Genomic DNA, 72,089 nt, shown 5'->3' with positions numbered 1-72,089 from the left:
TGGTCGAGTGCTGCAAGGAAAGACCTAGTTAAGCTGCAGCTGGCCCACAGAGCGACACRTCTTGCTCTTCATTGTAATCAGAGAGCTAATATAAATACTATGCATGCCAGTCTCTCTTGGCTAAGAGTCGAGGAGAGACTTACTGCATCACTTATTCTTTCTATAAGAAATTTGAATGTGTTGAAAATTCCAAATGGTTTGCATAGTCAACTTACGCACAGCTCTGATACACACACTTACCCCACCAGACATGCCAGCAGGGGTCTTTTCACAGTCCCCAAAGCCATTATTGCATGGAACTCCCTCCAATCTCATATTGCTCAAATTAACAGCAAAACTGGTTTTTAAAAATCCGAAAAAATCAACACCTCACGATACAGTGCCTCTCCCCTATTTGACCTATATATTTTGTGTGTATGTATTGATATGCAGGCTATGTGTTCCATTTTTAAATGTATGTAGTTCTGTCCTTGAGCTGTTCTTGTCTATTAATGTTCTGTATTATGTCATTTTTCRTGTTCTGTGTGGACCCCATGAAGAGTGTCTGTGGGGATCCTAACAAAATACCAAATACCCAAAGTTTGGGTTTTAGATGCCCCAGAAGAGTTAAAATACTTATTGCTATACAGGTATACTTTGTGTTTACCAACATTTGCCATAACTCATCGATCCTACTTAGCAATATAGAACCCAAAATCTATCATTCCACATACCATGACTCCTACAAAATATACAGTACAAATAACACAGATAAATATCAGTGTTTGAAATAACTGTAGAATGACACTCAGGTGATCCCATTTGAGGGAAAGCATTTTAATTACTAAACACAACTCTGGCATCTGCCCTCCTGGACTACCAGATCATGAATATATATTAATTATAAAGATTTGATGGGGCCTCCCTAGTGGTGCATCAGTCTAAGGCACCACTACAGACCTGGGTTTCGATCCTGGGCTTTATCACAACTGGGTCCCATAGGGCGGCGCAGAATTGGCCCAGCATCGTCCGGGTTAGGGGAGAGATTGGCCGGGGGGGGTTATTGGCTCATCGCGCTCTAGCAACTCCTTGTGGTGAGCCGGGCGCCTGCAGGTTGACCTCGATCATCACTTGAACAGTGTTTCCTCCGACACATTGGTGCGGCTGGCTTACGGGTTAAGCGGGCAGGTGTTAAGAAGCGCGGTTTGATGGGTCATGTGTCGGAGGGGGCATGACTCGACCTTCGCCTCCCGAGCCCATTGGGGAGTTGCAGCGATGAGACAAGATCAAAATTGGGGTGAAAAGGGGGGTGCATTTAAAAAWAAAAAAAAGACGTGATGACATACAGTGCCTTCAGAAATGATTCACAACCCTTGACTCTTTACACATTTTGTTATGTTACAAAGGAAAGGAAAGGGAAAGGGGGATACCTAGTCAGTTGTACAACTGAATGCATTCAACTGAAATGTGTCTTCCGCATTTTACCCAACCCCTCTAAATCAGAGAGGTGCGGGGGGCTGCCTTTATCGACATCCACATCTTCGGCGTGGGATTAAAATTAATTGTGTCTCTAAGAACGTTGCATACCTGGATTGTACAATATTTGCCCACAATTATTTTTTTAATTCTTCAAGCTCTGTCAAGTTGGTTGTTGAACATCGCTAGACAGCCATTTTCAAGTCTTGCCATTGATTTTCAAGCTGATTTAAGTCAAATCTGTAGCTAGGCCACTCAGGAACATTCAATGTAATCTTGGTAAACAACTCCAGCGTATATTTGGCCTTGTGTTTTAGGTTATTTTCCTGCTGAAAGGTGAATTTGTCTCCCAGTGTTGGAAAGCAGACTGAACCAGGTTTTCCTCTAGGATTTTATCTGTGCTTAGCTCTATTACGTTTATTTTTTATCCTAAATAACTCGCAAATCCTTGTCAATGACAAACATATCCATAACATGATGCAGCCATCACCATGCTTGTGACTGTGTTTTTCTGCAGTCCACTGATATATTTTGCTGCAAGAAATGCATCCTAGGTCACAGGCAGGCATGACGACAGAATTTGAGGTCGGTTTAGAATGATATCAGAATGCTGAATTACTGTCCATACATGTACACACATGCTTTTCTCTCGCTGCCCTTCACATTCTCTCTCTGCCTTCTTTTCTCTCTCCCTCGCTACCTCAYCAAACCACTTTCTGTTGGTTTACCCTAGGCCACGTGGTTCCCGTGGAGCACTGGCGCAGTGGGATAACAGTGGCTTGACCAGTTGGGCACTGTCTCCCAGCTCATTACGACATGCAAATATAACGGGTGTACATGTTTAATATTTAGTGGCAGCAGAAAACTCAGGCTGGCACAAGATGGAATTAAACAGCACTGTAAGTACATGTGAGCTCAGGGCTTTCTCAGCTATTTCAGTTCATATTGAGTTACTGTCACAATTTATATCAAAGCAGTGGGAAGACTAGTGTGAAAATGTTCTGTGATGCCTTTAAGGAAGGACAGAAAATCAAGGAAGAAGTGGGGAAGGTATTGTTTTGATGAAGCTATKTGTTTAAACCAATAATGCCTTGGTTAAACTAATCTTGGTGATCCTATAGAGGGATTGGTTGTTCAGCAAAAAAAACGAAACATACGCAACTATGGGGCAAAACAGACTGGGTTGGCTTAGATTGTTGACAACATGTAAACTATATTTAGTCTCCAATGCTTATTGAATATAAATGAAGTTGCATAACGAGAACTTGTTATCTCTCAAATACATTGTTACAGWTGGTTAGCTAACTAGTGAATTTTAGCCATATGATCATAGACGTGACATCAGTCAAAACACCTAAAATCATGACATGGTATCGAGAACAAGATACAACTAACTGAAACGAGCCACCTACGATTCCCCAGATGGCAGTTTCTTGTCATTGTTGCAAGTTATCTGGCCATCCAGAATCACAACACACGGCCTTCTGCTGCATTGAAACGTGCACATGGTCATCCATACCACACTAACAATGGCAGTTCTGGCCTGGATTTTCCTGATGGACGCAACAGTGCTAAAAGTATCAGCGCTATTTTGCWATTCTTTTCACAGCTATATATTTTAGCTTAGACAAGTTAATGCTTATATTCTAATCAGCACGGTGGATTACACTGAGACCCACTGAGACCTAATTAAAGATACAGTCCAGAAGAGAGCCATCTTCACAGCATTACCAACACTCCCTCCCTGTCTTTGTCCTGGGCAGAGGGGCAGAAATATTATTGTGCCATTGTACTCAATGACAGTTGTTAGGCTACTTTAAAACCGGAGCCTTCTTACGTGCATATTCAAGTCAACCTCACCACGGATTAATATATTAAGCAGTTTCTGTTATGATAGATATTATCTCTCAATGTGCTGTTTTTTACAATTCACTGTAACTAAGCCGATAAATGACCATTTTGAATATTGCGTCATGACATGAATAGGCATTGCTACTATAGAACAACACATTCCCTCGTATAGATCCCTGTGTGTTTTGAATGACCAACAGTTTGTCATGTATTATGCAAAGTGATGGTACATACAATACCTGCTACCGTCCAATCAGTCACAGTATGACAGAATATCATCAGACATTTTGAAAGGTGAGTGGTGTGGATACAATACACTGCTCCTTAATGGACACCACTTCTCTTTCTCCCTGGACATGGAAGGAATATTGCACAGTACACGGTCAGATCAAAGGAGCGGGGACCTTGTAAAGAGTGGGAATGAAGGTCAAAACCATCCTTTACTCAATTAAATGTGCTATATTGTAAATGATTGAATGGAAAATGAGAAAGTTTGCTGTGGAGTGGCATTCAATGAACTCCCACAGTCTGAGAAAAATAAAGAAAAAACGTAGGGGCATTTTATTATTCCAAGGTGAGGGCTTTAAAACATCATTTTAAATGTTACCCTGCTGTTCAAGATCATGAAAACCTATAATTTCATGCAAATGCACAGCAAGGAGCATGGGGCTTAATGTAAACGAATGCTTCTTTTGTACTGTTGGAGGAGTGGATAAGAGAGAGCGAGATGGAGGCCAGGAAGAAAATTCCCAAGGATTCTTTAATTGCTGTCTGAAATTATGTAAATCCCTCTGCTAGGCTGAGTGCAATTATCCAGCGCCTCTCGCTGCCAGCTTTACTAATGTCTAACAAAATATCGGTGGCTGACATTTAGACATGGTAATGCAAATGAGAATACATTTTTCTTTCAAGACAAAGGGCAGTCGAAAGATCACATCATTTTATACAATAAAGGCCGAAAACTCTGGTCTGCATGGTGACAAAACATTTTGATAATCGAGGGAGGAGGCAAATATTGGAGCTCATATAGGTGTTATGCAGTACGGGGATAGGATTATTTTTCTACTCTGCACTATTAATCTATAGCTCATCAATGCCACAGTATTGTGTTCCCATTCATTTATTGGTCTAAATTAATTGCACTGTCCTGCATTTTTGTGATGATATTTGTAACTACCCTCTCTCCCCATTGTTGGAGGAAAGCACTCCAGCCATGACTGTGATGTTGAACTGTTTCGGGACRGTTTCGCCATTTATCTCCAGGGGTACAGAGATGGATGCAGGCCAGGCACTGCAGCCTGGTGAGACTCCCTTGTGTGCCGCTCACAACACCTGTCCCGCTGTGTTACTGCACCCCCAATCTTTACCAGGCCAAGCAGGAGCACCATTCTTCTCCACAACACCTCCTCATGATGCCACACTCTCTACGGACCCATGTGGGACCACGACTGGAAGGGACCAATGGAGAACTAACTATTGGGAGATCTGACAGTATCCCCAAAACTGCATATCTTAACCAGCAATCAAATTAGGCCCTGCTGATGTGGGGAAAACTAGGCATTAATATTTTAGTATGGATCATTCTGGTTTGTAGCAGAGCTCCCACAGTTCCCTTACCGGAGCACTGAGCATTCTGTGCTGCCAACAGGAGCCAAAAGAAGGATTGTGATACACCAACAAGTGCCTGTCTGCGCTGGCACTCAAATGTTGGCTGCCTCTGTAGCATCACAGTCATCACTGTATCTAACAGGCACAGTGCTAAGGGTCCATGATATTTCAGTGGAAGTTCACCATGATGTGAACAAGCCCAACCAAACCATTTAGTATTAGTGGTACACAAACTGTAATGGAATCATCAATCCTAATTGCAGTGGAGGTAGCAGTAGTGATGTTAGTGCTGGGTGACTATCAACAACAGTTCTCTGAAGCATCACACTGTAGCTAGAACAACTTCCCCGTTCGCCAGCTTACTGTATCATTCAATTACTCTGCTGTATTCAAAAACTGACGGAAAAGTCATATTACAGACACTTGAATGTCTCACTGTCATATGAAAACAGAAAGGTCAGAAAATGTCTCTTGACAACATGCCCACCCCTCTCGCCTCAAATCAACTCATCCATTGGTCTAGGAGTCAGATCATTCCTTTCACCCAACTCATGTCAGCCAGTGCAGCATTAGATAGCATTGCTTGTGCAGGATATTGTTTTGACTTGTTTATGTAGTAGTCTGAAGTCCTGCTATTTGACATTTCTGGTGTATGTATGTGTGTGTCAAAGCAAACACAATGTTCGCATGCAAATGCAAATTCTTTTGAATAAATATTTATACAATTAGACACATAAAACAGTAAAATGACCTATATCCTGTAGACATTTATCATACAGGGTAATGCACCCTTATTTGGAGTTGTCACCCCCCCCCCCCCCCCAGACACTCACACACTCATATAACCATGCTCTGCCATCCCCCAGCCCAACTCCTCTAACGCCCCATCCTCTCTGCCCCTCCTCCACCTTTGCATCCATCAGAGGCCTGTCATGGTGGAGGAGTCACCAATTCTCCTTCCAGATGCGGCCATCAAGGCCCACCATCTAACACAAGTCGACACATCATAATAACAGTAAGAGCCCTTTCCTGTCCAGTGTCATGCTTGGAGAGATTAGTTCCCCTCCACGAAACCCAGGTAATTTGCTTTTGCTGAAATACATTTGTAGATGGTATTCTTTGAGGTTAACTAGTTCATGGTAGGAGATGAGCCACTTGCTGCGTACGGTGAGCTCTTATAATATGATATTATTACAGGGAAATAGCATTGGACATGAAAAATCTTTTTACCACATTTCACCACATTGCAAACGCTTTACTTGGTGTTTGGTGCTGCTTGAAAATCAGAACGGTATGATATTTTTTACAGTGTTTGCTTTTGGGATAGTGTACCTAATATCAGTGACGCAGGTGTCAGAATTTCAGAATTCAGAATTGTAACTGAAACAAATGGAACATATACAGTAGATAATAACAGAGAGAAATATTTATTATGGCAGTGGACACCATCATTTTAGATGTTTCATCTGAGCTAATAATGTAGTAACCTGCAGGTAACTGCCAAAATAATGGAAACACTTGAGCTCACGAGGGATACAACGTATATTGAAAGCAGGTGCTTCCACACAGGTGTGGTTCCTGAGTTATTTAAGCAATTACCATCCCATCATGCTTAGGATCATGTATACAAATGCTGGGCAGGCAATTATTTTGGCCATTATTTTGGCTACCATGGCTATGCCCCCATAGGATGATAATGCCCCCATCCAGAGGGCACGAGTGGTCACTGAATGGTTTGATGAGCATGAAAACGATGTAAACTAAATGCCATGGCCGTCTCAGTCACCAGATCTAATCCTATCTGAACACGTATGGGAGATTCTGGAGCAGCGCCTAAGACAGCTTTTTCTACCACCATCAACAAAACACCCAATGAGGGAATTTCCGTACTTGTTTTATGACAATCATTATTTTCCAATTGGTTGGGTGAGCTAAGGGAAGTAGAGGGTTTGAATATGTCACTGATATTAATGGGAAATTCATACATTTATAATCCAAGGTAGACTGGCATCAGATTTGAACTTTGCTTTGTTAAAAAAAATCCTTGTTCAGGAAAGCCGACACTAGACAATATTTGTCGGATCAATACTACTAATAAAACAGAAACCCTTGAAGGACAGAATATCTCTGTGGGTCAAATGTCTGTTTTATTCTTTATTAATCACAGAACGGGGCGTTATAACTTAACATAGCATTGCTATGTATGAATGAACTGTTGTGTGTATGTACCTACCTTTTCATGTTGGCTGCATGATCATATTTCATAAACAGTACATTTGTATTTGTATGTACAGAGTCTGCAATATTCATGATAACTTGAATATGTAAATATGTAACCTTTATTTATGAGCCCTGTACCAGGCTCTTACATTTAAGTATTAGTTTGGATGATAAGATGGATAGGTACAAATGCTTTTTAGGAGGCCATTTGTGTGGGCTCTACATGATTGATAATTAACATCTTAATCTATGCGCTGCTGAGGTAATAACTCTATGTCCTGCAGGTTTTTATTTACACTGACAGAAATGTAGAAATCCTGTTTTCCAATGTGGCTGAAACCATACAGTATCTCAATATGTTTGGTATACTGAACATTGCAAATCCCCCAAAATGTACAGTCAGCCACTGCAGTCAAATGCGTGGTGCAAAAGGGAAATTACATGTACAGTAGGCTTTATACAGATAGGATCTTAATTTGAGTCAGTTTGCTACAGCAGGAGAATAACCCTGTAGCAACAGGAAATTATTATGTGGATTAAAATTAATGAAAAAAGAGAAGAAAAAAATTGACATTTTTGTAGGGAAAAGTGGACATTGCAATCCTCAGAAGCCTTTTTAAACCTCAAAATGTAGTGTATTTGAGGTTTAAAAAGGCTCCTGAAGATTGTAATGTCCACTTTTCCGTAAGGAAAGTTCTCCTACAATAGGGTGATCAAATTAAAATCTGACATCTGTACTGCTCCCGGCAAGTCTCGGATATGCTACTACTGTATAAGGCTATGGAAATCCGCACATGTACTCTAATGATTCAGTGGGGAAGGGGCCCAGAAGTAGTTAAGTCTGGATCTTTTAGTCACACATTTAATCCTAATGCTATATTCCGTTACATTCATTACATTTCTACCGCATAAGTGCAGATGAATGTCCAGTCTCATCCTGAAGCAGTCCTTTTTTTCTTATTGTTTAGAGAGTGATTAGCATGCCGGGGATGGTCCAAATACAATTTTACATCCACTTATGGAAATCCATTGTTCCTTGAACATTTCGCCCATACAAACCAATATATGCTTTTGTAAAAGGTCTAAGACCTCAATTACATCAAAGGCAGTTTGTCCCAGCGCTCGGCTGCAACCTAAAGGCCTTGAACAACTGTGTCAATGCTACCCCCTTGTGACCAGACAGCAGCAGAAACAGCTTGCGCTGCAACACAGAAGACAAGGGGATGGAAATAGAAGTACAGGGAGAATATAAGAATGACAAGCAGTCTTTGTCACTGTACAGGGGAATGGGAGAACCACTTGCTATTGGCAATGTGAATATTACAGTACAGTAGGTCTGTTTAGCATTATTTTACAATCCATACTATTAAATAATGTGTAGCTCTGTGTGAGCATGCCAGTAATCACTGTAAAAAAGAATAAATCATCCAACAACATATTTCAACATGGCGAACATGAATTTCCAGACATTGATTCACGGTCACTAGTCTTACTATCCTACGTTTACAATTCACTAAGGACATGCCATATTTCTATGAAAACAGAATTGCTAATATGGTTGTACTGTATCTTGTAATGTTCTCAAAGAAAATGACTAGAAATGCTCAAATGTGGCATACAGTTGAGTAGTAGAGATAAAAAAGATTAAAGGAAAGAGAAAGAAAGAGACTTCATTTGCACTGTGCTATTGAAACACAACATCTCTTTCATTAAATCGTGGGATGTCTAGAAAGTTGCTATGTTGACATGCAGACAGATGTGCGGAAAATTTGGAGGGCACTTCTCCTTCCGTCCTTGCAAGTGGAAGGCATGCAGTATTGTATTGTCAGGATTTGAAAATAAATAATTAGACACACAGATATAATTCTGTGCAGCAGGATAGCACGATTGTCAGAGTGAAAAGCTGCAGAACTCTCTGAAGTACAGTATGCCCAAGGCTGCTGCTTTAACTTCCCAGGTTTTGTCTACCTTCAAAGCACCAGTGAGGGATTGAAAAGTTGCAGCACCTGGGTTCATTCTATTGTTACTGCAGTACATTGTACGGGTTGGGTTTGCTAGATATAGAATCAATTGAAAATTAAATACAATTAGACTGTTGAGCTACAAAAGAAATCTGAGGTTCATGTTTCCACACCAATGGAGAAGGAGATATATAAAGCAAACCACAGTGTGAAGCTGGTCAGCAGAGCTATGTCCTTAACTCACACTGGCCCTGTATGGTGACGTCGCTGAAGGCCATACTAGGGGGCTGCACTATGTTGACACCCTAGAAAGCCCCTCAGGTTAAGACGTGTCAATCAAAAAGCATACAGTATGATTGCAGGAGCCCCCCGTCCGCCTTCTCATTGACACCTCCCATTGACTTTCCTTCAAGCGCATCAGTGGGCCTAAACCATTTCATTAAGAAGGTGACCTGCACAGCCCCCCGCAATGGACAGGTTGATTTGTGTCTCGTTGGCAGGCTTCAATACATCCATGACTTTTATCCACTTCAGTATGCATATTTTACGTGCCTGTCCAGTTTCATCTCTCATTGATAGGCTGTACCTCGATCACTCTGGAAGGTATGACTCCTTTCTACTATATTCTTCACACTCCACCCCAAATGGGAAGAAGTAGTGTGACTTTTCGCCATGGAAATATATGTAAACAYGTGACCTAATGTCCTGCTACTGCACTTTTATTTATGTCCTATAATCATTCCAACCCCCTCTGGATGCAGCCTGCATACAAAAATGACCAAAATACATATTTAGATGTATCTGTCTGCAACTGTCCAATAAAACAAATCCTTTGCATCTCCATCTCTGGGCCTCAGTCCCAGAGGGAGCAGGTGGCTGAAAAATGGTGTGCTTTCAAGCTTTAGGGAACAGAGATGTGAACAATGCTCAGTGTTGAAAAAAGAGTGGTATATGCTGCCTAAGAGAAGAAGTGAGTTTTCATATTCCAAAAGCCTCCAAGGGTTTTATCTCTAGTGCTACATATACTGTACGGTGCGAACATCACTGTACGCTTACTCGGTAGAGAATAGGGCTCTCACTCACTCTCTCTTTGTCTCACTCTTTTGTATTTTCCTTTCCCACAAACTTTTTGGGGTTTCACTAGCTTTTTATTGCTCTCTTTTCATCAGTGTCTCAGCCATCACTCCCGCTTTTACTGTGACAWAAACGAAATACACTTTTGACATTTGGGTTGAGTGCACGTGTTTAATAATAAAAAAAAACACTTGAATGCCAAAATAGATCAGGTTTTATCATTCCAATAAAAGGTTTAAAGTACAACTTCCTAATGAAACAAGTTCATGATAAGTGTGATTTCATAACTTTTATGATGTGCTTATGAAGAAAATAGAGCCAGAATGAATGAGAGCTGAGACCTTCCATGAGAATAAAACACAGCTTATTGTGGAATGTATCCTCATAACGAGTATGCAGGTTTTAGGGTGTTAGTGGCTAGAGTGGCATCTCCTATGTGACCAAACTCATAAATGAATTACTACAAAGAGGGTTACTCAAGGGCTGGATGGCTTTTACGTTATTGTGTGGTGAAAGTCTCAATGACTTGTTGGCATGGGCTGAAGTAGTGAAACTAGACGAGGAGTAAGAGCAAGTGCTGGCAAAAGTAATGCCCACCACAAGCTTCCTTTGGAAATTCCCAATGGTGACAGACAACGAGATAAAAAGACAGTACAACCATGTSAACTTTTCCTCACCAATAGCAATGAAACTGAAATTCCATAAGAAGTCAAACAATTACAAAGTCCTGCTAGTGTTTCAACTCTTGCAGTTGTTGTTGTGAAGCATGTTCCTAAAGTCGAATTGAAGGCAGTCAATTCAGGAAGTTWTTTTTTTTTTAACAAAAAAAAAACAACGTTTTAAATAAATAGCTTCAACTCCTCAGTTTATTTAGAAGTCACTGAAAATAGAATGTTTTTTGACATTTTGAACTGTTACTTAAGTTTACTTCCTGAGTTGACTGCATTTAATCCAAATGTTCTAAAATCAACAATGACCGTAAAAATAATGAAAGGAACATTGAAACAACCAGACCTTGAATTAAAATTACTAACATGTATTGTCTTCAAATGAGCATGYTCAACATAGACGGTGAATTCACTTTGACAGAAACTCAAAACCTCCCCATAGAGAGACAACCAGAACCTGTTTTAAAATGGAGCAGGAGAAGTGGTGTTCATACAAAAACAGAAGTCAGGTTGACAAGACACTGTCACAATCTCACAACAACTCCAAGAAACATAATGCTTTTTCAGTTTCTATTTCAAGTTGTTGAATTTTATGTCACTTTACAAACCATCTTATTTCCTTAGTAGACTATCCTACCTCACCATCATCTCAATTGGCTTCTTCCTACCATCAGTGTAGTGCCAGGATATTGGTTTCTCCCACTATGCGTAATTAGCAATGATCAAGAAGGATTATAAGCAGTGGGTAACGACAGTGGACTCCTCAATGACCCTGATAGATGGTCAATTATAATGATCAGGTCGTGGCGTTTATGGGATTTAAAGCAGCAGTGATGGGCCCTTTTGGCCTAGCCCTGGTAATTATCACGTTCATGCATGATTTAAGGCGACAGTGTGCAACGGGAAAGCCTTTAATTTAATAATTTTGTTATCTATGTATTTATGCAAGAGTTAACAATGGATGTCCAGAGTGTAATAAAGAAATGAGACTAGGATTAGTGTGACAAACATGTGTAAAATGATAACAGGCGCTATGCCAAGCATGTCATATCCAACACAGGATATGACTGAATCTGTGGCAGCACTGTTCCCATCACAATGTACAGGATTAGGTCAAATCAGCCCACAACCATAATAGAAGTAAGTAGGATTGATGCATGCTGGGAGGAAAAACTGAAAGAGAAATATTATTGTTGCTGCAGCATGCACAATAATGAAATACAATATGTAGTGTTTGCTATATCTATTTCTGTTTGCATGGGAACCACGCCAATAGAGAGTTGATCTGTTGATCAATACATTGTCAATACATTCATAACTTTCTCCCCTTCATCCATGATTCTGCTTCTACACTGTACTGGAGACGTTTCCTCTTAGCTAGCCTATCTCCCAGGCCCTCACAGTTGATTTCCACAATGCAGACACCTGAATGTGATCAATTCAAAGGCTGCTCAGCTCCTCTGGTGACAGAGAGAATACATCAGTGCTGTGTTTGTTTACTTTTTCTGCATGCCAGAAAAGGTCAGAGTGGGAAGATTATGCTGCACGTCCCCAGTAGAACCCAATAAAACCCAACAATGACCACAATATCATCCATATTTTAAACAGCTGCTGCCTAACAGAGGGAGCCTTACACTGGGGTGCCAATTATTCAACTTCTCAGGGCTTCGGAGCAAACCGAACCACAGCACAGCAGCTCAGGTATTGTTCTTTTAAATAAGGCTCTTTTTCCATTGCTATTGCAGCAGATGACACCTGAAAAGAGTGATGACAAATGACCGCGATCAAGAACATTTAGAATAGTATTTATTTTTACCATACTCTATCAATTAATAGCTTGTTCTTTCTATGAAGAAAAACACAGAAACAGCTCTGGGTTGGGTCCCACAGAGCCCGCGTGCCCCCCCCTAGCACTGCGGGGGCTGTGGGGGTGTGTGCTATGCCAGTGCTAAGTGCATGTTCCTGGTCTGGTGTTGTTTTCCCTCCATGGGCTTATTAAAGTCGGAACTGCACAGTCTGTGCTCTATAATCCTGTTGTATTATTAATCATGTCTTCCTGTGCTCCTCGGCACAACTCCTAAAAACTTCCCTCTTGATTTTTAACCAGAAAATACAGTAAATTTGAAGGAACAAAGTCCAGTGGGACAGCACTCTTTCTTTACTTTTTTCCTATAATTATAAGAAAGCAAATCCAAAAGCAAAATACTGTGTAAAATGGGTTTATAACAGAACACAATGTCTAAAGATGTTTGGACTAACTTCCAATAGTCATGTTTATACAAGTCAAATGGCTCTACAAGCCAGCAGTTGAAAGGGCCTCACAATTAGTAAAATACTGGCATGACATGACTGGCATAATGTATCAAATGTGATTTTGACAGTGATAAGTAGATTTAATCCAGAAATGGATTTCTCCACAACCTATTATTTTGAGTGACATTGATTTTGTTGAGAGAAGAAAATACATTTAATTTACAGGATACCTACAAAAACAATGCTTGGTTGTCATACCCTGAGCTCTGACAAACTCTTTATCTTTTCACAACCCCATACCCATTCCTTGTCTATCCCGTAAAGTGGTCCAAAGATGTGGACTGTCTAGCATGTTACTTGTATTTCATGTTATAGAATAATGCTTTTTGGAGGATTTTAAACATCATTCACACATAGGCTTAATAATACTTTGTAATATTGTAGAAATATAAGATGCAGCTGTGATTCAAATTGTATAGCCTACATCATCAATAGTCCCACCAACATGTGTGTCTCTATACCATCACCACATTATAACAGGTGCTCATGGCATTTTTTCCTCTCTTTGCCTCGGTTGGGTAAAATGATAATACAGGCCTAGCCCACTGACAGACTGCAACATGATTCACTTGGACAGTGACTGACTGCATATCCAATTTGTATCAACTCCGGAGCAGCGGCTTATTATCTGAAATGCATGAGATGTCTGTGCGTGAGAGGCGTGATCAGCTGACGCATGCGCCAGGTCTGCTGTGAAAGTAATCAATAAGGGATTGTCTCTTGCAGTTTAGGCCGACACATTATGACAGAGTCGAAAATTAAAAAGGCAGATATTAATAATAATGGGAATGAGAGACTCAGGGGTGAGATTGGGTGGGGGCAAGACTCAAACTGTGGGTGTGTGTGTGTTTTTGTGTGTGTGTGTGTGTGTGTGTATGTACAGTATGTATGTATGTGTATGTAGAGTATGTATGTATGTGTTTGCATATAAGAATGGCACAATGTAAATAAATACTGTATATAACACCTCTTAAATTGCAACTTCACCCTGTTATCAATAATGACTACCAGATAAACAAAAGCAATGTTTTCATTTAAGTGCTTCATTGTGAATTTACAGCACAAAGTGCCAAAAAGTGATTAACGAATACTAATACATGTTCTACTTATATATCCTGAATTCAAGTTCATAGTAGAACAGGGGTGTCAGACTAATTTTCCCAGTGGGACGGATTTGGTCTTCACTGAGGTCCGGAGGGCCGCACTTAAAATGTATTATATTTCCTTGCCGTCAAAATTTGCTATTGGAATTTTCGATGCTCCCCGACTGTCTAGCTTTTGTTTCAATGACTGTTATCAAGCTGGGCAGAGTGAAGAGACTATAAATGTAGGTCCATTATCATTTCTACACAGTTTCGATTGGTTTTAGTCATTTCAATGTCAATTTATATAGTTTCCCCCGAATTATAAAAACTAAAAAACTAAAAATCCATTACAAAATTTATTTTTACTCAAACCACCCGCGGGCCAGATTGAATGGGCTTGCATGCCTGATTGATACACTGAATGAATACGGAAGTTATTTATTGATTTAGAATATAAATGTTGGCAGTCAATGCTTTCTTTTCTAAAGTGTTCATCCTTCTGAACCCTATTTAAATTTCTCCCATGTGGGTCATTTTAAAGAGTTGTTTGATTTTTAAATACTTAAGTTTTATGAAAATGAGATGGCTTCCATAATGACAAATGTTTTTGAACCATTGGCTTGGTCTAGCCCACTAAGGGCATTCTGCATCCAGGTTTTAATCATGTGGCAATCCTGAACACATGGTGATAAAACCAAAACTTATTTACAGCTGCGTTGTTATAATGAGGTGAACAACAAACATGTTTCATTACAGATTTGTGCCAGTACATAGATGCGGTAAAGAAGTCAATGGAACTCGACCAAAACAATGGAAATGTCATGGAATCGCGTGGGGGAAAGCTGCCGTGGGGGAAAGATCACGAATCTCCTCATTGTGTGCCTATATTTAGGCTATATGTGGGCTATATGTGTATTTCACACTATGTTCAGGTAAAAAAAATGGTATAATGCTTGTATGGATGTCAACCCCAATACATGTTCATGTCATTGTCACCAATCAACTGCATTACACTTAAAAATGACTTTGACTACCACCACCAATTTCTGTATGCTAGCTATGCTACCAGGTTATACGAACGGGAGTTAGCCTTTAGCAGTCAGTTCTTCTAAACCTGAAAAGGGACATCTTCTAAATGTTATGCAGAGAAAACAGACAAATATATCAAAATCAGGCTTTTTGTAACCACATTGTGGGCCTGTTTTTTTTATTTTTTAGGGGGTAGATNGTGTGTGTGTGTGTGTGTGTGTGTGTGTGTGTGTGTGTGTGTGTGTGTGTGTGTAAAGATAATATTTTGAGTAGATAGTAGATAGTAGATATATAACACCTCTTATATTCCAACATCCCACTGTTATCAATGATGACTACCAGATAAACAAAAGCAATGGTTTAATTTAAGTGCATCAATGCTAATTTACAACACAAGGTGCAACATTAAAATCATTTCAGCTGAATTCCTGGTGATTTACAGTCTTCTTTTGACCAAAAACGGAAAAATCCCTCACGGGTTTTGGCTCGTGGGCCACCTGTTGCCGACCCCTGTTTAGATATTGTTTTTGACAATATAACTGAGTTGAGACTTGTTCCCACTTGCCAAATCTCTTGCTTGATAGAACAGTGCTGATGTGGGCAAGTCACATGTCTCAAAGCCAAAAAATTACATAAATTACACTCAATCAGAAAATAATGCAAATTGTAATCCAATATACCTGAATGTAAAATAGCTGACATTGTCAAAATTTGAAGAGCAGGAGAGGCAATAACAGAAATGAAAGGCAAAGTGAAAGATATCCCTCCTTTCAGTCACTACTGAATATCTCTTTCTATTGTTTGTACTGCGAACAACATACCATTCTGGTGGGAGCTTAAACAAACAGCATTACAGGCCAATTACAGATGCAGTGTCATTGATTATTTATACCCTTATAAAACAGTGGGCACCCCAGTGGAGTTTGCTTGCCTGAGCTCTGATAAAAGGTTCACGCTAAATCACCCGACCAGGGCCAACAGCACATGCAAATACATGAGAGAGTTGAGTGACAAAGTCCTGGGTGTATTTCATAGCTATGTATATCAGTGAATCAAAACATGACAGGGGAGGCAACTCTGGCTTTGTGATACTATTGTTGTTTCTTATTAAACTAATAACTCTTTATATTCACCCTTTACTCTTTGTTTCTGTTCCTATGAGTGATTATGATAATTCACTATTCCAATTCCATAGAGAAAGCTGTGAATGGGCTGGATGGATGATCAGAGAGTTCAGAGAGAGGGAGGGGAGCCATGTGATTTCTAAGATTTTCAAGATGTTAAAGGTAGACTCAGCAAAATTACGTTGCCATGAGCACCCCCGCCGATATTGAGATGAGCGAGATGCAAGATGTCGCTCTCACACACAGTATCTGAACACGTGCACGAGTTCGCTTCACACTGTTACAGCGTGGTAGCCACGGGACCAAAACAGTGGAGAAGTTGAGCCTCGCGCTTTTAACGCTCTTAGTTGTCAGTGATGTAAGGTACTTAAGTAAAAATACTAGTACTACTTAAGTAGTTTTTTGAGGTATCAGTACTTTACTATTCATATTTTGGACAACTTTTACTTCACTACATTCCTAAAGCAAATAATGTACTTTTTACTCCATACATTTTCCCTGACACCCAAAAGTACCCGTCACATTTAAAAAGCTTAGCAGGACAGGAAAATGGTCCAATTCACGCACTTATCAAGAGAACATCATTGGTCATCCCTACTGCCTCTGATCTGGCGGACTCACTAAACACAAATGCGAGTCTACCTTTAGCTATTACAAGCTACAGCTAACAGCCAATGCAAAAGCTATTATAAGTTACAATTGTAAGGCAGATATCTTAAGTGATGATCCATCAAGTTGTAGGCAGTACAACTACTAATAAATCCTCTTTGATGTAAATTACCTTGTTTTGGGGACCTGCATGATTCTGGTACTGGTTCTGACCGACACTTTCGCTTATAAATTGATATGTGGACAGCATAGATCAAAATGGCTTGCATTGAACTGAAGCCCTGATTCTCACTGAGACAGGAGTTTGTCTTTTCTGCCTGTGTGAAGAAGGATGTGAAATCTGACCACTTAAAGCTGGGATACCCCAACCTGGCCAACAGCTTCACACCCCCCGTAGCTACTTGCCTGAGCCTCTCCTTCACCCAAATCCAGATAGCAGATGTTCTGAAAGAGCTGCAAAACCTGGACCCGTACAAATCAGCTGGGCTAGACAATCTGGACCCTCTCTTTCTAAAATTATCCGCCGCCAATGTTGCAACCCCTATTACCAGTCTTTTCAACCTCTCTTTCGTATCGTCCGAGATCCCTAAAGATTGGAAAGCTGTTCTGAAAGAGCTGCAAAACCTGGACCCGTACAAATCAGCTGGGCTAGACAATCTGGACTCTCTCTTTCTAAAATGATCCGCCGCCATTGTTGCAACCCCTATTACCAGTCTTTTCAACCTCTCTTTCGTATCGTCCGAGATCCCTAAAGATTGGGGGTGACACTGTTATAGACAGTGTCATTTCTAAGGTCTTCGAAAGCCAAGTTAATAAACAGGTCACTGACCATTTCGAATCCCACCATACCTTCTCCCTGTGCAATCCGGTTTCCGAGCTGGTCATGGGTGCACCTCAGCCATGCTCAAGGTACTAAACGATATCATAATCGCCATCAAAAAAGACAGTACTGTGCAGCCGTCTTCATCGACCTGACCAAGGCTTCCAACTCTGTCAATCACCATATTCTTATTGGCAGACTCAACAGCCTTGGTTTCTCAAATGAGTGCCTCGCCTGGTTCACCAACTACTTTGCAGACAGAGTTCAGTGTGTCAAATCGGAGGGCCTGCTGTCCAGACCTCTGGCAGTCTCTATGGGGGTACCACAGGGTTCAATTCTTGGGCCGACTCTTTTCTCTGTATACATCAATGATGTCGCTCTTGCTGCTGGTGATTCTCTGATCCACCTCTACGCTGACGATACCATTCTGTATACATCTGGCCCTTCTTTGGACACTGTGTTAACTAACCTCCAAACGAGCTTCAATGCCATACAACACTCCTTCTGTGGCCTCCAACTGCTCTTAAACGCTAGTAAAACCAAATGCATGCTTTTCAACCATTCGCTGCCTGCACCCACCTGCCCGACTAGCATCACTACTCTGGACGGTTCCGACCTAGAATATGTGGACATCTATAAATACCTAGGTGTCTGGCTAGACTGTAAACTCTCCTTCCAGACTCATATCAAACATCTCCAATCCAAAATCAAATCTAGAATCGGCTTTCTATTTCGTAACAAAGCCTCCTTCACTCACGCCGCCAAACATACCCTAGTAAAACTGACTATCCTACCGATCCTCGACTTCGGCGATGTCATCTACAAAATAGCTTCCAATACTCTACTCAGCAAACTGGATGCAGTCTATCACAGTGCCATCCGTTTTGTTACCAAAGCCCCTTATACCACCCACCACTGCAACCTGTATGCTCTAGTCGGCTGACCCTCGCTACGTATTCATCGCCAGACCCACTGGCTCCAGGTCATCTATAAGTCTATGCTAGGTAAAGCTCCGCCTTATCTCAGCTCACTGGTCACGATAACAACACCCACCCCACACGCGCTCCAGCAGGTATATCTCACTGGTCATCCCCAAAGCCAACACCTACCATGGCCGCCTTTCCTTCCAGTTCTCTGCTGCCAGTGACTGGAACGAACTGCAAAAATYGCTGAAGCTGGAGACTTACATTTTCCTCACTAACTTTAAACATCAGCTATCTGAGCAGCTAACCGATCGCTGCAGCTGTACATAGTCCATCTGTAAATAGCCCACCCAATCTACCTACCTCATCCCCATATTATTTTTATTTACTTTTCTGCATCTGCTCATCTATAACTCCAGTGTTAATCTGCTAAATTGTAATTACTTCACTACTATGGCCTATTTATTGCCTTACCTCCTCACGCCATTTGCACACACTGCATATAGACTTTCTTTTTTTCCTATTGTGCTATTGACTGTACACTTGTTTATTCCATGTGTAACTCTGTGTTGTTGTTTGTGTCGCACTGCTTTGCTTTATCTTGGCCAGGTCGCAGTTGTAAATGAGAACTTGTTCTCAACTAGCTTACCTGGTTAAATAAAGGTGAAAAAATAAATAAAAATGTCCCTCCTACCATTTCATTCACTCTTCCAACTGTCCATCAACTCCTGGCTGAACCCTATGTCATAGCCACTAAGAACTGGAATTGTTACAATGTAACGCAGCAGGACAGAGTGGTTGCTGTAGCACATTCAGATATCGATTTACATGAGATGAAAGGAGAGTTTCTAACGAGTTCAGGAAGCCAAGCCAGAGCTCTGTGAGACATTCACAGCGATGGGGGCAGATGTTTTGATCAAGAGAGACCTTTTGAAAATATGCACATTTTCTCTAACACTAAATATACAAATATGTATTTTACAGTTATAAGGAAGGTGAAATCTTATAATTAGTCATTTTATAATTTGATTATACTATATTTAGAAAGCACATAAGTCATTTCAAGCCTTATTCATACAGTTTTGTTGAATAGGAAATACATCATATCAAATATTTCACATGTTTATATTTGTATCATATTCATACTGTGTACATGTGYCCCAAAAAATGACTACACCTCAGCAATTTGTAACTATTCTTACCAGAAAGGTGAGRTTTTAACCTTTCTTGGAGTATGCAGCATTACTAGCTATTGTTTATGGCCCTCTCATGATAAATAATAACTTTGGGGGATTATGTAGATTACATTTTTGATTATATTTAGTTACATTTAAGAGTTAACATTAGTCAGATGCCGTTGTCCACTGACGTGTGCTGTGTGCTTTCTTCACTGTGATTTAAAAAATACTAAATATGCTTAACACACATAGACTAAAGTAGAGAGAGAGCAGATGGTTGGGTCCATCCAGGTTTATGAGTAAGTCAGCTCTTTTTTGAACTTTGTGCTCATAGGTGTCGATGCTACACTGCGGAGCGGGACCTTTTCCTACGAGTCACCTCACCATGGGAATATAACCACTGAGATATTAATGGTTGCCCTTGTGGAGCAGGCCACCTCAGCAGAATGCCCACCAGGCATCGCAAATGCCACACCCTTCAAAGTCTCACTCCTTAATGGCCACCTACAGTAGGCAACATTGTAGCTTCATACACACAACCTCCAACGGCACTGCCTTTTAACATATTCTTGTGTGAGTTTAAAAACAGCTTCAGATGTTATGGCTTCAGTGAATATGAAACTGGGAAGTTCTATTCACATTTAAAAAAGTCACTGCAAGTTGCCTTCTCCTAACAAGACAAACTCAAGGGCTGTGTCAGCTATAGACACACGATTATGCATTTCCATTAATATCCTACAGGGTTGGGGCAATTACATTTCAACGAGACAGTCAATTCAGAAAGTAAACCAAATTTCAATTCCAGATTTTCCTAATTGAAAAGCATTGAAGAAACTCGTAATTGTAATTACAGTGTACTTCCTGWATTGACTGGAATTAAAATGGTATTGACTCCAACCTAGCCCAAAGACTGGCAGATGGCGATATTGAGTTGTTTTATCTTACCGTCCAAAGGGAGTCCATGCAGCCGGCTATACACTCGTATCCCCCAGTGGACCGGTTCGTACATAAAACATTCTCCACTCAGGCTGCCAAGGCATCAATTTCCTCCTTAACTCGATTTAATAGTGAGAAGGCACAAAAAAACGGGGAAAATATTAATACTTTTTTTATGAAACACCATTTTCCACCACCATTCTAGTGGCTACATTCTAGTCCAGGATGTTTATGCATATCACATTCTGCCAATCAGGATGCAGCAGTCGGTTGTTTACCCTCTGTCTGAATGCTGTACGCAATGTCCAGAAGTAGCATTAGCCACCGTTTCATAAAGAAAGTACACATACAGTATTTTCCCTGTTTTTTTCCACCTTCTCGCCATTAAATTACATTTACATTTACATTTAAGTCATTTAGCTGACGCTCTTATCCAGAGCGACTTACAATTTGGAAAGTTCATACATATTCATCCTGGTCCCCCCGTGGGGAATGAACCCACAACCCTGGCGTTGCAAGCGCCATGCTCTACCAACTGAGCCACACGGGACCACCCTAACCATCAAGTTAAGGAAGAAATCAACACCTTCGCAGCCTGAATGGAGAATGTACAAACCGGTCCACGGGCAGACAAGTCTATAGCCGGCTGCATGGATTCCCTTTGGACGGTATAATGAAACGACTCAATATCGCCATCTGCCAGCCTTTGGGCTAACCCCAACCCTGATATCCTAGTATTGACAAGTCACAAATATATCGTATTTGGTTTCATAGGCCACCAAGTGAACATCTTACACTGAAGAGTAGAAGTAAAAAAATATATATATAAAAACTGACTGAAGTGCGAACATTGTTACGAAACACATACTAGAGAATAGTAAAATAGTAAAACAATTCCCTATTGGGACACACTCACAGAGCAGAGAGAGTGTGAAAGACAAGACAACATCTTGTGTCATCTATCTTCCTTAAATACGGAAACTGCGACAAAGTGGATGGAGAAATTATGATAAATGATAAGATATTTACCTGTAATTATCTTTTTTCACCTCACTCTGTTTTATTCTCACAAGGGTTGGCTTAAATAGAAACAAATTAAAGGACACGTTTTCATTGAAATAAAGTTCATTGAAGGCCATGTTATGATAAAATGATAATGGACATCTGATAGGTCAGTATCAATAACTCTATCAAGGAGACAAATCACCAAAGGGGTCTTTTTTTGCAAATGTTGTATCTCATTTACATGTTTAAGAAACCCCATCTAGAAATCACAGTCTGCTCTAGTGCCTGTTTATAAACACAGGGGCATCATTTATTTTACTGCCTCATTTGAATATGATGAATGCCGCAGCCGTTTACGTTTTCAAAACAACCAAATAATTGCGGCTCTGAAGACTTGGATACAATGAATGACTCTATTCATTGTCTCAGTTTTAGTTTTCAGAAAAGGTTTTGTAGTTTTAAGTTGTAAATTATGACATTTAGGTAACTGGGGATTTACATACATTATTGTTTTCTTCATTGATCCCATCCACACAGTCAAATGGAACTATATGCAATAATATAGTTTGAATCGGTGAGCGACTATTGGAATTTGGGGATTCAAACTATGTAGTTCATTTATGGTCTAACACAAAAGGAATGTCACTGTCATTGTGTGGTCATTTGGAGATATAGATCCGCTCTGGGGTGACAATGGACTTTGTGAGATGTGTTTCGCTATGAGCTGTCCCCAGAACAGGGGAGATGGCTGGAAGACGAGTGAGAGGTGCTATCTGACACAACCAACGTTCCCTTCAATGCAACCAGAGACATGATAGCATTAGCTAATAATGTGCACAGCCCATTCAATTTCAACACAGACAGACACCCACATAAACAGGCAGGCCAGCCTCACACACTAACTAGATAATAATAAACACAACCATTTATAACCATGCATTTCCAGAGCAAACGATTCAAGAATGAAGCCTATAAACCATGGATCAAAATCCAATTCCATACAGTGAGTTATGTTTGACACTAACGCAGAGTGGAGCGAGGGATGAAAAGGCTTTGAAAGGGACTGTGAGACCAAACGTGTGCGTCACCGACTTTGGGCACTGTGCTATTCAATACTGAAGAGAACTACTGCAGCAACAGGTACGGACGGCAGTGTGAATGGACACTAAACACTTCTTGGGTTTTATCACACGGAGGCAGGCTCGCCAACACCCCATGACTAAATAGAGATGAGCAGAGCAAAGGGTAAAAAGATGACACTGTCCAAAAAACATTTGCAGAGACGATATTGAACACTGTTGTCGAGGTTACAATTTATCTCATGCCAGCCAAGTTGGCACGCACATCTGGTGCCGGGTACTTAGTGCAATTATTTATGATTTCCTCCAAGATTTAAAAGCTCTTCGCCCGGCCTTGTAATGCAGTAACTGATTGCGCTGCTAATGTAATTAAGGAGAGATTATGATGTCCACGTGGCACACCAGATGGTGGCATTCACAGCGATGGGGGAAGGCACAACTGGCACACCACTGCACGAGGCAGTGAGGCGCAGTCAGTCGGAGCAGGCCAGACTCCCCACCAGACGGGAGTAAGAGTCTGAGTGTGGTGTGTGTGGTGTGTGTGTGTGTGTGTGTGTGTGTGTGTGTGTGTGTGTGTGTGTGTGTGTGTGTGTGTGTGTGTGGTGTGCGTGTGCGTGTGCGTGCTGTCGTGCGTGTGCGTGTGCGTTCGTTGCGTGTGCGTGTGCGTGTGCGTGTGTGTGTGTGTGTGTGTGTGTGTGCATGTTTTGTGTGTGTATGGTGTAGGGTGATGAAGTATAAGGTGACAGTGAATCAAAGGGTTTTGTTGAGTTTCTCAACTCTGCAATGGGATGAGAACACAGCCAGTGTGGATTGAGATGGTCAAGAGATGTCATGACAATGAGATTAGAGTTGATCTAATCCCCAATGGAAAAATAATCTGAAAAATGTACTCACAGTGAAAGTCTTCTGTCAGACCTCAACATGTAACCAAACAAAATACTACTCGGCCTTCAAAACATGTAATTGGTGGATTTCATTAATCTTCTATTGTACCTCTGAATAGCTACTGTGAACAACCACATTACTGGTGAGACATGTTAGTGTACTGGTAAGAGGTATACTTTCAATTTATGCATTTTAGTGCCAAGAAAACAGATGGCGCCAAAAGAGATTTAAGCGCATTTGGCAAAGGCAATGGAGGAGAGTGAAAACATGGGAGATTTGTTATTCAGGGCAACACAGGGATAGCCCACACAAACCTTTACACTATCAGAAAAGCAAGGATATTATACAGTACAGAAAACAGTTAAGTGCAATTCCGGATCCTTTGGGGGCACTAAGTGTGGGCTTCTTTAAACATATTATTATAAGCTATTCAAGAGACATGGGGGTTCTTTATGGGCAGACTGAAGATGGGGAAATGTAATTATATTTGATATGAGACCTGCAGATTTCAACACATCAGTCAGTAATGGGTTCAAACGGGTGATGGGGGCATTGGGGCACTGTAGATTTCCCAGGTCAAAATAGGGATATTATTACCCTCCGTGGTAACAAAGGAATCTCCATCTTTAAATTCCCCAGACTAGTGCCACCAAATTAGAAAACACAGTAGATGACCTTTACACACAAGGAGGAAAGCAGTGAAACTATGAGGGCGGTTTAACGAAGCATATACTTTTGGCTTTGCCATTTTATTCACTGACCAATTACAGTTCACAGAGTAGTACTTCATAACCATTTTGCGATTTAGCTGATTTAGAGAGATGGCTACCAATAGTGGTGATATATTAATGTGAAGGCATTGTTGATCACTCAATCCCAGCTACTGCAAAAATGGGGACCAAAATGACAGTTTGATTTGGCAATGAAATGATATTTAGCATGGACCAGAGGAATAATAGTGCCTTAAATAAAGAGCATGAACAAAGGGGCCTGGGTTTAACCCCTGCCTCATGCCATCTGTAAGGCTCTGCATACTTTCTATTTGTGCACTACTCCCCCACAGAATCAGCTATAGCCATCATTCATCTTACCCCACAATCCTCAGTGTGTGACGTGGCACACATCAAAAACACAGTAACAGCTGATGGCTTTCACAGTTAGCATGTGTTGCTGATATCTTGAGACTTTCGCACTGAGCATTTCATCACCTTTTCCATAACTAGACCATTACTTTAACAGGTGCACCTCTCTTCCTCAGACTGCAAATGCTTTTTTCTCTTATACCTGAGATTTTATTTGAGCAAATTAGCCTTGCTGCAAAATCTAGCTGAAGTGAGAATGCCTGTTTCTTGGGGGTTGTCGAAACTTCCTGGTGTGAGATTGGTTGGGAAAAGCTGACAGAACAACGCTGGCATACAGCTGTACATAACGTATAAGGACAGGGATGTGTGTGTGATCATTGGTGTGATCTAGCTAGCACAATCATTTGGATCTCTCTGTCAGCGTGCCTCCCGTATTTGGGACATAGAGAGAGTAGGACAAAAGGGTTTAGTTGTCTGGGAGCTCAACCGGTGTATGTTGTCTGACATGTGTATCTTGGGGCTTTTTAGTGCTGGTGTTCTGCCAACCTGACACAGTCATGCTCAGTCTCAACGACGACTGCCATTACTCTCTCAGTGACGCACTCTGCTCCTATGAGCTATTGGCATTGACTCATTGTCAGTTTGTCATGAATAATGATGAGCATAAGAGGTCTCATTACCTTATTATGTTCATTAAATCTTGTTTAGTTCCTGTGTGCTTGATCTCATTGTGCGTTATTAACTCAAATAGGATGTTCGGTCTGTAACAGATGCTTTTACCGTATTTCTTGCTCACAACCACATTGCTCTCTGTACAGTTCTTAACTTGTTCCTAGAAATGACAGGCCTGAATCAATCAGTGTTATGGCCCTGTGTGCACGCCATTACAATATGCTGATTGATGTGTTCTTATACCACTCAATTGGCTGCAACACAATTTGTTCCATCTCACTGTGTTCCAGTATGGCTGTTTCAACTTCTATCGTTAAGGTTTCATCGTAGAAMGTGCTTGGGTGGGATTACAGACTGTTTATTTCTATGCTTGACTTGGCTGAATGGTTTTCATCATATGAATGGTGAAAAGGGATCAATGTGGCCATAAGAATAAATTAAAACCTGTTAACTCTGCCCAAAGCACAAATACAGTACATGACAGGAAGACACTAGAGACCACTGGAGAAGCAGGAAATCATTAGGCCTAAACCTTGACAAGAAAATATTAACATAGAGCACACCCCCAATTATGTGCAGGCCCTATTTGATGTAATTATTATCCACAACACGATGACAAAGGGGAACAGAATTTCTGAATTTTGGTAGGCCTACAACAATTCTAGGACTCTTACCTGCTTACATGCTGTTTTGACAAGCTTTTCTACTTAGATAGTTAAAAATTCTTGAAAATGTTATTCCATCATCATCAGATGAATGCCTGAAATGGGTATTCCCAAGGTCCTTCCAAAAGCATGGGACAAGATTATGTGTGATAAGGTTAGATAGACCTATAGAGACAGGCCAAGCCTATAACCTACACCAGGGAGTGGCAACTTTGATGGGGGTGGGGCCACAAAAAAACCTGAACTCATCATGAGGGGCTGCAATTGCTTGCGGGTCTGCGTACCCACATGTGCATTTTTACGTTATAGAGTTCATTTCGTTCAATTCTACACATTTTTCCATGTGGCGTAGAGAAAATGTGGCAGTTTTAAAGCAAGTTTGCTTCAATTCTAAACGTTTTGCCATGATTACTAAATTTAGATAGCTGGTCGCTAGACTAACCAATCCCTAAAAAATGATAGCTGACATGGGCTAATTGAGTGACTATCAGTGACTGACGTATAAAGAAAAAACCTGCTGATACACAACCAGGCTGCCAGTTGCCCATGCCTGACCTGCACTGACTGAACTGATTGCAAATTACTATTGCAGGTGGGATTGTGAAACCAAACCATACTGTCAACTCACAAAACAAGTCAAATTCTAACATGTCAATGAGACTAGACTAGACTAGTGAATGGCTTTTCAAGATGCTTGCATACAATATCAATGGAAAATTGGCACACAAATTTGAGTTATGTAGTGAGGAAATTTGAGTTATGTAGTGAGGAAATTTGAGTTATGTAGTGAGGGAAAAAAGTTGAACCGTCTCTGGTTGTAGTTAATTATTTCTGAGCCATGATAAGAACATTGACACTGGCTCTGTAGTAAAAGACACAAGCAGCACCCTCAAAGGATCCACAGCAGGACGACATTTAAAACAATTGACCAAGGTAAGAATTACAGGCCTGCCTGTCTAGCACCATGCGTCCCTCTCTGTCCTATTCCATATGGCAGGTACACTTGACATTTTTTCCAGGCGGTCTCATTCTGTGGTAAGAATCCCAGTTGCTGGCTGGTCCATTCTTAAAAGTTGACAAACGCTTGAAAAAACTGTAAATCGCCATCCATCTGGGTAATCATGCTCTGCAAATGGAAATTAGTATGTTTGAAAGGAATATTACTCACTGATAATAGGCTACATAGAATACATAGATAATGAATCCTTTAGTTGATCTATCAAATTTGTCTTACTTTTTAAAAACTCTGCATTGTTGGTTTAGGGCTCGTAAGGAAGCATTTCACGGTAAGGTCAACACCTGTTGTATTCGGCGCTGTGACAAATAAAATATGATTTGATTTGATGAATGTAATGTTGCTCTCATAAAATGTCTTTAAGCACGTCGGAGACGTTGGCAACATTTTTTGTGTCTACACATGTGAAAACAGCGCATTTCTATGATCTGTGGTTAAAAAGGTAAAAAGGTTTTAAAAATGCTTCTCTGTGACAACACAGGGTAGAATCTAAAGTGAATAAACAGTTATTTCCAAAACCTGTAATGAGTCTCTAGCCAGAGGGGGGGGGGGTCTTTTCTAGCTCCCCACGCAACCGCGAATATCACAGTGTTTGAAAATCACTGTTTTAAAATGTTTTAAATTTTGATGACGTCATCAGGTTGAACTTTATAACTGTATCTTTCTTTCTACAAAATGTAGAAATGTCGGGACAAATTCAGCATTTTAACTAAGCCTCTAAATTGAACGCACTTCACCTAACCTTTGTCGTTTTAGTTCCCCTAACCTTTCACATAAATTATCCTAACGTTTGTTGTTAGCTCACCTAACCACCAATGTAAATTCTCCCCATAACTCCCCTTTGTTGTTAGGATGCAACAAACGACCTGGTCTCTCAGAGGAAGACATATGGTACTATACGTCCTCCAAGACCTATGATGAGTTAAATCATCCAATTCGCATGCTATCGTACTATGTCCTCTAATTCATAAGATATTGAACGATTGGTATTCCATTCATAACATAACGTAACGTAACATATCACACCACACTGAAAAAATATATAAAAGCAACATGCAACAATTTCAAAGATTGTTCTGAGTTACAGTTCATGTAAGGAAATCAGTCAACTGAAATGAGTTCATTAGGCCCTAATCTATGGATTTCACATGACTAGGAATACAGATATGCATCTGTTGGTCACAGATACCTTAAAAAAGGTTGGGTGTGGATCAGAAAACCAGTCAGTTTTACCTCATGGAGTGCGACACATCTCCTTTGCATAGAATTGATCAGGCTGTTGACAGTGGCCTGTGGAATGTTGTTCCACTCCTCCTCAATGGCTGTGCGAAGTTGCTGGATATTGTCGGTAATTGGAACACGCTGTCTTACATGCTGATTCAGAGCATTCTAACATGCTCAATGGGTGACATGTCTGGTGAGTATGCAGGCCATGGAAAAAAATGTCAGCTTCCAGGAATTGTGTACAGATCCTTGCAACATGAGGGTGTGCATAATCATCCTGAAACTTGAGGTGATGGCGGTGGATGAATGGCACGACAATGGGCCTCAGGATCTCATCACGATATCTCTGTGCATTAGAATAAAATGCAATTGTGTTCGTTGTCTGTAGCTTATGCCTGCCCATACCATAACCCCACTACTACCAACTTGGGGCACTCTGTTCACAACATTGACATACACACTGTCTGCCATCTGCCCCGTACAGTTGAAACCAGGATTCATCCGCGAAGAGCATACTTCTCCAGCATGCTAGTGGCCATCAAAGGTGAGCATTTGCCCACTGAAATCGGTTACGACGCCAAACTGCAGTCAGGTCAAGACCATGGTGAGGATGTCGAGTAGGCAGATGAGCCGGTTTCTGACAGTTTGTGCAGAAATGATTAATTTGTGAAAACCCACAGTTTCATCAGCTGTCTGGGTGGCTGGTCTCAGACGATCCCGCAGGATGTGGAGGTCCTGGGCTGGCGTGGTTACACGTAGTCTGTGGTTGTGAAGCCAGTTGAACGTACTGCCAAATTCTATAAAACGATGTTGGAGGTGGCTTACGGTAGAGAAATTCACATTAAATTCTCTGGCAACAGCGCTGTTCGACATTCCTGCAGTCGGCATGCCAATTGCACACTCCCTCAAAACTTGAGACATCTGTGGCACTGTGCTGTGTGACAAAGCTGCACATTTTAGAGTGGCCTTTTATTGTCCCCAGCACAAGGTGCACCTGTGTAATGATCATGCTGTTCAATCAGCTTCTTGATATGCCACACCTGTCAGGTGGATGAATAATCTTGGCAAAGGAGAAACATTTCTGGGATCTTAATTTCAGCTCATGAAACATGTGACCAACACTTTACATGTTGCATTTATATTTTTGCTCAGTAAAATGGAGTGTCACAGATTTACATACAGAATAATACAAATTGCCCTGAGACCACATTGGAAATCCATACTTTTAATCCACTTTTGTCAAATTCAACCACAGACCATGTACTTGTTTCTGTTTCTCTAATATGGCAATTCAGAGGGAATACGCATTTGCCAATTGAATCTCAGATTACATTATGTAATCTACGTTTTAGAGCCCTTTTAGAGTAACAGAAACGAGGAAACGGTCGATGGTTGTATTTAACGATAGATTCATAAGAAAATATGGATTTCATCAAACAAAGACAAGCCTGACTTTACACGGGACAAACATAGGTACATGGTAAGGGTTTAAGATTTTACAGCGACTCGATGTAGTCAGAGCTCCAGTCTGTCCACACTCATCGCTACTCAACTCCCTTGTACTTATATATGGAGAGTGTAGATTTCCTCAGCTAGCCCTAGTTCTAACCCAGACCGTCTACATCACACAAGTGCATTTGCATGTGACAATTTGATGGGATGCCGTATTGAATTTGCTCTATTGTTTACAGTTTTGTTGGTGGCCGACTCTTTGATATGTGCACATTTTACAGAGTGTGGCTTAATGGCAGTTTGCCTCCAACCACTACGCTGCAGTTAGGAAAAGCTAGATTGATTAGTCCACAAATTAACATTCTCCCTCCCTAAACTAATTTGCTATCCTGGATCTCTTTCATGAATAAGTCCATCCAACTAACATTTCTTAAATAAATAGCTATTCCTGTATTAAATCTACCAAATTCAATAGACTTAATTAAAATAAATTCAGTAAACATTTAGATGGAATGCAGTAACTGTGTCACTTACCCCACTAGGATGCTTTAAACATAATTTAATAAAATGGCAAAGGAACCTCTGCAAAGCCACTTAACCTTGTAAAAGCCTTGCATACACATTACGCTATAGCTTCTTTAGACAGGAATAGATAACAATTGATCTGGATTTTCTTGCAAATATGTGATCACTCCATCTAAGTTGTTATTGGGTGACTTCACTGGGTCACCATTAATTGCTTTTTGTCATGCTGGTCTCACTTGTCATTCGATGCAAAGCTCAGGGGCCACTTTTTCTTTTGGATCCCAAGAAGCTGACAGAAGTCAATATTGGGCGACAGTTATCATTCTGGCCAAGATAAACATCTTTATGGGTTTAGTCATGATGTAGTATGCTTTACTCCAAAATATATGAGCTGTGCTGTTGCTCAAAATCTTCTGTCCAGAAAGTACAGCATTAGACTACATGCAGCACTATGGGAAAGACCCATATAAGAGAGAGAAAAGTGTTTTTGAAATAGTTCAATACATGGAAATTAAGATTATTGACTCAGAAGCTAAGATTCTAATCCTCTTCCCCCAGATGTTCACATGTGTTGAAAAGGTATTTTGTGAGGGAGTGAAGGCACTACTACTTCTATTACTAGTATCCCAGTAAGGCCCTGAAGTAAACGTTGCTGTCTTTCCAAGGGTCCAGCATGATGCCTCAGACTGTACAGGAACAGTCTGAGGCTCTCCCAGAGCTGACCTCAGAGCCCATCACCGGAGTTGTTGTGGTGGCGTGCCGAAGCAAGGCACCTGCTGAATACTCTGTTGTGAGTAACTTCTCAGAGCTTTTTTCATCATTCACTCCTTTAGACTGAGGATACATTATTAAATTAAAGCATATAGCTTATCATGGAATGTAAATGGATTTTACCATACTTCGCTCAGCATTTTCCACTTACTTTGAATTCTACCTMATTTGTAGGCAAATCAATTGCATTATGCATATGTTGTGAAGTAGATGCAGTATGATTTATGCATGATGATTTATGTATAAATTCTATATTTTTTGTAATCAGTGATTAATCAAAACCATGCAGGTCTTTATTAATATTACATTTTTGGGGAACTCAGTCAGGGTCTTACTGTTTTGAGTCAGAATAGTAGAATACACAAGGTGCAATTTTTTTATTTGGTTGTGCATCAGCAGTTTTTCTCTTGATATATCAGTCACTGACAGTCCCTCAATTAGCCTATGTAAGCTAAACATTTTTAGATTGGTAAATTAATCTAGCCAGCTATCTAAACTGGTTGTAATCATGGTGGAATTACCGACTGGGCATGCAGGGCACGTGCCCAGGGGCCCTGACCTCCAGGGGACCCCCACTGATTTTGTTAGTTAAAWATATATATATATTTCACCTTTATTTAACCAGGTAGGCCAGTTGAGAACAAGTTCTCATTTACAACTGCGACCTGGCCAAGATAAAGCAAAGCAGTGCGACACAAACAACAACACAGAGTTACACATGGAATAAACAAACATACAGTCAATAACACAATAGAAAAGTCTATATACAGTGTGTGCAAATTAGGTAAGATAAGGGAGGTAAGGCAATAAATAGGCCATAGTGGCAAAATAATTACAATTTAGCGATAGAGTGTGATAGATGTGTAGAAGATGAATGTGCAAGTAGAGATACTGGGGTGCAAAGGAGCAAAAAAATAAATAACAGTATGTGGATGAGGTGGTTGGATGGGCTATTTACAGATAGGCTATGTACAGGTGCAGTGATCTGTGAGCTGCTCTGACAGCTGGTACTTAAAGTTAGAGAGGGAGATATGAGTCTCCAGCTTCAGTGATTTTTGCAATTCGTTCCAGTCATTGGCAGCAGAGAACTGGAAGGAAAGGCGGCCAAAGGAGGAATTGGCTTTGGGGGTGACCAGTGAAATATACCTGCTGGAGCGCATGCTACGGGTGGGTGCTGCTATGGTGACCAGTGAGCTGAGATAAGGCGGGGCTTTACCTAGCAAAGACTTATAGATGACCTGGAGCCAGTGGGTTTGGCGACGAGGATGAAGCGAGGACCAGCCAACGAGAGCATACATGTCGCGGTGGTGGGTAGTATATGGGGTTTTGGTGATAAAACGGATGGCACTGTGATAGACTGTATCCAATTTGCTGAGTAGAGTGTTGGAGGCTGTTTTGTAAATGACATCGCCGAAGTMGAGGATCGGTAGGATAGTCAGTTTTACAAGGGTATGTTTGGCAGCATGAGTGAAGGATGCTTTGTTGCAAAATTGGAAGCCCATTCTAGATTTAATTTTGAATTGGAGATGCTTAATGTGAGTCTGGAAGGAGAGTTTACAATCTAACCAGACACCTAGGTATTTGTAGCTGTCCACATTTTCTAAGTCAGAACCGTCCAGAGTAGTGACGCTGGATGGGCTGGTGGGTGCGGGCAGCGATCGGTTGAAGAGCATGCATTTAGTTTTACTTGCATTTAAGAGCAGTTGGAGGCCACGGAAGGAGAGTTGTATGGCATTGAAGCCCGTCTGGAGGTTAGTTAACACAGTGTCCAAAGAAGGGCCAGATGTATACAGAATGGTGTCGTCTGCTGCGTAGAGGTGGATCAGAGAATCACCAGCAGCAAGAGCGACATCATTGATGTATACAGAGAAAAGAGTTGTCCCGAGAATTGAACCCTGTGGCACCCCCATAGAGACTGCCAGAGGTCTGGACAACAGGCCCGCCGATTTGACACACTGAACTCTGTCTGAGAAGTAGCTGGTGAACCAGGTGAGGCAGTCATTTGAGAAACCAACGCTGTTGAGTCTGCAGATAAGAATGTGGTGATTGACAGAGTCGAAAGCCTTGGCCAGGTCGATGAATACAGCTGCACAGTATTGTCTCTTATCGATGGCAGTTATGATATCGTTTAGGACCTTGAGCGTGGCTGAGGTGCACCTATGACCAGCTCGGAAACCAGATTGCACAGCGGAGAAGGTACGGTGGGATTTGAAATGGTCGGTGATCTGTTTGTTAACTTGGCTTTCGAAGACCTTAGAAAGGCAGGGTAGGATAGATATAGGTCTTTAACAGTTTGAGTCTAGAGTGTCTCCCTCTTTGAAGAGGGGGATGACCACGGCAGCTTTCCAATCTTTGTGGATCTCAGACGATACGAAAGAGAGGTTGAACAGGCTAGTAATAGGGGTTGCAACAATTGCGGCGGATAACTTTAGAAAGAGAGTGTCCAGATTGTCTAGCCCGGCTGATTGTACGGGTCCAGATTTTGCAGCTCTTTCAGAACAAATGGGGGAGGCTTGGGCAAGTTGCTGAGGGGGGTGCAGGGCTGTTGACCAGGGTAGGGGTAGACAGGTGGAAAGCATGGCCAGCCATAGAAAAATGCTTTTTGAAATTCTCAATTATCGTGGATTTATTGGTGGCGACAGTGTTTCCTAGCCTCAGTGCAGTGGGCAGCTGGGAGGAGGTGATCTTATTCTCCATGGACTTTACAGTGTCCCAGAACTTTTGGGAGTTTGTGCTACAGGATGCACATTTCTGTTTGAAAAAGCTAGCCTTTGCTTCCTAACTGCCTGTGTATATTGGTTCCTAACTTCCATGAAAAGTTGCATATCGCGGGGGCTATTCGATGCTAATGCAGTACGCCTCAACATGTTTTTGTGCTGGTCAAGGGCAGTCAGGTCTGGAGTGAACCAAGGGCTATGTCTGTTCCTGGTTCTACATTTTTTGAATGGGGCATGTTTATTTAAGATGGCGAGGAAAGCACTTTTAAAGAATAACCAGGCATCCTCTACTAACGGAATGAGGTCAATATCCTTCCAGGATACCCGGGCCAGGTTGATTAGAAAGTGTTTTAGGGAGCGTTTGACAGTGATGATTAGWCATTCTCACTCAGATATCATATTAACATGGCATTCGGCATAGCAAAATGTGTAGAATTGACGGAAATTAGCTTAAAAACTGCTAAAACTTGTCAATGTAAAAATTTGCTTTGAAACGGCAACACTTTCTCTACGTCCCATGGCAAAATGTATAGAATTGAACTCAAATGTTTTTCTCTCCACCGTCAAGAGGGCGGCCACTCAAATGTTTTGCCACCTCTTAGGGCCCCCAAAAGGCTAGGGACGGCCCTGAAACCATGTTCTTAATAACATTGTTGTATTGTTGTGGATTCTACAATATTGTCTTTGGAGGGTAGCCATGAAGCACTTGGGCATGTACTTGGCTAGCACTTGTGAGTAGTGTTAAGTTTTTTGTGAGCGGAATTGAATAACTAACTAATTCATGCAGTTTACTTTGATGATGGAGATGATTACTGCAGGCTTATTTGTTGCCATTAGTCCTTCAGCCGTACCAGAGGCTATGGTTTAACAACCCTTGGTGGATGCCCCCCACAGTTCTGGCACTGTGTCCCCATGTTTGTTGAACACTCTCACAGTAAAGAGGGGTTGCCGGCTGTTTGGCACCCCAGCGAGTTTGAACAATCTGGTTGTGAGAGAGAGGAAAGTGGGACAGCGATATCACTGGCCCGTGGGAGCCATGTTTGTATTTGTGAAAGAGTGAGAAGTGAGAGAGCTAGAGAGAGAGAGAGAGAGAGAGAGATGGAGAGAAGAATGTGTTTTGTGAATTTAACAAAGCACAAAGCGAACACAGTGATATAGCCTGAAGTGGGCTCAAGGGCAGATCTCTGTTCCTTTTCTTTCTCTACCCTCTCTCTTTTCTTTTTCCTTCCTCTCATCCCCTTCTCTCTCTTCCTGCTCCACCCCACACAGCCCAACTGTTGTAATCTCTGGTGGGTGTTGGTGGGTTGGCATTGTGACGGTGCTTTGCATACTGGCATTGGGACTCCATGCATGCCACATGCCAGTGAATGAGAATGAGACTTCCTGCTTGGTTTCTTCAGTAGGATAGATCCTTATGTTGTTACAGAAGGGAGTGGAGGTGTTGCTTCCCTTTGGTCGTCTGCTTATGTCCATTTTTAGTCATGTTCTTTTACTGTTCATGTTATATTCTAGGCCTACTTTTGTTGCTTCCTTTTTCTGAATTCATCTTCAACAATGACTGCTTTTAAGAAATACATTTTATGCCGTAGATCAATGAGCTGATTAACTCTTTTGCTCTCCACTACGGTGCACTCACATCTCTGAACTTGAACAGGTTGTTCCTACGCAAGAGAGCAGGCCCAGATCAAACACTGTTCCACAGGAATCAGGAGCATTGCTCAAGCTGTAGCAGCCACCCCACATCAAACAGCTTAAGCAGGCAGTGACACAGACACTTAGGGCCGCAAAGGGAAGCTGTGTGTAATTCAAATTTGCCTGAGCCTATAACATGCTACCCTCATGAACACATTAACATACGTTTATTTGAAGGAGTGTGGCACTAGCCTGAGATCTGAGCCCACTGTAATTGGCTAGGGCCTCCGCTGAATCGGTTTACCAACCTCAGATGGGTACGGTTAATCGTTTAATCAAATATTCGAATGGACTTAGTATTTGATAACTTAATGTTTGGGTCTATATTAACAATCAAAAAAGCTTTGTCTAAATGTAATTTAAATGATCCTTGTGACATTGTGACCTACAAGGATATACCATGACATWTGATATTCTTAATTTAATAAAACAACAACTTTTGAATGTAGTTTTTGTAACACTTCATTGAGCAGTCTGTCCTCTGTTTATCTCTGCGATGTGCATTTGCGTCATTTTGATTGGTCAAGAAAGTCAAGAGTGTTTTTTTAATGTATTTTGACTATCCGGGAATCGGCAGTTGGATATATCAGTCAATCAGCCGACTTGATATGTGTACATGAACATCTAAATGACAAGATCAGATTTCAAAGATTGATTTAAAGTCAGATCCTGTGATTCCTCTGATCTTCAGACTTTTCGTGCAGCGGAAACACTTCCAGCAATGAGCTCTGTTGGAAGATGGGAGCCACATTACAGTAGATAGTAAAAAGAAAATAGAGAGGAAGTCCACCAAAACTTTACCCCTTTACCTCTCCCTCTGCGGCTCTGCGGGTGGCAATTCACATTCTGGGCGCGTCGCCCCCTGCTGCCGGAGCTGTGGCAGGATGACGCCTGAGGTGCCTCCTAGGAGCGCTGTGCCCTCGTTACTCCCTTGCTTGACTTTGGGTTTCACACAGCCAGCCCTTTGTTTACGCTGACAGGATGCACTGGCTACTGACCTGGAAAAAGTGGCCAAGACGGGTTGTCTTGTAAGGAGGTGGGGGCTTCTGGTGATGTATGGGCTCCTCATGGGACTGCGCCCGCTTGAGATGCCTGCATCTCTCTCTTTTTCTCTCTCCCCCTCTCACTTTCTCTCTCTTTCTTTTTCTATTTTTTCTCTCTCTCTTCTTCGCTCCCCGCTCTCTCTCTCTCTCTCTCTCTCTCTCACACACCTCTCTCTCTCTCGCCACTCTCTCTCTCTCTCCTCCCTCTAGTCACTGGTGGTTTTGCATAAGTCTCTCCCTGCCATGTTTTCCACAGCCAATTGCTAGGGTCATTCATCATTATTGTCAGGATGGTAATTTGTGTGGGTGGGGGCAGAGATCCAGAACTTCTTTGTTTGAATGAACCTCATTAAATTGAATCGTCTTTGTAAAGGATCCTCTCTGAGAATAAGTCTGGCAGTCATTTTGGTGATTTACCGACGATGGCCAATGTAACATGACGTTTCAGCCAAGCTTGTTTGCTGGTAGCTATGGAGAAATGTCTAACTCACTCATGTGAGGGAAGTTTTGGCTTTATCATTGTTGAGTGCATGCACACTTATAGATATGCTGCCCACACTGTCCTTCATAGCCTTTTCTATGATGTGCCTGGGCTCTTGTGCATTATGTTGCCATATTCAGGCACTTATTTTATTTTTCCTCCAAATAATACCTCCCCATCCCCATCAGGATCTTTTAGGAGCACAGTGAACTTTGCTTTTCCTTATTAGAGCAGATCTTTGTCAGGTTTTATTTAATCAGCCCTATTCCAGGGGATGATATTTTCAGCCACCTATTTGGAGRCTAAGGCTCCATCTTTACCCACACAGGGCACTAATGAGATGGAGCGCTAGAGCAGGCGACCGTTAATTAAGGGAAGTATGCAAGAGAAGAGGCAAAAAGCAACACGCTCACAGCGTACATACATTAACTTTATCCCACCTCATGCATGTTCTTTCTCCTTGTTGTTTTTCTATTCCTTTTTTTCACGTAGGTTGCACAAACAACAGATGGTTCCGACGCCGACCTGTGGAAGGACGGCTTATTCAAATCCAAGGTCAMCCGCTACCTCTGTTTCACCAGAGATAATGTAAGTGGAAATGTAAACTTCTCAATTTCCCTATGCATCATGCAATAACACCTCATCCCTAACACCTTTTTTGGCACTGGTTTGCTTGGTTTGCCCTCTCTAGCGTTCTCCTGTGCAGCACTTTGATAATTGAAAGTGCCATAATGTTCAATGAATTTTAAAAGTCTGTTTTTTTWAATTAATGTAAATACCAATATGAACCTTTGATTATATGATTGCATTTATATTATTGATGTGTGATATCTTGGTGGGCTCCCAGGATTATATCGTTGATGTTCTTGTGTCCTCCAGAGAGGGAGATTTATGATTATTCATAGTATTACAATGAGATTTAATTTAAACTATTTCACTTTTTCCAATGAACCTTGTCCCTGTAGAGAATCTGGATACCTCCCAGTGATTCTTCAAAGATGATGCACACATCAAAAATGTTGTTCCCTTTATAAGAAATTACACCTCAAAAGGCCAGTTCAATATGGTTGGAAATGGGGCACCTATTTAAAATAACAGTAATAACTTCTCTGTTAATTGAGCTCTCCTTGAACGTTCTCTACATATCAACTGGTAGGCAAATTTTCATGGTCTTTTTTTACACTTAACATTTGAGAATAGAGAACACCAATTATCCTGCTATAAAGCCTACAGTAGATTTGATAAATGACCATGAAATAGAAAACACTGGGTATCATCAGTATTCACCCCCTCCTTGGATTTTTCTTCACCTTTCTTGCGTTACAAAGTGGGATTGACATTTATAAAAAAAAATTAAAAAAAATCCATCATTGATCTACACAAAATATTCCATAATGTCAAAGCTAAAAATGTTATTCTGCAAATATTTACAAATTCATACAAATTAAATAACTAAAACATAGTTGTTGCATAAGTATTCACTGCCTTTGTTCAGGCATGCCTAAATTAGTTCAGGAGTAAAATGTTGCTTAACAAATCACGTAATTAGTTACATGGACTCACTGTGTGAAATAATAGGGTTTGACATGATAGTCAAGTATTGCATTTCAGGCACAGATTAAACTACAAAGACCGGGGAGCTTTCCGAAAGCCTCCCAAAGAAGGGCAGTGATTGGTAGATAGGTAACAAATCAGACATTTCATAACACTTTAAGCATGGTCAAGTTAATAACTATGCTGTGGATGATGTATAAACCTCCCAGACACATCTTAAGATACAGTCATCCTTCTGAATTGAGCTGCAGGACAGGAAGGAAACTGCTCAGGGATGTCACCGTGAGGCCAATGGTGATTTTAAAACAGCTACAGAGTTCAATGGCTGTGATGGGAGAAAACTGAGGATGAATCAACAACATTGTAGTTACTCCACAATAGTGACCTAAATGACAAATTGAAAAGAACAATATAATATACAGAAAAAAAGGCACTGAAGTTATACTGCAAGAAAACATGGCAAAGGAATGAACTTGTTGGCCTAAATGCGAAGCTTTGTTTGGGGCAAATCCAACACAACACGTCACTGAGTACTACTCTCCATATTTTCAAGCATGATGTTGGCTGCATCATGTTATGGGTATGCTTGACATTGGCAAAGACTGGGAAGTTTTTCAGGATAAAAATAAACGGGATGGATCTAAACACAGGCAACATACTAGAGGAAAACCTTCTTCAGTCTGCTTTACAACAGACACTGGGAGAGGAATTAACATACCAGCAGGACAATAACCTAAAACACAAGGCCAAATCTACACTGGAGTTGCTTACCAAGAAGACAATGTTCCTGAGCTTTGATTTAAATCTGCTTGAAACTCTATGGCAAGACTTGAAAATGGCTGTCTAGCCCATGATCCCCAACACCTTGACAGAGCGTTAAGAATTTGAAAAGTAAAATGGGCAAATATTGCGCAATACAGGTGCAAATCTCTTAGAGAGAGAAGACTCAACACCCTAATTGCTGCCAAAGGTGTTTCCAACATTAACTCAGGAGGGTGAATGCTTATCTAATCAAGGCATATTAGTTACATAAAATGTAACAGTGTTTAACTATGCTTACTATGTTATCCTTTTGAAACTTAAACGTAAAGAATTTGAACAAATTCAGATAAATATATGACATGGGTTTACTCCATTCATCTGACTGATCAAGTTAATGGTCCTACATTAACCAAGCAATGATTTGGGACCTAAACAGTACATGTAGATACTTTAGCCCAAAAGACTGATAATATGTCAACAGGATTGTAATGATTAGACAGACATTTCAACCTTTGTTCCTCCCACAGTTTCTGTCAGTGTCTCAGTTTACAGCCTTGYGGTTGGAGTTAGAGGAGGTCACTTTATCAGTTGAATGAATGCCCCATTGAACAGTACTCGACTCCACCCTACTCAACATTTTATACTGTCAAACTCACACTTTTCTTTTATAAAACTATGATTTTACCTCATGCCCACATTTGTAGACATAATAGCATTTTTGCAAGCAATGAATTATTTCTCTGTGTTCACTCTGACATATCCTCGTGACAAATCAATCATTTGTGGTTGGATACTACTACTAATTCTGAAAATAGTTCCATTAGAATCCTTGTGAGAGTGGTTGAAGCCAGCCCTTGTAAATGCACCTCTTAACGGCTGCCTGCCTGCCTGCCTGCCTGGGACGGATCTCAGTCTGGTCCACAGTTTAGTATGTGTCACACAAATAGCCTTGCCCATGTTCCTGTGTATTATCTTAAAATGTGTGTCCACTCTGTTTTAAAGACTTTGGCACAAATAAAACATGACAGAGCCATCAACAAAGGCTATTTTGTCTGCCAGTCAATGTAGCCCCCTCTGTAACTGTCGGTGACAAAAACAGATTCTGCAAAATTAGCCACTGAATTACGTTGAAGGAAGTAAATACTTTGTGATTTATACTCTAGGTTGGAGGTAGATGGCCCTTTTGTCAGGTCCTGATGGGAAAAAAACATCTGAAGAAAGGGTTTCATGCATAGTAATAACATTCATCTATATTCCACCCTAAGTCAGAATAAAAACAATCAATACAACATTTCTCTAACGGTGATGACTGCTGGGCAACAGTAGTAGTGGAATCCAGATTTCCGGACGCGCCAAGTAACGACTCGGTCACCCCACTCTCCATTGCCGCTGTGTATTATTGCAATTTACTACGGCGAAAAATKGAAATATAATGACTGGAGGCTGGGAGGCTGAGAAGAGTCATGCTTGAAAATGTCAACTAAACAGTCCCTGATTGTTTTTAACCAAATTTTGATGAACAGGCAATCCGGCCTGCCTCACATACAACCCCGCTGTTTCCCTCCAAGGCTTGAGAATGATTGCAAGTTCACAGATGCATTCTCATTTTTAAAAGAAGCTATTATGGAGTAATTACTTTCACCAACGTGTCAACTCCTCTCTTTAGAGACTTCCCAAGCTTTTAGGAAATCATTGATTCAGTTGTCTTTGTAATTTCTTTTCAGACCATTACAAAAACGGAATAACCCTTACACTTTTGTAATAAGAAGTGGTTCTTACAATCTATTACATCTGAAACGTGCATATGTCATTTTGAATGTTTTCCTGTACATTAGAGCCAGTCGTCAGATGTGCTCCTTGACATGAGGTTGATTGATTTGAAGGACACTCTACCAGAGGGCTTCATACCCATCCAAGAAACAATAGACACCAGTAAGTAAGCATTTCCCCCTAAACCACAACCGTACCTCTGAAGGTTTTTCGGGCCCCTCACTAGCTTTGACTTTGCTTTAATCAGCCTCTGTGGAAGTCCTCTGGGGCAGCTTAGCTTGAGATAGTGAATGTTTTATGGGTGCAGGTTAGCTTAATTTATGATAGTCTGTGGGAATAAAAGAAACATTTTGCCCTCGAGGTACACGGGAAGAGAATCATGAGTCATTGTTTATCTCAGCTGGAGCTGTGCTTTTCTTTATGAGGGGCTTATTTATTTATGTATTTATTTGGGGAGAGGACGAGTGGATGGGGGTTATCTAATATTAATGAAATGCATTCCCCAATGCTTTAGTGCTCTTTGAGTGCTATGTATTCCCCCTCACTATCCAGGCCTTGAAAATGTAATAATATTGTGGTGTGGTGAGTGAGTGAGGAACAGATGTTTATTATTTTTATTATCATCACATTTACTCTACACGTTCTATCAGTGGTTGGAAATAAATGGGGGAGGCACAGAAGTAATATGGGCAAGCATGGTTATGTTTTCTAGCTGGAATGAAGAACAGAAAGATGATGTGTTGTTGGGCTATGGTTTAATGTAATGTTTTATTACTTTATGTGAATCCATGTTTAGTGTATACATCTAACGTGATGTATGAAATGTTACCCTGCACATCCAGTAAAAAAATACATTCATATTTGGCAGCATATATTGTGGCTACTGTACGGGTTAGCATTTGTCTTTCGTTTTCTAGTTATCATTATTGGATTTTGTCGGTGCTTAGCAGTATTTAGTGTGTTTATAGTTCATATCATTATTTTATGCATAGCCGTGACCAAGAGATGAATTTGGCCTCTTGTTCATGATCCCTAATATGGTCTGTCTCTCTCCTTGTCCGTCAGAGGAGCCTGCCTTGAGGAAGAAGAGGCTGTGTATTAGGCTCGGCCTACGCCTAGCCACAGAGACTGCTGTGTGTGACATCCAGATCCAGGGGAAGTCCAAGCACACCCGTCCACACTACACGTGTATTGGGTGAGTGGACGGACCTGTAAAAGCAGAAGGAATATTGTATTTAATACCTGACACTCATAGCATTGTTTTTTGACATGCAGTTCTGTGGCAACGTGCGCAGTAGGTTTTCATTGATTTTGCATAGTCTCCAATGAGCAGGATCCCTATTTCCCTTCTCAAAACATACTTTGCCTGCAGCCTGCTAGAGGCACCTGCCTGGACATAAACAGTGCACAGTCTGTCAGTAGTACCTCATTTCACCACAGGTATGCAAGAGAAACAAAGTGCTCACTCAGTCTTCTGCTCCGATCRTCCACATGTCTGCTGTTTATCAATCATATTTGAGCTGTACTCTCATCAATTATGTCATTGAATTAGAATAATGGATTTGGTCTTGGAATCTTTTTGGAATGTCCTTGTGACAGTGTTGCTCATGAATTTAGGAGTTTAATTTCCCATTTGACTGGTGTGTGACTCTTGTTTCTACAGAGAGCTAAACAATATGGACATTTTGTATCGAACGGGAAATGTGCATCCATCCACCGAAACCGCTATCTACGACTCAATGCCCAACACCACAAGGTACATACCAAGTTCCTAATGAGACTTTTATAACCAAGCATCAACACCCTCTCTCTCAACTTTTAGTTCAAAAGGACCATGCCWTTGTTTTGTGTTTACAGTATTTGGAAACATGAGTCCCAAGTTCAGATTTGTCCGTTTTGTGTTCCTTTAGGTATGTTTGTGATCCATTAGTCAGTCAATACCTCTTGAGTGATGTAGTTTATTACACACAAGTGATTGACAGTTCATACTCATACAGTACATGTTCTGATAGCTGTGCCTGGTCAGAGAAAGCAGTGAAGGAGTACTGGAGAGAAAGGGAAACTAGACAGGATCCCCTGAATGGGAACATAAGTTCAACGAGGGCTGAACTCCTGCTATTTGGTCTCTGTCTCAAGTTGGAGAGCCTGTTCGCTCTCTGACTGTGGTGACATTAGTGCTGTTGTACTGTGCAGACAAAGGGGAAGAAACGTAGCCTGGAGAGAGAAAGAGAGAAACAGCTGCAGAGGAAGGGAGGGGAAKACAGAGGCAGGTAGTGCAGAGAGCTCCACCATGCCATACTGTTGCTGTACCGTACCCCCATCCTCAGCTGCTCTGTCTGCCCTGCCTGGGGCCCACAGAGAAGGAGCAGGCCTTTGTACTGGGGCCAGATCCAACAGCCTAATTATTTATTGCAATGAAGTACTGGGGATTTCCAGRGCAAATTGTAAGTAAACAATCAAGATTCCTTTTGAATGGCGGTGGAGAGGGGGGCATGGCAGGGGTATCGATGGGCTTGCCGGCTTGGAGTGCCGCTCCTGGAATGTTCGAGGCTCAATGTGGAGAGCAGTATGAAGACTACTCCACTCCACAGCAGAGGTCAGAGTGAAGGTGGCCAGACTGATGGAGTGCTATTCAAAGGTGAGACTGTTCATATGGCTACTGGTGATGAGAGAAAGCTGTTTGATTTAAAGGCAAGGTATGAAGTGCGCAAACTATGATTTGAGAGGARAGACGCACAAATCAGAGTTGTGTGAATCGCGAATATTTGGGGAGCAGATAGTTAATAATGTTTGATGTCTCGAAACGATGGAGAAAGCCTAGGCCGTGTACCCTCTCAACTGTTACCAGTAATCCTTAGCTCTTTTGAAGCCCACTTTCAAGTCACTGAGGCGTTGGGGGTAAGAATAAATTGCACCTCGAAGCAACAAACCCCCTTCTGATGCCTGCTGAGATCACAGGCTCATGTTTTTGTATTAACATTAAGAAATTCATGTCACAGCTTGAGAGCCTTCCCTTTAGTTCCTTTCCATCCACAATGCACAGACACATAGGAGCAAGATGATATACTGAATAAGAAACTCTCGCCAGCCAAGGTAGACAATGCCATTTTATGAAGTGAATATTGCTGGCATGTTCTTTGTTGGCTGCTCCAGACTCCTCATTATAGACAGATAAACAACCAACACATGGAATGGCCACACTTTCATTACACTGAGTACCTTGTGCTACCATACATTGCAATATTTCTGGAGTGTTTATGAGGCATCCCACTGGGCACAGATGTCAATTCAACGTCTATTCCATGTTAGTTCAACGCAACGTCATTGAAATGACGTGTTAACAACTTTGATTTCACTTTAAGGTCTACACCTGTTGTATTCGGCGCGTGTGACTAATAACATTTGATTTGATTCAACCAGTGTGTGCTCAGTGTCATATGAGCGATGTTTGATTCAATCAGCCAAAATAAGTATGTCCATGTTTTTGAACTACACCGGCAGTTAGTATCTGGTAACTGTCATTCTGAAAACTTGTTTGCATCACTTGAACTCTTTCCTCATCCATGTTCCGCGTCTGAGAATTCCCTCCTGTACACTGTGCTGTCTTGGGGCTATCTATAACAACTTTATGGCCGTTTGAGAACCGCACCCCTTAAATGTAAGTGCCTTTCACAGTCAGTGGAAAATATGTTTTAAACGCAGTCAATTTTGTGTACATTTTTTATGACCCTTGTAATTTTGAATGCTGGTGATCCCTTACAAATGTTAGGTTGCCCCAGGCAATGTGAGCTTGTTAGAGTTGTGCTCTGACTTAAACCACTAAGCCACTTAAACTTTTGTCAGCATTTAAAGCTGTCAGCATCTAGGTCAAAGTTAGTGTACTTTGGTACTGAATTCTGAGTGGTTTTCCTCCATTTTCATTTGATTTGTACAACCAATKAATTTGTTTAGAAGAATAAAATCGTATGACCATCCCCTGCACGTGCTTGGCCTCCACTTCAGCGAGTGCCATAATAGCATCCAAGAACAAGCAGACAGGCCTTGTTTTGAATAACCTGAGCCTTTAGCTAAACTGAAGAGAGCTGTTATGTACTTTTTCTGATCAGTTTCGTCTGGAACATCCTTACTTGCTGCCATGTCCCGTTTTAAATTATTGCTTTGGCCTGGTGTCAACCACTTCAGCTCTCTTTCCATCTTGAGAGAAGCCAGTCAGCCACTTCCTGACTCCCTTATGTGGAAAAGCTGTGCTGTCCTGTCAGGCTTTTAATGCATCCACTACAGCAGCCCCCTCTCCTTTCATCTACGCTCCTCCTTTCCAACGCTGCTATTTGTTCTCCTGATAAAACTGTCATTGCTAAGGCTGATATCTGACCTCTAGATGGACTGGTGGCATAAATTAGCCTTGTGCTAATATTGCAATGTCTTTTTTCTCCTGCATAATCAAGTTTTTTTTTACATTTCTCTTGGAATAATAGCCTGATGTACTGTATACCTGGACACTTTTTAAATCAAATGGCCTAACGATAAAAATGTTAAGGCCAATCATCTTTTCCACACCGTAACATGACCATATTTGTATGATTTGCGGTTTAAAACATTATTCATAAAGTAACTGTCTGATGGGGGTCAGGARATATAATTGAATGCCACGATTGACATGCATGCAGTCTCCTCTAGCTTTTATATTGTCCTTTCCTCTGCTTTTGACACTTTCCACAGTGTCCCAGCTGCTATGCGGTGGCATTGTACCTGTCCCCATTCCTCACTGCCTAACCAGCACTGTACCATATTCTTGAGGGAGGCCATCATTGTCTGTGAGTGTGCTGTTTTGACAGAGCCCCCAGCCATAATGACATCGTCAAACTTACTGAAAGCACTYTTTTTCTTTACTTTGTGGAATCCTAAAAAAGTTGGCAAATGTATATCTCAAATCAAGCAAATGGATGCAGAACGGTGCCACAAACGAGAGAATCATCAAGTGAAACCTGATGCGCTCCGTGTGCTCAGAGATTTTCCTGTGAATTCATGCAGCTATTCTTTTCAGCACCTGACACAAACCTTAAAGGAAGATAATGATGGGTGAGAAAGCAGCCCCTGCAAAGCAGGACTGTCTGCATATTGAGGAAGGTGTGGAGATGTTGTCATGGAAGAGGCTGGATGAGTGTCAAAACAAGCGCTCCCAACTCCCTCTATGGCAGCTCAGGCTCTTCCCTGATATTATTTTTTTATCCTTGTCTTGCCTCTCTGCAGACTACTACTTGTCTGTCCACTGTCTAACAGATGTTCTCCTCTTCTTTTCAGATTGACAGCTTCATTTTCTTTTACCTCATTTCTATCTCCGACCACACTGAACAAATATATAAAACCATAAATTGATATTAGGATTTAGACAGCTAATTGATCTTATCAAGCAATCAGCAGTACTCTAGTTTTACTTAGAACATTTTGACTTGAAGATGTGAGCCAGCTCAAAGTGGATCAGGTTGTTATTTATGCATATGGATTTTATGCATATGTGTTTGTGATTACATTCCGCATCGATTTTATTGGGCCAATGGGCTCCTGAGTGAAGTTGTAATTGTTTAAATCTTTCAGGCTATGTTCCCAGTTTTACAGTAATTTAATGAGGAACTACATTGTAATTAAATATTCAAATTAGGAACAAGTGTCAATATGCCTCTCGTTGCCTAGAATGATGATTCATTGTAGTCAAAACTCCAGTGGCCAACATAATCTGAGCCCAACTGCTACCGTTGATTACATAGCAATACACTTGCCATGTTTTTATTTTAAGAATTAGACTTGATTTGCCACATGGTACCATATATCCAGTACACCCAAATCATGTCTAGAAATCCCAGAATTTGGAATAAGACAGTTCTTTGGGGTTTAAGTTTAATATGAAAATGGAAACTCTTAGACCCTTTACTTTATACTATAACAAGAAGATGCACTTTATGTGAGCAAATTGCTGATTTCATTCAATACAGTTCTTCGGTAGATTTTATGTTTGCTGATCATTTCATTGGTCCATGAAGGTTTGTTGGTGTGGGAGKTTCAACCATGCTCTATTCTATGGCAATGTTTGATCTTCCCTTGATTTCATTTAGCGGCAACCCATCATTTCATTATAAAGTGCTTTGTTTTTGTACCAGGAAAGATGCAATATTGAGTACAATAGTTTTCAAAGGCCACCTAAACATATCTCCATTTTGACCTTATCAAATTGATGATATTTGAGCAAATGGATGTTTCAAAGTAGGTTTTCTCTGAATGCTTCATTTACATTTGTGTATCTCAATGGATCGGTTCATTGTTCTATGCTATATCATGAACCAAACCGCTCAAGCGCATTTCTTCAAAAGAGCATCTAAACAATCTCCCTTCAGTTTATCAGTGTTTGTGAAATGTCTCACTGCTTGGAGAGGCATGTCCCTTCCCTTTTCAGCATTGGAGTCAACCTTTGCAAGGTAAGGGAAGTCTTCATTAAATGTGGCAATCGGTTCCACAAGATTGATGCCAACCTTTTAAAAATTCACCATTGGCCTGGATTTAAGATGGCCAAATGCTGATGTAAATGAACAGGGGAAAAGTCGACCCTATCATGGCAAATAAATCTGAGTTGCAAGCCTTAGCTCATAAATACCACAACCTGTCAGGGAGTTTGTTTTATTGTTTTTGATAGAAATGATAGCATTTATTTATCTAATCAAAAGAGATAGAAATGTAGAATGGCCACAACTCATGCAGTGTTGCCATCAGAATATGCGGATGTGCAGATATGTCACTAGTCTTTTGGAAATGAATTTTTTAGCCCCCTGAAGATGATTTGTCCTAACTGCAAATGGGCAAATACACATAAACATACAGACAATACACAACTACAGTATTTGAGTTATTTGTTTGAATCCTTGTGACCCTAGCTAAGGGTATTTAAAGTTCCCATATTACATGAACACCTTGCTCAGCATKACCCTACATTTGGACACACTGTAGCCTATCGCTATATCAGAGTTCTGGACAAACTCATTTTAACTTCAATGCATGTTCAAAGTCACATTATGCAGCTCTCTTGAAGCTGAGAAATAATTTGCGCTTGCTGTGGATTTATCGATCAGTAGGGCTTAGTCACAGGGTGTAATTCATGATAGCTTGATTGATGAGGATTGCAATCTTATACGGTTTGTTAGCTCCAACTGCCCATGAAGTGCATTGCATGCTGTTTTTTTTGTAATGCAAGCCTGTAGTATGGTAAAACAGACTTCCCTTGAGTAATATAATTTATATTCCTTTAGCACAAACCAGGCCCTAATCCCAGACCCAAACCATTAAAGACCTACTAAACCCCCTGGGCAGCTCACGTACAGGTTAGCTTTTATTTCATGTCTCCATATCCAGCCCCTTTTCTGTCAGGTGTGTCTTGTCCTGATCAACGCGCTGTCTGACTTGAAGAGGGTGGGGGTGTCGTCATGGGGATGATGGGGTTGGAATCGTAAGATCCTGCCCCAGTGAACMCCTTTTCCTCCTGACACTGAATCCACGCCTTGGCGTTCTTCTCCAGATCTCAGAGAACATGTCACCTTCAATGTTGTGGTACACTTGTCTGACGTGACATGGTGCTTTATCTCCTCCAGGCAAATACCTGCAGCGCTCCCCACCAGCACCTACAGGAGGAGCACAAGCAGGCCTGACACAGAGAGCTCCGGTCTCTATACCATATCAGGTAAACTGTATCTTTACTGCACCAAACTCAACTACACTTAGGGAGTCTCACTGTGTATGATATGGATTGTGCAAATTATACAGTATGGTAAGGCGTCTTGCAAATGCTCTGAACTAAATCAGTTTAGCTCTCTCACTGTGCCCCAATCTGACCCCCAGTGAGCTGACTTAAATTCCTATCACTTCTATTCATTGCAGAATCAAGGTGTTTTAATATTTCTAGCCATATGTTGTTATAAAAGTATTTAATCTCCACCAACGTGTAGATTGCTCCTTTGGTAATTGATCTATGCACACATTCCATGTCTTTTATCACAGACGTGTAAAGAGCTGTGCTTATCTGAAAGAATGAACAGTGCTTCCCAGAGGAGCTCAGCATTACACTCAAGAGAACGTTTAACAGCTGTCAAATATGATTCATCACATGCCACRCTCACATTTACCTGCAGTTTTYTGCTGTAGGAGAAATGCAAACTGAATGCTCTTTTAGTAATAATAGAGTGGAAAGTGGAATGAAATTGATCTGGACTGGAACTTAGTTTAAACTTGGCTTAGTCTATGGAGTCAGAACTTGCTGAAACACCGTAGTGTGGGGTGGTGCTTCTCCAGACRAGGAGTGTGGAGAGTAGAGCAGGCAGGTTTTATCCAGCTGGAGAGAGACACCATGTGGTGAGGATTCCTCTTGTTCCACAGTGGCGAGATAGCGGGGCTGTGGCATGCACTTATCATCCCAGTTATCCCTGTCACACACTGACCGTGTCCTTACAAGTTTTTAACSATAGTCAAGTCTACCAGTCCACTATTATATGATCTCACACAAAGTTCATAACATATAATTACTGATTTAGGGATAATTTTTGTTCTATGTTATTTAGAATGATAATGTTACTGTTTGTAATAACTATCTACAGTACCTGCTACCTACATTGGTCTGGTCTGTGGCCTTCCATGTGTTATACCTCTGTCTGGACAGTATTTGAGTGACAATAAGAACCATAGAGATTCAGTACACTGCCAGCAATCATCATTTATCAATAGAGGCTGTGCTCTATAATCATACGAATGTCGTTGGTGTCTGCTCTTTTATCACCATGTCACAAAATCTCCAGCCCTGCTCTCTTTTTGAATCACTTTGTGGGGTTTGAAGAGAGGGGTTCATCTTCCCAGTCATACTGTACAAAGACTTTCTCTTTCAGCTTCATTTGTCTTGAAAAGAGAGCCTTCCAGCCACACATTTAGATTGTGAGAGGCAGTATCTTTCCTCCTTCGTTAACAGTGTGACGACCTGCAGACCAAGTGTGGGGTCGGAGCAGACGACAGGTTTGTGTTAACTGTGAGCTGCGCGGTGTGTGTGGTGTGTTGACAGCTGGCCAGGTTCACGTTGGTCTAAAACCATGTGCGCTCTGTCAGGGTTGTACAGGAGCCTTCTTTAGGATTGATGAATTGCCTGCTTTCTTGATTAAACCCTCCGTCACTTCCCAACAAAACAAAAACCCCAAACAAAAAAAAAGAACGAGTCGAGGGGAGGAGAGGCAACATGTCTGGGAAATCTGTCATCTTCAGTCACTTTATGTGGAGATGTGATGTGCGGGCGCTTTGACATTTATAACCAGAATATTAAAAACTAATTCATATAGATTTTTCAAGCTTCTCTCACTTGACAGTTCAAGCTCATTTTGACAGAGATGGAGTTTTCACAACAGCCCCAACCTTTTGTTTATTTCACCTKTATCTCTTTGATCCAAGGCAAGTTTCTTTGCCAATTATTTCCTATACTATTGACAGGGGAGAGTTATTCCTGGTGCATGTAATTATAATGAAATGTGCATTTATGAAATGTGTTAGGAAATGTATTGTATTGTAAAAAAAATGCATCTTCAAAGGTATTTAGCCTTCAAACTCAACTCTGGACCTCGAAGCCAGTTCCACTGCATTTTGTTTCATTGTTCCCCTCTAATCAGGGACTGATTTAGACCTGGGACACCCGTTGTGTGCAATTAATTATCAGGTAGAACAGAAAACCAGCAGGCMCCGGACCTTGTAGTGTAAGAGTTGAATACCCCTGGTATATAGTATTCTATTAATTTACATAATTAGAAGTGCTGTTTTATTTCCCTTTGCTTCACTATATAGCATAAAAAGATGATGGTGTTTTGAATGGAGTTCATATACTATTTGCTTTATTGTGTATCCATTGAACAGCATGTCATATTTAGCAGACATCCTAGTGATAAAAAGTAATACATTAACATATCTATTACATTAATCAAAAAATCCTGACATTGGCCCAGATATAACGTAATATGGAGTGCAATTATTTCCCAATCCATTAAAAGAAGTTCAATTAACTGACGAGAGACAGTTCATCCATTGGAGGAGAAAGAAAAAAGGAAGATTCAAAATTAACTTGGGTTTGCAAAATATAATGGCAGAAGGATGACAATGATTTTTGATTTTCCGGAACGATATTAGAATCCTTATTAAACTTTGTGCATCTGGAAAATGCAATGGGGCTTTCCAATTAAAGCGCCACTTTACGCTGTTTAATAATACCCTCATAATATTATATCTTATGAAATGACAGGTGAGTTGGTGTATGAATAAAACATAAAGCCCCGTAATAAGAGACAGTTGTTGGGGGGCTTTTAAATGCTCGACATAATTTGCATATATTAATCTCCTCTTTTCAGCCTTATCAAGCATTCCACTGTATTTGAAGTTAAAATAGTCGTGACAGGCAGGGGTCTACGCTTCGTTTTTCCAAGGATTTATTACTTGTATAATTCCGGATCTTTAATAAGCCAATATGACTGATCCTATGGGTTTTGTGGAATTCAGTTAATTGTTCCAGATGGTGCTCACTGATTATACAAAATTACTTTCTTTCTCCTCTTTTTCTCCAACTACACCATTTTTTGATTGACTAACATTGAGAAAAAAAGATTATTTTTGGCCCAGCACTTTCATTAAGAGGCTTCTCATCAGGTTTCAAACAAAAGTTCCATCTTATCTCCCTCTGTGGTGCTGGGCTTGCAGGCYAGCCTCTGCAGAGGGAGGAGTTCAGCCCCGCTAATCTCCAACTGTAATCTCAACCCGCTATGATGTATCTCCACAGCCTCTGCACCAGTGTGGTTATATTTTATAATAACAACATTCTTTAGGCTGAGGGATTAAAAAACAACCTCTGCCTAGTGACACAAAAGTCATTGGCAGGTTTTTATTATTCAATGGCCTTGTGGCACCTCTGGTGGGTCATTAAAACACTAACCAGAGTGGTGTTTTCCTCTCATGTAAGGCATCCATCCAAAGGATCCTGGATCAAGTAAATTGAGCCAAATTAATCTTGCGTGGATATTTAATGGGGGGAGGTATTGGGCAGATTTACTGCTGTGTTTTAATTTAGATGATACAAGATTTGAAGTATGCAATTCCTGTACGATAAAACTTTCTAAATGTCTGAAACAAAGCCAAAGGGTTCGGCTTGCATCAAGGCATGAAAAACTGTGACGTGTCTTCTCTAAAACCCATTAATGATTTATTCTTATGGTCAGTGTGGAGAGAGAAGCAAGAGAGTGCTTAAGCATGCTTACGCACACAGTRAACATCCCCAAAAGATGGTGATAATTTTACCATTTTGGTTATCAGTATCTTGAATATTACAACTATTTTCTTTTGTCAACACATTTTACCTAGATAKCTAATACAAATTGTTTCTGTTTAATTAATCTGCTAATTTCAAAAGGYCATACATTTAAGCATATTAATATATTTACCAACAAACTATATGAATACAATCTTTCAGAACCCCATTAGACTCAAATAAGTGACTTTGAATAGCTTTGCATTAGCAGACCAGACTGGACTCACATCCCTCATTGCTGTCTATTCTTCCCTGGAATAAAAGCAGTGCTCCATTATTCTCAGTGGCCAGACATGGAGACCATCAATGGATGGCCTGTCACAGCTCCCTCATTCCCTCCATGTACAGCAGRGTTTGTTATCACACATCTAATTAGAACTTGATAAAAAATATTTCCCCAAAATCCAGTCATTAAATATAGTTTAAGGAGATTTATGGACAAATATGCCTTAAAGATCTTTTAATGGCTCTGCTGACTTGTTAAGTTTGTAATTAATGATCTCATAATACATACCGTAGTGTGATGTAAAAAGCACATTGAGATTCTGGAAATGAAGTAGTTTTGGAAAAGGGCATCTGKGGCTCCCAGAAGCTATATTAAATAGTTCTGCTCAGACTGGTTCTCTAAGAGGACCTATGAAGTATGCTTTAGAAATGTTAAAACAATCGTCCTTTTTACAAAGATGGAGTCATTATGTTTGTGAGCATAGCAAAGAGCCTGTTTAAGAATTTTCTTCCTTATGATTTAATGAAAATCAGTAAGTCTCTTTTTAGGTGAACCATGCACTCACTTATTGTAACATTTCAACTGAATCAATTGTTTTGTCTCTCCAACTTGAAACACTATAGGCCTACTCACCCACATACAGTATACTGACCTACAGTATTAGAAAAAAGGGTTCTAAAAGGGATCTTCAGCTGTCCCCATAATATAACCATTTTTGGTTCCAGGTAGAACTATTTTTGGTTCCAGGTAGAACTCTTTTTGGTTCCGGGTAGAACTCTTTTTTGGTTCCGGGTAGAACTCTTTTTGGTTCCGGGTAGAACCCTTTTTGGTTCCGGGTAGAACTCTTTTTGGTCCGGGTAGAACCCTTTTTGGTTCTAGGTAGAACTCTTTTTGGTTCCGGGTAGAACTCTTTTTGGTTCCGGGTATAATCATTTTGAGTTCCATGTAGATCCCTCTGTGGAAAAGGATTCTACATGGAACCAAAAAGGGTTCTCCTATGGGGACAGCCGTAGAACGCTTTTAGGTTCTAGACAGCACCTTTTTTTCTAAGGGTGTACACGTTGATGTGTACAAACATGCCTCAATGTGTCAACCTATCCGAAAGGCCTTAACTAATAACCGTTGCCTGTTTCACCAGGAGAGTAATGGTGTGTTTATTAGCATAATTAATGACAAATGGCGTCGCGGCATTGGTGGATTGGTTTAGGCGGATGATGAATTGGTTGAGGCCCAGCTTAGTGGCTGCCAAGGAAGCCTCTCTGGCTGTCATCCCTCCTGCTTCCGCCCTGGCACAGCTCATTACTCACCATGTGAGGTGCCACTTTACATTGCCTGGTACTGTGAGCATCGAAAACTTAATAACGCCACCCACAACCTCGCAGGACTTGCTKCTCTGCCCTCAGTCCAGAGGGCAAGGAGCTCAGAGAGTGCTAGGAGCTGGGGGGGGGGAGCAGGGCAGCATGGGGACCATCCCTTACCATAGTGTACAGCTGCTTTGATCACAACGGATCACACGTCACTCTCTGATCCTCTTCAGAAGGCACATGGCCATGTGACCCTCTCACCAGTATTCTGGAGTGTTCCTAGTTAGTTTTTTGGGGCTCACCACATCCCTTGCATCATTACAGGTTAGTTTGCCCACAGAACCGCTAATTAAGAGGGGATTTGTGTAATTGTGCCTTCTGCTGTGTCCCATCCGGCGCAAGCAATTTACTGTCAGCCCTCTGCCAGCTTTAACACTTGTCCAGAGAGGCGTACCCCATTCATACACAGATTCTGCTGCACATTTACCAGTAACCACAGCTGGGGCTCAWTGCTGGTGCCACTGTTAAGTCTTTAAAGACAATGTACTGCTTATCAAGTTCTGATGTTTATTCAATTCCCAGACTTGTGCTAAGTGATCATCGTGGTTAGCCTACATTGGAGTTTTGAAACTTTGAAAGGGATGTTTGACTTTGTTGACTTTGCAATTACAGAGCACAATACAATAGCATCATTTTTACATTTTATTTAACTAGGCAAGTCAGTTTAGAACAAATTCTTATTTACAATGACGGCCTACCCCAGCCAAACCCTAACCTGGACGACGCTGGGCCAATTGTGCACCGCCCTATGGGACTCCCAATCATTTCCGGTTGTGATACAGCCTGGAATCGAACCAGTGTCTGTAGTGATGCTTCTAGCATTGAGATGCAGTGTCTTAGACCACTGTGCCACTCGGGAGCCCCCAAAATACAATACAAATAGCATGTAGCACAATACAAATAGCATGTAGCACAATGCAAATAGAATGTAGCACAATACAAATAGCATGTGGCACAATGCAAATAGCATGTAGCACAATACAAATAGCATGTAGCACAATACAAATAGCATGTAGCACAATACAAATAGTATGTAGCACAATACAAATAGCATGTAGCACAATACAAATAGCATGTAGCACAATACAAATAGCATGTAGCACAATACAAATAGTATGTAGCACAATACAAATAGCATGTAGCACAATACAAATAACATTTTACAAATAGAATGTGCGACCAGATAAGTTCTCTATGCATGATTGATCATTATGCTATAGCCGCCCTTTTATAGAATTGTAGGTGTCTGTTGTATCATCATATGCATTTAATGTTCATAACAGAGAGAGAAAAATATGGGCCCTCAAATAGAAGAAATTATGTGAAATTAGACTGTGGAGCTCCAAATATCCACTGTTGTGCCGTAGTGTTTATGGCCAACTCACTGTAGGTGTGCCCACTTTCTGGAAGACTGATGGACCAGCGCCCGACTGGGACTGCCTCCTGGCTCCCAACCCAGAACTAGATTTCAAGGGCTGCTTGTCACACAGATGGAAAAATAACTCTACTCCCTCCTTGCTAAATACTCCTCCGCTTTCCCTCCTCTCTTTCTCTGTGTAAACCTGGGTGTTTAGCAGCCCCACTGCTGCCCCTGAGGAGTCTACAGAGACACCCATATAATCCACCGGTACAAATGATTAGCTGCACTGAGAATCATGCCCTCCAAGCTATCTGGGACTAGCAGTGTGTCTTAAAACCATTTAAATCACTCTTTTCAGTATTGGTGTTGGCATTTTACAATTGTCTCCATTTCATAAATATTGTTTTGGTATCTATTTTTGGTGACTGCATCAATCTAACTAGGGTTACTGTGCTACATTAGTAAGTGTATAGAGTCCAATGTCCAAAATGAACCTGTTGTAAAATATATCCTGAATATCATTTGAATAACGTCTCAATTGTAATGCTTGTGAAAAAGGATATGAATAAAGTTAATATATTCAGTTGTCATCCCCAGCAACCCTTTTTTCATTTGCTGTAATCATTAAAAGTAACACTTTTTTGCTTTTCAATGGGACATTTTCAGAATCTTCATAGGATTTTCCCCCCCAAACTCCCATTCTGTCTGGTGGAATTTAAAAAAAGATAGGGGGAAAAGAATGGAAATCATAGAGCCACAGTCATTAAAATCATCTGAAAATAGCAACGCGCGATCATCTGTTCTCATAGCACGGGTCAGGAGCTCTGACACCTCCTGTCAGGGTAGGGGGCAATTTGTATTCTCTCTCATTAGGCAATTTGACTAATGACCTGCCGCGGCTGCAGAGCTACTGAGGGACCCTGCGCCTCGTGCCCTCTCTCCTACAGCAGCCTGAGAAAACAGCCTCTATTGGAATGGCACAGATGGTATGCCCGGGCGACAAAATAAACTACAATCTGTCTCAGAGATGCTGTCAGGACTGGCCACTATTTCTCATGTCAGTGTCTAGTCGGGGTGAGGGCTGTGAGTGGGCAGAAGAGGTCCTCCTCCTCTTGATCTATGTGGATCYAAACTCCGTTTACCTTAAATGAGGCAGAGACACTGGCAAGGAATCTAGAATAAAGTATTTGGAGTTGGACACTGGTGTGGTTGTGCACAAAGTTTCTATTGTAAAAAATATATATATAGTAGATGCATCAATCCTCAAGGYGCAATAAACAGTTAATATCATGTCTTTACAGGGAAGTGCTTAGATGGAAACTGGAAACTCACGTAATAACTTCAAAACTGAGTCTGTGATAGATGTTGGTCAACGGGAACGGTTCAGTCTGGTTCTTTTTTTACGTCAGATTTCTCATACTCGGCTCCCGCTTTCCCCTCACTGGATCTCAGCAGAAGTACCACAGTCTTAGTCACAGTAACCCAAACATTACTGATTCATATGGCCACTTTAAAAATACATATGCATGTAAGACTGTATTAGAGTAAATATTCAGTACTTTTCCAGCTGATCCTGGAGTCAGTTTGATTCACCTGAGTAATTATAGTGGACACAGATCAGTGCAGGTACGTTGAATTAGTGAAGCATGAAAGAAAAGTTATTTAACATTCTTCCATTGTTAATTAAGAGTTCTGGTTCAGGTAATGTGAGGTATGCTCGATCACCCACACAGTCCTCAATCAGTCAATGTCTGAGCATTACCCTGTATAAATATGTGTGTGTGTGTGCATGCGTGAGTGCATGTGTGTGTGTACATGTGTCTGTRTGCGTTATAGTCCTGTGTACGGGTCATAGCGGGACTGAAGCTGTAGTCCACAGTGACAGCGCGTCCAACTACAGAACTGTGAGGGATTGGTGCTCTGCGCAGCAGACGAGGGAGCCCATCCCGTCCTGAAACAGCCATTCGTCTGCGCCCAGGGGCTGGAGATGACAATGCAGCCATTCCTCATCTCACCTGATAGAGCCATTAATAAGCCAGTGATCCACTCTGGGCCCGTGCTGACTCCGTTCTTTACACTACCATCAGTCAGGCCACAGGGCCCTTACTCGCTAACACCACCATCATCATCATTGTTGTTATCGTCATGATCACCATCATAACCATCATCATATTCATTAGGGAGTCATAATTAGAGCACATGTATGGACTCTGATTTGATAGAAAATGTCATCATACCAAATACACAATCACTCTACAACGCGCACATTTTTACTACACCATTTACACAAATATAGATTGGACCACATGACCAATGGTCAAATATTTTGTTTTCCTCACACAAATTGCTGGAACTTGATTCATTGCTCAGACAGACTCTARCCCTGGCCATTTGAGTAGGTAGTGAATGCTTTAGACTGGGAGTGTTTCAACCAGGAGATTGGACTRACATTACTTCAGGACTTTCCACTACTGTATGTACGTGTGCCTGGTAAATTATCAATTTCTCGCCCAGTAAAATCGTCTCCAAGTTCCTCCGTTGGTCTGGGTGTGAGATGGACCCTCCAGTACGGATGGTGGGGGGATACTAAGTGAGATCTGATTTAAAATGTAATCCTTGAACAACAAAGAAGCACCCCAGCCTTCAGCTCTAGATTAATCTGTCTGTTACACACAGATCCATCAACAGGGTGCAATCTGCACTTCCCATTGCTGGGTATTGATTCTAATATATTCCCCCGCCCGCCTACCTCTTTGCTCCCAGTGACACAGTAGCACATGTTTATTCACTTGTTTTTATGGGCTTAAACAAGCCATCATATCCACCCAATCACCCAGCCCTGCTGCTGCAGATAGCCCTTCAGCTAGCACTGCTGCTAAATAGTCCTCCTCTGAGCGGGTTGAAGCACACATGCCAGGGCTGGCTTTCTGAATGGCTTTAGGGTGATGGTTAAATGGTGGCCAAAGGCTATTCTCTCATCTGTCCTAACTCATAGTGTAGATTACCAGTAGTGGTTTGTAATGGTGATGGTGGGTTTTAGGTAGGGCTGATATTCAATGTATTTTCCTCAGAGCTCTGTAGCCATTACATTATGTGAGGTCACGGGTAGATTACAAAGACCTCATTGTAGCAGTAAAAATCACATTTATGGGTGGAAAGTACGGTATAATGGATCCCTACTGTTGAGGTACACAAAAAGGCAGTCATAAGTGTCAGAATGAAGGAACATTCAAATGACATTGTTTGAAATACTGTTATTAAGTTGTATTCTCCACAGACTAATATCAGATCCAAAACAGTGACTCATGAGAAGCATTTGGTTACATTTATTTCTGAGTTCCTTTTCCTGTGCCAGCAGGCTGATGGACTATGGGTAAAATAACACCAGTTGGAAGGTTGGCCAATTGATATTTGTGGCCCCTAAGAGAGAGAGAGAGGGGAGCTAGAAGTTGTGTGCTTCGTGATTTGGTGTAGCCGAGCAGCGGCAGTTAGTCACCACCTCTCGTCTGGAAAGGAACGAGAGCCTTTGTGTCCCCTGTCACCCTGCGTTAATTTGGGCCCTAATGTATTTTATAAACAAAGGGCTGCTCTCTAGCCTGACAGTAGTGACACTCTGATTCCTTTGCAGGCTGCGTACAGTATGGGGTTGCACCATTAATAATCAACTGGCAGCCATCACACCATTTTAACCATGATCATTATGATAAAGGGCATACACTTAATTACAGGCCTGCTTAATTATAGCTCTGTTGAAGCTCGTTTGTTTGGTCAAATGCTAATTACACTACCACGCTCTTGGCAAGTCCTCATTTCAATCCACTTTTTGCCTGCCAAACACTGTGGCTTATTTTCATGCAAATCAGTATCCGGTGAATGTTTTGTCTCACTTCTTTCCCCTTTTTCTGYGCGAGTGTCTTTGTTTTGGAGTGGAACATCTCTCTGACAAGACAGAATCAGGAATAATCAAGAGTAATTAAAGAGGAGTCGGGCTGGCGATGGTTTTGGGGGAAGGAGGGAAGGGGGTGGGTGGAGGTACTCAAGTACAGTGGAGAATAAAAAACCTTTCATCTTCAAGCTATTGAGGAAGGGTTGGGTGGGAGGGGGATTGAGGGGMGCTGGTCTTCAATTATTTTATTTACACTTAGCCAGGATGAGATACTCAGTATGAAGATTTTGGAATGATTGGTTTTGTATGAAATGTATGAAACATGTTGTCATGTTTTTATTCTCTTATGTTTCCACTCAACATTTTATTTTCTCTTTTCAGCAATGGATGATGTGCCCTTCACAATCTCTGAGAAATTTGCAAGAACCCCTGAAGAAGTGAGTGTTTACACAAAGCTTTTGAATTATGCTAACTAAAAAGCCTTTTTCTTTTCATCGCCTCTAGTTTGTTAAATTGTGAGGTACAAAGTGCTCTCTACACAGCTTTTATCCATCCACTTTTCAATTGAGGACATACCTCAATTGTATTGTAGCCTGTATTCTTCCTTCTCCAGGATCTGATCCCCAGTCAGTTCTACACAGCTTCCTGCACTCTCCTCTCCTCTCTTCTCTTCCAGTGTAGACTGAGTGATGAATGCATGCAGCCAGGCAGAGCTGGCTCAATGCAGTCCATTTGGCTGGCTGGCGGCGGCTGTCACTATATCACCTTTTGTATTGAAACAGAGAGGGAGAGGATTAAAGATTTTAAGCATGCTTACTTAGCCATGTGCCTAACGCCGTGTTTCTTGTTTTTTTCTCTCTCTGCTTTTGATTTCAGATGCAGCGAGTCAATTTAATGGGCATTACGATCAAATCCTTGGCAGAGATCGAGGAGGAAGTGAGTAGGGGCTGCAACGCTCGGCTGCCACTGACACCGTTGGCCCAGAATGCAAAGCAAACATTCTTGGGGGTTGTAATTAAGTGTCTGAGACGGGCAAGGCCCTTTTGGCTCCACTAAACCCAGATTGAATTAAAGCCCGCCCAGACTGGGCCTGGTCAGCCACTCTCTCTGAGAACTGACTAGTCTCACTGTGTCCTGCACAAAAACACTCTGGATTCCATTTGGTGTTCTTTTCTTTTTTTGGTGGTCTTCTCACTATTGAAACTGATTGCCAGTATGATGCACATACTGCATGTGTTTGGTTTCAATTAGCCTTACTTGATCTTTCTTACCCAATGAGACAGCCAGCATACAGACAGTAGAGATACAAATTCATGCAGAGTAAATGAAAAGAATACAGACAGTGTATTATTACAGAGCAACTAGCTACCCTACAGGCATTCCTAGTAAGAAAAAAATGAGAAAAGTGTGTGTGTGTGTGTGTGTGCGTGTGTGCGTGCGTGCGTGTGTTCTTGTGCTTGTGTGTGTGTGCATGTGTGTGTTCTCACACAGTTATTGTGTGTGCATGAAGGAGAGTGAACCCCTCCCCCTCTCTCTCATTAGCACGATATCTGGGTATCAGAACTGCCAGGAAGTGACAGACCACTGTAAAAGAACAGGTGCTGTTGGGTTTGAGATGTGTTACAGAGCAAACACTCCCTCATCAAACTGGGTGTCTGTTCTGCTCCCTGGCTCTGTATACTGTCACATAGTATAGAAATCACACAGTCGCCATCTTGTCATCTGGTCTCTGAGAATGGAGCTCATTGTCATTGTCAGCTCAGGTACTAATATTATGTGTGTGTGTGTGTCTGTGTGTGTGTGTGTGTGTGTGTGTGTGTGGCCACTGCGGTCTGCTGATGGAGACAGCCTGGCAGCTCGTCCCGTAGGCTCGCTCTCCTCTCAGAGAGTGTGATTAGCAGCAGGACACATGGCGAGCTGAGCCGTGGAGGGGAAGGGAAGAGCGCTAGGAATCATTAATTACCGCAGCGGTAGCTGGAACTGATGAAGTAAATGTGAGATAGTGTAACACGCAGGATTTAGTGAAGTGGACGACAGCACAAGATTAATGGTGGGGCCAGGCTGATGGGGATGAAGTCACAGCTTAGCTTGATAATTAGTTTCCAAGAGGAAACATCCCTCACCATTGTGTTATTTTTACTTCTCTCCTCTCGCATTATTATCCCAGTACAATATCTCTAGAGATGGGAAATTAATATCGTATTTCAGTTTGATATTACACATGCCAAATAGATATTCAGGGATTTTGGAGTGCTTATTTTTTTGTAAAAAATAAAAAATAATTTAATTTTAGGCTATAAAATGTAGATACTGGTTTTCTGTTCTAGGTTGAAGGTTGAAGCCAAAATATATAGTCACTGAGCACCCCCTAGTAACACCTGCTCATATATGTACAGATATTTACAGTTATCAAAAGCTAAGTAGTATTTGTAATATGTACTAGATCTTTTTGTTTTCAGTGGATCAAATCCAATACCACTATGAATAAATAGTGCAGTATTTAGTGCAGCCTTTATAATATGGAGTCACACAAACAGGCCGTTCTTGTTCATGGTGAGTGGTGTTCAGTTGTCCAGCAGAGGTCCCTGTCAGTGTACACTGGAGGAGTTCATTTTCTCTCTTCAGGGCGAAGAAAGATTATTATGGTAAAGGACATTCTAACTGACTGATGTCCAATACATTTCTTTAAAGACATACATAAAAGAGAGGTGGTATTTGACATTTGCACGTGTCATTGAGGAAAACTGTTGTAATCATATACAGTGCTACAGATAAGAACGTTTCCTAACAGGCATCACTTAAGCCATACTTCTCAGATGATGTTGGTTCCAGCAATTAGGCATTCTTTTCATTTCCCAAATGATTCGCAAAACTTGTGGAGATTATAATTGCTTTTATCCACGCATATCTAATTTGTGTCTTTTTAAGTGTTAATTAGTAAGCGATTTGAGCTGACGTCTTTATGTACTTTGCACTGCTAAAAATGTTTGTTTTTGGCGGCTGGCTAATGATTTTCAGAGTTAGCGTGTGAGAGTGYGTCTGTTAGTGTGGATGTCTTTTCATATGTGTGTATGAATCTGACAGACATTTTCATTTGCACCTATGGACGTGTGTGTGTTTCAGCAGTAAACTGTGTGTGTGACTGGGTGCATGTAGTGTGTAAGAGACAGACAGAGAGAGATAGAGAGAGAAGGAGAGAAGAGAGAGGAGAGAAAAGAGAGAGAGCTCCAAATAGAGGTGGAATTAATGAAGACAACATGTCACATATTTTTAGCAGTGGAGCAGGGACAGGAAATGAAGCTCTGTTCATCTGGGTGATTGCCGCCCATGTTCTTSTGTGTCACTGTCCTGTCAGCCCGCGTGTAAAAGTGGCAGACAGTGATACATGCTCTCCCTGATAACACCCCATTCCCCCATCCATCATCCACACACACGCTCACACTTACATCTATTTGTTTATTTATTTTGCCAGGTGTCGTGGCTGAATTTTATTATAACTAACCGTCTTGTGGCATGTGACTCGTAACTTATAGTTTCCTGAAAGACAGAGGGGTGTTGGTTGGAGATCCCCAATAAATCCATTGTGCTTAGTTGGGATCTTTGAATATAGATATTAAAAGGCATTTGATGATCTTGCAGCATCACCTAGTGCAGTGATTCAGTATTGCAGATCAGAGTGTATTGAAGTGATGAGTTGGTATGTGCTTGCTTGTTTTAGTAAAATAGCAATGGTATAAGTTGGTATGTGGTACTACTCTTTCAACAATGACTTGAAATATATTTTGACCACAACATCACAATTGATTACTGGAGTTTTTTTTTTATCCAAATATATTCTAAACTGATTTGAATTGCTCTCCTTCATTGCACTGGTTATTTATATTTTTTGGTGACCAAAGGATATATTATTTTATCCATTGAGAAAGCCAAGAAGAACTGTGCATTAGGTGCATGTATCTGGGAGACAGATGGTGTGAAGAAAATTCATATGTACTGTGGTTTTATAAACGTGTTATACATTCTCATCTTATTCCACAAGGGGACAGTATTTGCACACATTTCTCCTTTCAGCTTTCTTCATACCCAAACCCATACCCAGTTTGTAATCTTAAAGGCACAATGATCTGCTACTGAAAGAGCTACTTATACAAACCTCAATGCTGTTGGTGAAGAAGTGTTTTCATATACAAACAGTTTGTACTGGATATACTGTATTTTAAATCCCTTTATACTTCTATCCTGTGGCAGTATGAGTACAACTTCAGCACGGAGCACAGCATCGGCACTTCCCTGCCTCCCAGGCCCACCCAGAGCCAGTACTGAGAGAGCCTTTGAGTGAGGAACGCTCTAGAGGAATAGGAAAAGAGTAAAAAACTACAGCACCTTCACAAATGGTCTCTCATTCCACATTAACGAAGCACTTACTGGAATGATGTCTCTGATGTTCAGTTTAGAGTCCACATTCACAGTAGTCCCTCATATCAGAAGTCAACAGGATTCTAATCTATCTCAAATTAACGGCTAACAGAAATCTCACAAACAGGATGTGAAGTTAGTAACATTAAATTCCAAGTATCATAATATTGGAGGTAACTATTCTAAATGTTGTTAAATGTGCATTTTTAATCTCTCCATAGCTCTGTATGTTTCAGAGTTATGGTCAAATGTTTGTATTTGTGATCATAATAATACTGTGCAAACTCCGCTTAACGCTCATTTAATTGTTGTGCTCACTTATTGATTGTGTGATAAGAGCCACAGTAACCAAATTACCTCATATGTTGTAAAGCTATCAGAAAATGTATTTTTAATCCTGTAGCACATCTCCAAATACGTTGATACCTTTTCTAGTTTTTATTTAGGAAAATATTTCATAATGAGTTAGTACAGGGTTTCTCTGTCCTCGGGACCCCAAGGGGGGCATGTTTTGCTTTTTGCCGTAKGACTACACAGCTGATTCAAATAATCAACTAATCATCAAGCTTTGATCATTTGAATTAGTTGTGTAGTGTTAGGGTAAAAACCAAAACATGCACCTCTTGGRGTCCTGGGAAATGCTAAGTTAGTACAATCAAATAGGCTATACACATGTTAAATTGATATGATTGTTGAATTGTTTTAAATCAATTGTTATTCAGTATATTATTATATTATTCAGTTATGTAATGTATAAGAATGAATAAACACCTTATAAATCTCATGACTACCACTGAATCTCATGTCTCCCTTTTGGTTGTCAGAGTAACATGTAGGATTGAGGCTGTGTAGCAGTGACTGAGACTTCAGAGAATAAATGGGAGGCTGCCTCACTGCTCTGCTCCCACTGACAGACAGACAGATCCAGTCAAGTAGTCAGTYCTCTTTGAAGGTGTATGAAAAACACTTGTTTCAGCAAGCACACACATCCATCACAGAGTCAGTCCATCATGAGCACTTTGCAGTAAGAATGAGCAAAGCTTCATGACATCAGAGCCACCACTTCAGAGCCCCCCCCACCCACATTCCAGACCCTATTATAATATGTTATCAAAAATACGCCCCCCCCCCCTCCATAACATGTTCTGTCTCTTTACATCAATGTAATTTAACAACTACTGAAATGTATCATTCTGAAGAAATTGAGATATCAGAATCTATTTGCTCATCTCTGCAAATGTAATTAGTTTCTGAAATTACATGAATCTAATGACTTGCTTCTTTAATTAGACTTGCTTGTTACCTTTATGAATGTATGATTTCTGTGTTAATATAATTTCTACCTAAACTCCTAATGGATTTTAGTATTCCCAGGTGTTTAGTGGTGTGCAACAGATGACAATCCTCTGTGTTGTGGCTGTCTGTCTCCTGTTCGGCGGTTTGAACCTGACCAATAGAGGTGACTCAGGAACACTCTGCTGAGAACCGTTGTTAACTCTTTTGGTTGTTGTTGTTCATGAAGGTGACACCCATCACCCCACATCAGTGAAGCCCTAAAGTACACTGACAGCCCGAGACAGAACCGTCACGCACCTCCCCAATGAACTACACACAACTACACTTCACGCACACTCATATGTTTTACTCTAGAAGTTAGCAGGGGGTAGGTCTTAATGCCACCACATTGCTCTCTTCACAGTTTGAGAAGCTCTCTATATAGTTTGGGAGAAGGCAGGGTGAGCACTGTGATGTGACAATGGAGCAGCGGTAATGACAAGGGTATGTGCTCCCTTTAATAAAGGTTTGCTATCAGCCTGCGACGGTATCTGTTGTATCATACCCTGGTCAGCATTAAACCCATTTTAACCTGATCCATCAGGTTAAAACCCAGAGTTTGGCAAACAACATGAGTGTGACTGTGGACKTTTTTCTTGACACCTTTAAAAGAAGCCTATTGTTCTCTAATTGTTCATGGATTGAAAGGTAATAATTGTAACATAGCTCCAAGCAGACCAGAATAGAAACACAGCAGGTCATATGTGATATTTCCTGCTGAATTTGTACCCTTAGACTGTGGTTGCCCATGTCACTTGGGCAATTTTGTGGGGGCGTATTGCTGGTGAGCTTGGGAGTGTGGCCGGCCTAGTCCAGCAGATTGTCTCAGAATGGGCCCTCCATCAGAACCACAGCTCCTTCTAAAGCCATGCCCAGCGCCCTTTCAAAAAGCTGCCTCATATGGTTTCACTTTTCGCTCGGCTCCACTTTATGATATTGAAAAATAATAATGATATGCAGAAACCACACTGTAAAATCAAAAAGGAATAGGCCTTCATTTTGTCCCTGTTTTGTGTAAACTCATGCTGTAATTAAAAGGGTAGAGGCTTGCACATGTGTCTTTAGCGGAGAGGTTTTGAGTTGTTGTGTATTTAAGCACATTTAAGCATATATTGTGGAACTATTTAAAGGCATCTCTTTGTAACTTCCCTGCTATGCCTGTCACTGCTATATACCACAGTTGTCATGGTGATATCTTCTTTTCAGCTACAATACATGTGAGATTTGACTGATTAAACTAAACTCTGGATCAGCACTTCAAAGCTCCGCCCTCTGAGAGTCAGGCCAGATGCACCATAGTCATTTTTAACCTCACACCCAAGACTTTGGAACGGAACAGTGTGCAAGCTAGTAGACAGAGGTGGATCTGCCAGTTGGAAATTGGAAAAGGAAGTCTGTATTTATGAGGTGGTTTGAGGGGCTGTGTTAAGACTGGCTTAGCCTCACGCTCTCCCTCTGACAAGCCTGCTTCCCCTGTGCTGCGGTGACCAGGGAGAGGGAAGTCAAGAGAGTGACGGTGTGAGGCTTGTCAGGGGCGGCCAGCCCTATAGGCCCAGTGCAGGCAGGCAGGTGGCTAGGCATTCAGGTCTCCTGTGATACAGCAGCCCATTGATAAACTCCGCCTCCAATGTGAACAGAAGCATAGGGAGCCATTAATCCCAGAGCATGTGGGGCTGTTTTTATATTTGATGTGCTGCAGAGAACATGTCCGTCCCACTGGAGGGATATGTAGCAACRGCATACACACAACTTCCACCGAAACACCACAAATCTGGTTATAGCAACGGCACACACAAACACCCAACACACTCATCCTACACTCTCAGACAAAAGAGTACGGTTAGGGTACAGTATTTTTCCCAGGTGTACAAAAATATCAAAATACACATAATGTACTTTCAGGGGTATACATAAAATCTCACATGGTACTGTTCGGTACCTTTTAGGGTATATGTGCGGATAATATAGTACAATGGTATATTTCTGCACCCGATATTTTGAATATAAAGGTACAATCATCACACGCTCTCAAAAACCACACCCATTATTACAGTGGCTTGCGAAAGTATTCACCCTCCTTGGCATTGTTCCTATTTTGTTGCCTTACAACCTGGAATGAAAATAGATTTTTKGGGGGGGTTTTATCATTTGATTTACACAACATGCCTACCATATTGAAGATGCAAAATATTTTTTATTGTGAAWCAAACAAGAAATAAGACAAAAAAACTGAAAACTTGAGCGTGCATAACTATTCACCCCCCCAAAGTTAATACTTTGTGGAGCCACCTTTTGCATAACTTACAGCTGCAAGTCTCCTGGGGTATGTATCTATAAGCTTGGCACATCTAGCCACTGGGATTTTTGCCCATTCTTTAAGGCAAAACTGCTCCAGCTCCTTCAAGTCGGATGGGTTCCGCTGGTGTACAGCAATCTTTAAGTCATACCACAGATTCTCAATTGGATTGAAGTCTGGGCTTTGACTAGGCCATTCCAAGACATTTAAATGTTTTCCCTTAAACCACTCTAGTGTTGCTTTAGCAGTATGCTTAGGTTCATTGCCCTGCCGGAAGGTGAACCTACGTCTCAGCCTCAAATCTCGGGAAGACTGAAACAGGTTTCCCTCAAGAATTTCCCTGTATTTAGCGCAATCCATCATTCCTTCAATTCTGACCAGTTTCCTAGTCCCTGCCGATGATAAACATCCCCACAGCATGATGCTGCCACCACCATACTTCACTGTGGGGATGGTGTTCTCCGGGTGATGKGAGGTGTTGGGTTTGCGCCAGACATAGCGTTTTTCTTGATGGCGAAAAAGCAAATTTTTGGTCTCATCTGACCAGAGTACCTTCTTCCATATGTTTGGGGAGTCTCCCACAAGCCCTTTGGTGAACACCAAACGTGGTTGCTTATTTTTTTCTTTAATTAAGCAATGGCTTTTTTTCTGTCCACTCTTCTGTAAAGCCCAGCTCTGTGGAGTGTACGGCTTAAAGTGGTCCTATGGACGCATACTCCAATCTCCRCTGTGGAGCTTTGCAGCTCCTTCAGGGTTATCTTTGGTCTCTTTGTTGCCTCTCTGATTAATGCCCTCCTTGACTGTTCCACGAGTTTTGGTGGGTGGCCCTCTTTTGGCAGATTTGTTGTGGTGCTATATTCTTTCCATTTTTTAATAATGGATTTAATGGAGCGCCGTGGGATGCTCAAATTTAAATAAAAAAAATGTATACCCCTACCTTGATCTGTACTTCTCCACTACTTTGTCACTGACCTGTTTGGAGAGCTCCTTGGTCTTCATGATTCCGCTTGCTTGGTGGTGCACCTTGCTTAGTGATGTTACAGACTCTGGGCCTTTCAGAAAAGGTGTATATATACTGAGATCATGTGACACTTAGATTGTACACAGGTGGACTTTATTTAACTAATTATGTGACTTCTGTGAAGTTAATTGGTTGCACCAGATCTTAGGGGCTTCATAGCAAAGGGGGTGAATACATATGCACGTACCTCTTTTCATTTTTTTTTTTWMATTTCACTTCTCCAATTTTGACTAATTTATGTATGTCCATTACATGAAATCCAAATAAAAATCAATTTTTTCCGGTCACAACTTGCAGACTTGTTTAYGTGTTGCTGTGCGTTTTGTTGCCAACCTTACTTTGCTACCTGACAATTACCGTTTATATTTTTTGTTTTTCCCTCACAACTTTTTTTTTCATTCAACTTTTTCACTCCGGACGCTTTATCTGGACATGGTTCGTCAGGACCTCCACCATCCGAAGCTAAGTAGTAACATTAACATGATGCCTTCTAATTGCAGTCGCTGTACTCATAATATACAAAAGAACGATCGCCTTACGGTGAGGATAGCTTCAGACGCAATCGTTAGGCAAGGGTAATTTCAGTGTAGGAAAGGATGAAACAGCGTCTGTGCCACCAGTAAGTACAGATAGTAGTATAAATCCCCTCGCACRGTCCCCGCAGCCGGACAACWTTCTCRTGGCTTCTGGAGGGCAATGCTGTAGGACTGCTCAACCGGTGTCGCTCATTCAGCCGAAAGAAACTTTCAACCGGTTTTCCCCATTAGGCAGCGAGTCGGAGTCTGAGGCCGAGTCTTCTCTTGTCTCTACTCCTCCCGTTACGGGGTCTGAGACGCCGAAGCTTCCCACCATTAGCTCTGACAAATTGAAAACCCTAGTCATTGGCGACTCCATTACCCGCAGTATTAGACTTAAAACGAATCATCCAGCGATCATACACTGTTTACCAGGGGGCAGGGCTACCGACGTTAAGGCTAATYTGAAGATGGTGCTGGCTAAAGCTAAAACTGGCGAGTGTAGAGAGTATAGAGATATTGTTATCCACGTCGGCACCAACGATATTAGGATGAAACAGTCAGAGGTCACCAAGCGCAACATAGCTTCAGCGTGTAAATCAGCTAGAAAGATGTGTCGGCATCGAGTAATTGTCTCTGGCCCCCTCCCAGTTAGGGGGAGTGATGAGCTCTACAGCAGAGTCTCACAACTCAATCGCTGGTTGAAAACTGTTTTCTGCCCCTCCCAAAAGATAGAATTTGTAAATAATTGGCGCTCTTTCTGGGACTCACCCACAAACAGGACYARGCCTGRCCTGYTGAGGAGTGACGGACTCCATCCTAGCTGGAGGGGTGCTCTCATCTTATCTACCAACATAGACAGGGCTCTAACTCCTCTAGCTCCACAATGAAATAGGGTGCAGGCCAGGCAGCAGGCTGGTAGCCAGCCTGCCAGCTTAGTGGAGTCTGCCACTAGCACAGTCAGTGTAGTCAGCTCAGCTATCCCCATTGAGACCGTGTCTGTGCCTCGACCTAGGTTGGGCAAAACTAAACATGGCGGTGTTCGCCTTAGCAATCTCACTAGGATAAAGACCTCCTSCATTCCTGCCATTATTGAAAGAGATCGTGATACCTCACATCTCAAAATAGGGCTACTTAATGTTAGATCCCTCACTTCAAAGGCAGGTATAGTCAATGAACTAATCACTGATCATAATCTTGATATGATTGGCCTGACTGAAACGTGGCTTAAGCCTGATGAATTTACTGTGTTAAATGAGGCCTCACCTCCTGGTTACACTAGTGACCATATCCCCCGTGCATCCCGCAAAGGCGGAGGTGTTGCTAACATTTACGATAGCAAATTTAAATTTACAAAAAAAGAAGAAGTTTTCGTCTTTTGAGCTTCTAGTCATAAAATCTATGCAGCCTACTCAATCACTTTTTATAGCTACTGTTCACAGGCCTCCTGAGCCATATACAGCGTTCCTCACTGAGTTCCCTGAATTCCTATCGGACCTTGTAGTCATAGCAGATAATATTCAAATTTTTTGTGATTTTAATATTCACATGGAAAAGTCCACAGACCCACTCCAAAAGGCTTTCTGAGCCATCATCGACTCAGTGGGTTTTGTCCAACATGTCTCTGGACCTACTCACTGTCACAGTCATACTCTGAACCTAGTTTTGTCCCATGGAATAAATGTTGTAGATCTTAATGTTTTTCCTCATTAACCTGGACTATCGGACCACCATTTTATTACGTTTGCAATCGCAACAAATAATCTGCTCAGACCCCAACCAAGGAGCATCAAAGTGTGCTTAATTTCATACACACAAAGTCTTGTGCCTTCAGACTCCTCTGCCTACCAAGGACGTCGAGAAAAATCAGTTCACCTAACTGAGGACTCAATTTAACCTTGCGCAATACCCTAGATGCAGTCGCACCCCTAAAAACTAACATTTGTCATAAGAACTAGCTCCCTGGTATACAGAAAATACCCGAGTCTAGAGCAAGCTTTCCAGAAAATTGGAACGGAAATGGGCAGCACCAACTGGAAGTCTTAGCTAGTTGGAAAGACAGTACCGTGCAGTATCGAAGAGCCTCACTGCTGCTCGATCATCCTATTTTTCCAACTTAATTGAGAAAATACAATCCAAAATCTCTTTTGATACTGTCGCAAAGCTAACTAAAGCAGCAGCACAAGTGGAGGATGGCTTTCACTTTGCAGTATAAATTCATGAACTTCTTTGAGGAAAAGATCATGATCTTAGAAAGCAAATTACGGATCCTCTTTAATCTGCGTATTCCTCCAAAGTCAAGCTGTCCTGAGTCTGACAACTCTGCAGGACTCAGGATCAAGAGAGACACTTAGTGTTTTAGTACTATATCTCTTGACAATGATGAAAATAATCATGGCTCTAACTTCAAGCTGCATACTGGCCCTATTCAACTAAACTACTGAAAGAGCTGCTTCCTGTGCTCGGCCTCCTATGTTGAACAATAACGGCTCTCTATCCACGGATGTGTACAAACTCACTAAAGTGGCAGTAATAAAGCCTCTCTTGAAAAAGCCTAACCTTGCCAGAAAATATAAAAACTATCGGCCTATATCGAATCTTCTTCTCTCAAATTTTTGAGAAAGCTGTTGCCAGCAACTCATGCTTTCCTGAAGACAAACAATGTATACGAAAGGCTTTCAGTCTGGTTTTAGACCCCATCATAGCACTGAGATGCACTTGTGAAGGTGGTAAATGACTTTTATGGCGTCAGACCGAGGCTTGCATCTGTCTCGTGTCCTGACGTGTGCTGCTTTGTACCCTTGATCACCATTCTTTTGGAGAGATTGGAAACCCAATTGGTCTACATGGAAGTTCTGGCCTGGTTTAGTCTTATCTGTCGGAAAGATATCAGTTTGTCTCTGTGAATGGTTTGTCCTCTGACAAATCAACTGTACATTTCGGTGTTCCTCAAGGTTCGTTTTGGGACCATATTGTTTTCACTATTATTTTACTCTTGAGGATGTCATTCAAACATGTAACTTCACTGCTATCGGATGACACAGCTGTACATGTTCCATG

The 72,089-nt window shown here is 41.3% G+C and overlaps 1 protein-coding gene across 2 annotated transcripts; it reads left to right on the top strand.

Moving 5' to 3' along the window:
- Positions 1-26,803: 26,803 nt before the first annotated feature.
- Positions 26,804-64,235, top strand: LOC111957783 (multivesicular body subunit 12B). Of its 2 annotated transcripts, XM_023978788.2 has the most exons (11): positions 27,087-27,175; positions 28,966-29,025; positions 31,124-31,248; positions 37,655-37,750; positions 41,314-41,410; positions 42,314-42,443; positions 42,912-43,004; positions 48,883-48,971; positions 59,828-59,883; positions 60,323-60,382; positions 63,695-64,235. In XM_023978788.2, exons 2-11 carry the CDS (start codon positions 29,007-29,009, stop codon positions 63,767-63,769), a joined length of 840 nt encoding a protein of 279 aa, XP_023834556.1. In that variant the 5' UTR covers positions 27,087-27,175; positions 28,966-29,006; the 3' UTR covers positions 63,770-64,235. The 2 variants fall into 2 exon arrangements, with proteins under 2 accessions (XP_023834557.1, XP_023834556.1); XM_023978789.2 differs by lacking the exon at positions 28,966-29,025 and having other exon boundaries at positions 26,804-27,175.
- Positions 64,236-72,089: the final 7,854 nt, after the last annotated feature.

This window comes from Salvelinus sp. IW2-2015, linkage group LG33 (genome assembly GCF_002910315.2).
Source record: "Salvelinus sp. IW2-2015 linkage group LG33, ASM291031v2, whole genome shotgun sequence".
Lineage (NCBI taxonomy): Eukaryota > Metazoa > Chordata > Actinopteri > Salmoniformes > Salmonidae > Salvelinus > Salvelinus sp. IW2-2015.
Note: the sequence above shows the minus strand (reverse complement) of the source record. Positions and strands in the feature narration are given on the sequence as shown.